Source organism: Brassica rapa, chromosome A03 (genome assembly GCF_000309985.2).
Source record: "Brassica rapa cultivar Chiifu-401-42 chromosome A03, CAAS_Brap_v3.01, whole genome shotgun sequence".
Taxonomy (NCBI): Eukaryota; Viridiplantae; Streptophyta; class Magnoliopsida; order Brassicales; family Brassicaceae; genus Brassica; species Brassica rapa.
This window is the reverse complement of record NC_024797.2, coordinates 36,810,634-36,882,722: the sequence shown is the minus strand read 5'-3', so window position 1 is coordinate 36,882,722 and position 72,089 is coordinate 36,810,634. Positions and strand designations below refer to the sequence as shown.

Here is a 72,089-nt window from a genome sequence, read left to right as displayed (position 1 = left end):
GAAGCGGAGGGAGCTCCTCAAAGATCCCACCAGGATGATAGATCGTAGGCCGGCAGTCTATCTGATCGAAATGAAACCTCCGACGAACCCTTCTCGAAGGCCTCAGAACCTGGCCTGATGCTTCAGAACCATCACCCTCTGAACTTCTTCGGCCGTCACCCCGGTCCCCACGACCATCGCTCCCACTACTCCTACTTTAACTCGCATTGCTATCCTCGCTAACTTTGATCCGACTGGAATCTTCCTCGCGAATCTGCCTATGGGAATCGGCGACTAATAGTCGCTGAGACAAACTCATATTCTCTGTATCCCGCAAAGCGTCACGATGGACTAGGTCGAATTCATCCAATGGGCTACGATTCGCCGTCGTGTCTTTAGTCGGACTCGGAGCAGTAACAATTGCATTTCCTTTCTCCTCGCGTAATAGTCGGCTTTTCGGAGGCATGTTTTCTGTTCCGGGGACGAACAGACCGACAATCGGGACGCTGACTTACCCGAATATGAACTTTGAGAGAGAAACAAAAAAAAAAGAGAGTAGAGAGAAGGGAGAGAAAAAACGGGTACCTGGATCTGCAGAGAAGAATGACGAAAGCGAAGGGAAGTGGCCTATTTATAGTAAAGACGAAGGCACGCTTCCCAAATGGGCCTCCAGGGCTGGTCTACATACCCAATAATCTACTCGCGACGGTTTGGCTTCTCGTGCAAACCGGTTCCCGGTTTGTAGTCAAACCCAAATCAATTTCCGGTTCACACTTAAACCGGATTCTAACAGCAAATGGTTAACGATTGACCACCGCAAAGACCAAACCACTAAGGGAGGCGACCGGCGACCAAAACCTAGCTGTGCCAGTCCTAAACAAACGAGGGACGACTAAACGAGCTTTCTATCACAGAAACAGCAAGTTTCAAGTAAACGTATCTTGACAACCGCTCTCTACTCGACCAACGAAAGGCGACCAACTGCGCCTTGCGGAGATCATGAAAGACAAGTAGATATGTTCCCAAGGTGCTACTTCAACTCTAGCAGGTAGATACGCCTTCACAATCATTTCTACCCGACCGACGAAAGACTGAGCATCTCTCATGCTAGATCTTATTATCCGATCGAACCTAACCCACAAATTCACTGAGACCGCTACGCTTCTCACAAGTGAACTAGGGGGGACTTATTGTAGGAGATGGATTACATCCTTCCACAAGTCCTATCAAATAATAATGTCTAGCCTGCCAAGCAAGGAGTCTACTCGGCTCGGCGAGTAGAACTGTCGGCTCAGCCCCATAATGCTTTTAGCCGATGGTGAAGTCGACTAAAAGCATCGGGCTTAAAGAGAATCCTCAAAAGCCCATGTACTCGGCTTTCACAAGGCAAGGCCCAATAAGGCGTACTCAGATTAGGGAAAATGAGAAGAAGAGGCTTATAAAAGGAAAGGAGGAAACAACAAGAAATGGATCCATAATTTGACATACATACTGAGTGGCTATATCTAGGGTTTTAGTCTCTCTTTATCTCTCACCGCTTTGTACTTTCCCGGTTAGCTCTCCGAGGACCGGCTTAACGCCTCAATCTCTTAACCGCTCTTGTAACCTTTTTGTCCGATCTAATAAAACGTCTTTGTTCATCCCACCTTCGAGTTCTCTCTTTCTAGTCGACTAAAATTTGTACAAACAATCAACTCTGGGGCTGTAACAACTTCAGCAATCATCTCTTCAACATGATCTCTCCTGGTAAATTCAGGTGGGTCCCAATAGCAAGATTTAGGACAACCCAGCTTCATACATTACACATAATGTGGTAGGCTTAGAAAATGTCTTCCTACACTTTCAGCACTCTCAAAAATCTCTACTATATCAGCCTTAGAAACATTTATGATTCTCCCATCATTAGCTCATGTGTTCCCCTCTTGATCTCTGTAAACACCATACTCATCTTGTGCCATTACACTTATCATTCTTCTAGGAGTATTGGCGGCTTCTAGCGTTAGAGCTTTTTGAATCACATGAATTGTATAAATAGATAGAGTAAGAGATATTTGATTTCAAGTACAAAACTCTGAATAAGTCTTGATCTTCTCTTCAAACTATAAAGCTTCTAAATAAATTTATTGGAAAAAAACATCTTACCCTAAAGAATGGTTTAAAAACCATAAATACTTGATATAAAGTCAGCCAGGAGTAATTTTGTAATTTGTGCACAAGCCTAATTACGAAAAATAAATTTGGTCTGTTTTGCGCGGTTGTTGATCGCCACAAAGGATAGTATCGATCAACACTCGTTATATATCTTGTTTCTGAGTTCTTTGAACAGATACGAACTTCTTCATTTTTAAGTTTCAAAATCCTTCATAATCTCCACAAGAAGCCTCTTAGATCTGAAAAAAATGTTGAAATGGACTTCAAACATATATAATATATATATATATATATACATATTTTAAAGAAAATTAAACTATGGCTAAAAATTTGTAAAATCCATAACATATATCAGCGACACCTTGTCAACTTTGGGTCTACACGCCAGCTGAAAACTTTCACTACGGCGGTTCAGCAATCGGCGACATATGGATCTAAACTTTGGTCCTTTGCGCAACCAGAAAACTTCATCGCCACAAGGCCTCAACATTTCTATCTACTAGTGTCATAAGCGAAAATCAAACCTTGTACTCTTACCACTCTTATTTTAGTTTAATGCACCAAAATTTTAGCAAAAAAAAAAACATAAGCCATTAAATGTTGGTTTTTATATAACGTGAACGAATCAAAAAAGTTTGATTGGTTAAATATTTTCCGTAGAAACTTCATAAGGAATAAAAGTCTCAACAACCTAATCCCCAATTGGGACCAAAGTGTCGTTTCATCTTGTTTATTTTGTTGTTTTGAAATTTGATCAATAGATAGAAATACAGAATTCTAATAGCTTTTCTTTGAATGTTATGAATATACAGAAGATGGTCAAAAAAAATAAAATACTTTGGGAGAAAAGAAGGTAACATCCTTTTGGCATTTTATGTTGTTTATTCATTACCTTGGTTCGAAATTGGTGTCTGTGAAATTATTTATTTCTTGCCAATTAATATTTTTTAGTAAATTATGATATTAATTAATTAATTAAATAATAAAGTTCAAAATATCATTTGACGGTAACTAAACTTTGTAATTTATTAGTGTTTAGTCAGATTCATCAAAGCCCTAGGCAATAGGCATTAACAAAAAAAATTATTTATTATACAATTTATATATTAGATATTTTTTATTTTTTTGGTTAATGAAATATAAAAAATTATTTACACAAAAATAACTCAGACAAATTTGTCAACTTACACCAAAAAAAATTTAGAGCGAAAAGAAAATATCACCACTTGATAGACAAACTGGTGGTACAAATAATATAAATAAATTAGCCATAATTAATCCACTTTGATAGTATTTAATTTAATTTATATAGATTCACTTAGACTGATTTAGACCGATTTAAACTAACTTTTAGACGTTTTAAACCGCTTTAAGACAATTAAAATAGATTTACGAAAATTGTTTCGGTTGACTGATTGGTCGTCTAAACGGATGCGGCGTTTTTAGAACATTGATTTTTTTATTTTTTTTTTTTTGTGAACAACTGATATTTTTGAATAAAAATATTTTTCAACACGAAAAGAAATGATGATTGGCTTCGACTTAAAAAAAACATTATAAGATTAATAAGGTAAGCCACATGATGGGATCTCCCTCAATGCCGTATTACACCACATTACAAAGAATTGTTTTGTTTGCATCAGATGATTAGAAGGATTGACATCAAACTCTAGTCCTAATTATTTTCTTGGGATTTACAATAAAAGAAAACGAAAGAAAAAAGAAACGATTTGAAGGATTGAAATGGGTCTTGCTATGGATCAGATCATGATGTCTGAGTAACAGAAACAGGAGCAGGAGTAGTAGTGTCAGTATTAGTAGTATCATCAACAACCTCTATAGGCCTAGCCAAGAACTCTAGTGCTGTGACCACATCTCCCATGAATGGCCTAGTCTCTGCTTCTTCTTGCAAACACATTGTCGCAATTGCTAGAGCTTGATGCAATCCTTTTAATGGGTAATTCCCTTTTAGATTCGGATCCACAATCCGTGTAAACATTCTCCTATCTTTCAACAATGGCTCCGCCTGCAAATGAAACCCAACAAAAAAAACATCAATACGTTTCTTGCTTTTCAAGCAACATCAAAAAACGTGTTCAACAAAACTTTTCATGTGAGTACCCAAGAGATCAAGTTTTGTTCTTCTGTTGGTCTATCCCCATCAATAGTTCGTCTCCCGGATATAACCTCAAGGAGGACAACACCAAAACTGTAGACATCGGATTTAGCAGTGAGTTGACCGGTCATCGCGTATTCAGGAGCACAGTATCCGTATGTTCCCATGACTCTAGTGGACACATGATCTTTGCCTTCAGTTGGTCCAAGCCTAGCTAACCCGAAGTCCGATAGCTTCGAGTTGAAATCCGATTGCAGCAATATGTTGGAAGCTTTGAAATCGCGGTAGATCACAGGAGGATCTGCATAGTCGTGCAAGTACTCGAGCCCTTTAGCTGCACCGTGCACTATCTTCATTCTCGTGAACCAGTCCAGACTTGGTGCCCCTTCCGGCAAGTCTGATATAACAAAATAATACTTTAGGTTACAATGTATAAGCTTATAATTATCTGATGTAACATGAAAAATAGTGCATGATGTAACGTGAAAAAAGGCAAACATTTAACATGAAAAATACTTCCAGAGTTCAAAATTAATGATGTAACATGAAAAAGGTTCATAACTTCTTACCGAATAAATGATCTTCCAAAGACCCATTAGGCATGAATTCATAAACGAGGACTCGTTGGTCGTCTTCAACACAATAGCCAATGAGATTGACAAGGTTTTGATGTTGAGCAAGACTCAATACCATCACTTCTGCAAAGAACTCCCTTGTTCCTTGCAACCCATTCCGGTCAAGTCTCTTTACAGCCACTACCTAAACTTCTCATCATTCAATCAAAAACAAAACAAAATTAGCAACTTTTTAAACCAATTACGTGCACAACACGCAAATAAGATGATTGAGAAATTGAAAAAAAAGACCTGATTGAGGCTGGTGAGAAAGCCTTTGTAGACTCTTCCAAAACCACCTTCTCCAATCATACACTCCATGCTGAAATTGTCTGTTGCAGCTATTAGTTCCTTGAACTTGAAGATTTTGCCGCTTGATTTCACGTTCCCATATTTCTTTATCTCTTCCGTTATGTACTTCTGCCTAGAGCTTCCTGCATGTGACCATGTTCATAAACCAAAATGATAATCAAATACTTGAGAAGATTTATTTGTGTGAAGAAAGAGACAACGTTTAGAGATACCTTTTCCGCGTGAGCGAAAAGTGAAGAGAGCAAAAAGCTTATTGCTATGGCCTCTATAACCTGTAAGACCTTCATCAAATGAATCTCTAGGCGAGTTAGGTAGTTGTTGTGGATTGCTGAAACAAGGACAAAGCTTCATCATCTTCTTTTCTTTGTTTTTTCGTTTGCGTTCTTGATTCTCAGACAAAACAAACAGACCCTTTCAATGTAACCCCCAAGGAAAGATTGATCTTGTCTCTTTGACCGATCCTTTCAGATCCAAACCCTGTCCGGGCAAAATGAATCTGAAAGAAAGATCAGACCTTTCCCTGGAAAATGATGAAGCATGACAAGAGAATTTGAGGGAGGATCACAAAGTCTTGATGCCTCTTGTTATATATGAATGTTGCCATGTTTGGATTCTCTCAAATTTGGATAAAAACTATTTATTTTTAGGGTTGTCCTCTGTTCGCTTATTTGAAAGAAGCCAACGCGTCTGCTTTATAACGAACCTCAAATCAATTCTTACTCAAAAAGATAGTTCGTGGTACGCATGTAAGAAGAAACTTCTATTATATATGGTCATCATACTATATAATATAAACAAATGTGGAATACGGTTGAGTGTTGACAGGCTAAAACCGTTTCAATGCTTTGAACATTCATACAGATAGATAAGATCAAGGGAGAATTGTTAAAACCAACCCAAAAATTCAAGTTAAATCGACATACTGCTCGGATCTAGTGGACATGACTAATAATCCGATGGAATGATCTACATTTGCGACGGAAATTGAGATGTACCAGAGATTACGTGAGGACTTCGAAGATGTGAGCTTGTTTCATATTCCTCGGAGTAGGAATGGTCGGGCGGATACACTAGCAAAGGAAACAAAAAACAAAAGCTATATTTTTTCCCATATAGATCAGATCCGGATAGACAGATGTGCTCCTCGGAGGATCGGCTCGTCTGCCACCACTTGATCTAGTTTAGATGGACAGCTGACAAAAAAAAAATATACAAACTTCGTGATTGTGAATCCAATGAGAATTGTTAATCTTTTTTTTTTTTCGTGACTGTTATGAAACTCTGGTCAGGCTTTTTCAATCTTTGAAACTATTTGTCTCTTAAAAGTTTTGGAGTGTCATTGTAAGCTTCAAACATAAGCTCTGGGAGTTTTAGTGTAAATAATTGATTCCCTCATACACTGTTACATTGTCAAGTTATGCCATTTTAATTGAAAATCGTGTTTCATATATTTAAAGAAAAAGTTGTAGGAAGTGTTTACTATGTTGCTCATAAAGTATCAAGAAATTACAGAAAGGAGATCAATATTTGGAATGCAAAGACTATTCTATTTTTTTTCTTTTTTTTTGTTAGCAGTGCAACGATTATTCTATACATCTTTGCTTTGTGCAGCCCTCTGGGTTGTTAATATAAAGTTAACACATTCTTTGATTGTTCTAATTAATGTTTTCCAGTGTTGTTTTTACTATTATGTTAAAACATGAAAATGGGATATTTGATGAAATATTAATTATAGACTTTTGTCCTATACAACCAACACAAAAAGTTACAGAATAGAGATACTTCTTTAGGCTTAGTTGATAAAGAAAAAAACGATTAGAAAAGAACATTTATATGTGGTTGGGTTCATCTTGATTATCAAATTGTTGAAGGTTACCTTACATTTTAGTTTTTTTTTTTATTGTTTAGTTATGTTTTGCTACTGTCTAACTTCTTCGAATACATAATTTGATATGACGTGGTATGTAACTAAAGTAAAAATCTGCCATAGAAGTATATTATTTTATTATCTTATAAAATACAATTTTTTTAAATAATATTTTAAAATAGCATGAGAAAAATTTCTAACAAATGATTTTGTTCTTAAACTAATTTCAACAAAAGCTATAATAAGTTACAAAACATAACAAGTAAAACACAATAAGTTAAATTAATATTTCAATCCAGATAAAATTATGACTGTAACAAATATATTCTAAACATCATTTCCTGTTAAACTAGAAAATAATTATTAGTTATGATATTATTGAACTTTTTATATAGTATTTTAAAATTGACATTTAATTATTTTATCAAATAGTATTATATTTTAACTGATTTGGCTTGGAGTTAGACTAATTTATTATCATGATCTATTTAAGTAGTATAAATGTTTTTTAAAACTTGAAACTTCTTGAATGAAATATAGTAATATATATGATATTTTCTAAAATATTTTTGCTAATTTTTTATTTTCTGAAAAATTGAGAATAATGAAGATTGCTGTCACTTTAATAAACCAAAATGATTCTTAAAAATAACAATATGGTCTCAGAATTCTATTCATTATTTATTTATTTATAATATTATTTTCAATTTTCAATGTTTTATTTTTGAATGCTACATGAAATTAATATAAATTATATAAAATAGTTTTTATTATCGCCCGATTCTAGTATAAAATATACAAGATAATTACATATGCATTGTGTTGAGTTCTGAGAATTTTTATTTTTCTTGAGGATACAAAAAAATTAGTGTGAGATAGTTTATAATCCGTTTACGTGTTTTCCTAAATGATAGTTAAGATTACATTTCTTATGAGTTTTCCAAGGACTTATAAACATTACAAAATCTCAAAATATATGTCTTGTAATCTCTTATACGTCGTTATCAAAAACTAAAAAGAAAATTTGTACTCCCTACACATCACTTCTCTCCTATTTGAACTCCATACCTTATATCCTTCCAATTTTTTTCTCCCCCATCATTACTATTTTTCCCCTATTTTATGGTATCCCATCTTTGTTAGTATATTGAGCTAATTTGCTCAACTAAAAAAATCAAAATTTTTAGTTTAGACAAAACTTATACAAATAAAAAAATATGTGGAACATCACAAAATTAGAATTATAATAATCAAATATTCATGTATTATGTACGCTTATATTTAATATTTAAGTATTATGCATGCATATTTATTTTTTAATTATTCATTGATTACGCCAAAATTAGAATTATAATAGTCAATTGTTTTAAAAATGGACAAAAATACTTAGTTTTTTGTTCATCTATTACCATTGACTTTTGTTTCATAATTTTCCACAATTAACTATTAATTGAGAAATAACTGTGGGCAGACAATCAGTAAGTATTAAAATTGTCTATTGCAATCCTACTATATAAAAGGGACTAAATTCAAGACTTTTGGAATTATCCACCTCAGCCAAAATATTCTCATCAAAAAATAATTAGAAATAAACGTCATTTAGAAAATAATTAACTAACATACGATTTTTGATATTTTTAAAAATTTCAAATTTGTAACTGCTAATTTATTAATAGAATCATATATCTATATTGAATTATGTTCTATTTTTAATCGTTAGACTTCAAGGGTAAATAAATTATTAATTTATAATATATATAGTTTATAACTTTATATTGTAGTTATAAATATAGAGAAAATAACCGGGGAGGGTGAAAATGCTCATGTAAAATTATGTAATTAAAATGGTAAAATGGTGAGTATGATGAGGTGAATCTAAGAAAATTTGTTGTACAAATTATGGTGCTTTCTTCGTCCACTATAATGATTTAAAATAAAATATATATATTCACATAAATAAGTCAATACTTATTGTTTTTTTTTGATAAGATGTTAAGATTATAATTTTCTGAAAGGTTACACTGTTGTTTTTAAACAACTTATTACAGCAAGGAAACAAAAACAACCAACAACTACTCAAGGTAAAAAAAGCCTTAAGGAAGTCTTATACAAAAAAGATAAAAAGAAGTAGAGAAGAGGAGAAAGAAGAACTTGCCGGGTAAGAGAGGAGACGGTCACGCATCATACGGTCGAGAGAGGCAAGGATGACTGATGAAGGTGAGGAGACAGCTGTGAACACACGAGCATTACGCTCTTTCCACAGCAGGTAGATGGCTGACTGAAAGTAGAGCTTGATGACTGGAGTAGCATGTGCATCTACGTTGACGCGAGGTTGATTGATCCAGGCTGCAACAGAGTGTAGATTAGCCGGAGGAGAAATCTAAACTTCAGCAGCAAAAGGCTCCCATATCAAGCGAGAGAAAGAGCACTCAACGAAGAGATGATGGTGAGTCTCTATTTCTAGATTACAAAGGACGCATGTTCCTGAGACATTTAACCCCCAACGCCTCAAGCGATCATTGGTTGGCAGTCTTCTCTGCAAAGCCAGCCATGATATAAACGCAATACTTGGAATATGTTCCTTGAACCAAATAGTCTAGTGCCAATATTTTTTGTTGATAGTGTTTATATTCTTTTCTGACATTATTATTTTAGTAAACTGATCCAAAGAGATTAGTTTGTGGAGCTAACCAAACAAGAATTATAATGTTTACTTTGGAAAAAGTAATAGGTTGAATGATAGATGGCGTGCATGCATTTTCACATGGGAATCTGCACATATATTAAAATTGTAAGATTTGAATCATAGAGAAAATATAGTGTATATGACTGAAGTTGGTCCAATCCGAAACTAAAGATGGCTAAAATTCTTCTTTGTCAAAATGCATAGATGTGAATCTTATATGAATAGAGTTCTCCATTGCTTATAGCAGTGTAATAAACTCCGTGTATAAAGGAGAAAAAATGTTATATAAGTGAAAACAAAAATTATGATTTTTTTATTGTGCCTATAGGCTCTTCGCAATTCGAAGAAGAAAGAACATATTGTGTGAAAATCTTTGGCTCGGTCAAATTTTATCTAGTTGTTTATAAGACTGTTGTTATCTAATTCATGTAATTTTTCACTGTTGATTTAAAAGCCCAAAAAACCCATCTATACTGACTTTTTGATTTTTTTTTTCTGTGATTTGAATTTAAAAAGAGATAAAACTTTCGATAAATTATGTAAACTCAGAACAAGTATTTAGCTCTAGAAAGCATTTACATGTTTCAAACTTATAATATATACATATATAATGTTTAAAATTATGCATATAAAACATGTGTAAAATGTGCCTGAATATGTTTTTCTTCTTTAATGTGTTAATCGTACTATATATAACATTATTTTAAAATTTCAAAAAGTTTATGTCACATACAAAAAACCATCAGTAAAAAATATAATTCTCCATCTACAACAAGAAAAATAAAAAATTATAAATATATAAATTTAAATTAAGAAAAACTAACATTGAAAAAACAAGAAGTTAATGTAAAAGAAAAAAACCGACAAATAATATTATAAATAAAATAAATTTATAAAACAAAATCCGCGCGAAACGCGGAAAAAATCTCTAGTATAGATAAAAAAACTTATTTTCCCCTCATAATCATCTTGAAGAAATATAATAATAGGCCTTCCACGTCTATTAAAAGGCCATCATTATGATCTGGATCCCGTATGTCCATTATACCATCACGCTTTGCTCTAATCTACGATAACAGCAACCACGGTTCCGTCACATGCCCGGACCCTAGCCTTAATGCAAAGGAAACTCTGGAACGCCAAAATTCACGTGCAATTAGTGTCCCACTTCCACTTCTTCAGCAGGACGAAAGTAGGGGCTGGATTTGACTATCCCTCAAGACCCGGAGAATAGACGGCACGGCCCGCATAAGACATAACGATAGTTCGGTTCGACGGCTCGGAGCACCGGCTCCTCGGCGCGATCCAAGAGTGCTTTTGGTCGATCGCACATCGACTAGGCGCATACGGCTTAACGGCTTTCCGAAGCAACATGGTCTTCTCGGCACAACGAGTTAAAACCCTACAAAGACGACGCGTGCTAGGTCACGGAAGAGCACCAAGTCGACTATATAAAGAGAAAGGGATGCGACGTAAAAAGGATCCGAAATCACTCACATACACTCGGCAGCTAGATTAGGGTTTTACCTTTATTCTCTCGCCGTATTGTACTTTTCCGGAAAGCTCTCCAAGCTCCGGTTTCCTTTCTTTGTAACCGACCAAACGCTTTTCCGACCATCTATAAAACGTCTTTGCTTAACCCACATCTGAAATCGAACATTTCAGCTTTTAATACCGTTTCCCATTTAAAAAAACAAAACTCTCATAAAAAACATACAAGTTATCACTTATCACCAAAATCTTTCTTTATCACAAAAAAATAAAATGACATGGCTTCTAAAAAAATATGACATGTCATAAAATTAATTGTGATATAAATAACTATATTTGTGTAAATTATATTTTTTCTAAGTGTTTAACAACATGGTAATAAATATAAATATTTACAAATATATCATTATTTCCATGATAGACAAATATGGATTTTTGCAAAATTGACTCAAAACTCAAAAGTCAAATCTAAAACTAACCCACGTTTTTTTGGATTTTTCTTTTGCTCTATTCACCACACAAGTTTCTATTATTCACGAAAATGCCATTAGTTCTTTTTTTCTTTCGAAAATGGTCTTTTTATTCTTTCAACCTCATTATCTTCAAGTATTTACAAGATTGCCATTGCCATCAATACACCAACCACCATAAACAACCAATTTGAAGGTCTTAATGCACCTCAAATCGATTTACACTCCTTCTTTCTCAATTCTTATAAACTAAAAACAACATCTCATTCACTTTCTCTCCATATTCATCAAAACAAATTTTGTTTTTGATTTAAAAAATTTTATGGTTCATAGAGCCATTGAACCTTACGATTCTTGGTGGATCATTTTTGTTTGAGATTTTGGGTGCTTGGAAAAGACTTTTGTGTGCTAAAAAATTTATCTCACTGGTTGAAACTATAAAATTAGTTTTTTTTTCATATATGTTCGTCCAGACGACTTCCAGGTAAGTCGTCTGGTTGTAGATGACTTACATGGAAGTCTTCCGGTCAATGCAGAGGTTAGTTTTGCAGTTGATTTTTAAATGTATTTTTCTAAATGACTTACATGGAAGTCATCCATCTTTCTTTGTTCAAAAAAATTTTTGAGACGACTTCCATGTAAGTCCTCTAAGGTAAACGAGTTAGTTTTGCATTTGACCGGATTGTGTCAGAAATTTGACTTTTCCATTTAAGTCGTCCAGTAGAAAATTAAAGATCAATATTTTGTTATACCTAGATGACTTCCATGTAAGTTGTCTCAGGTTAGTTTTGCAATTGATAAATAAATAAAAAAAAAATCATTTTTGTCTAGACGACTTAAACGGAAGTCGTCCATCAGAAAACTTACACGGAAGTCGTCCATCAGATGACTTATACGGAAGTCGCTATCAGAGCCATGATTTTATTCCGAGATTCTGGTTAAACCTTGCTTATCTTGGACGACTTCCACGTAAGTCGTCGGACCGTGTAAGTCGTCTTAAAAAATATTTTTTTTTGTTTTATTTTTCAATTGCAAAACTAACCTGAGACGACTTACATGGAAGTAATCTAGGTATAACAAAATATTGATTCACATAAGTCGTCCAGAAATAGTCAAAATTCTGACACAATCCGATCAAATGCAAAACTAACATGTTTTCCCTAGACGACTTACATGGAAGTCGTCTTGAATTTTTTTAACAAACAAAGATGGACAACTTCCATGTAAGGCGTCTAGGTCTAGGTTAAAAATCAATTGCAAAACTAACCTAAATGAACGACTTCCTAGAAGTCTACTAGACGACCTCCGTAGAAGTCGTTTGCGTTAATGTTTAATAAGCTTTCATTTTCTCTAAAACTATAAAGACTTTTTAATTTTTTTTGTTAATTCATGTATATTAGTCAATATTGGGGCTACTGAATTAAATTTATAACATAATTGGTGATATTTATGAGGTTACAAACATTTATGCTTAGTAAAGTTTCTAGCTAATTGAGAAGACTTCCGTGGAAGTTTTCTACAATAGTTTTTGTAAATTTGTTAAGTAACTTTAAGATATGTTTATTTAATTTTCAAAACTGTTATGTAACTTCAAGACTATCAAGTAACATGGTTTAATGTGTCTTCTTTGATCATAAGATATAATTTTTACTTATGTATCTAAGGAAAGTGTTATATCTTTGAACTTATGTAATGTTTTATCTTTTGTGAATTTGACTAAGTTTTCTTGAGAATTCTTCTCTCTTAGTTGTAATAAATTGGAATTGTTTTGTGTGTTATTGTGTTTTGCGATTAAATGCATCAATAATCCCCTATATATTATTTGAGAAGCATTACAACATCTCTTTGTAGCCACGTGTCATCACTGGAATGATTTTTAGAACCATTAGAGAAATATGTTGGTCCATCTAATTATATAATAAGATTTTTATTAAACTAACCATAAATTTATAATTAATGTTCTTTATAATTTCCTTAAATAAAAATTACAGAATTGCTTAATGCGGCTAAAGTATATATGACAATTAATGATTTTGAATAATAAAGATTTGATAAAAATTAGTGTATCTTCTATCGTATTTGTTTAATTTTAAACTATTAAAATAAATAAAACAACCACAATAACCATATAATAAAATTTTAGATTTTTTTTTTGTATATGTTATATTTAGATTTTTTTTAAATGACTATAAACTAATAAAAATGTTAAAAATCTCACATTCAAATTTTGTGATCCATAGTTTAGTTATATATGTAGTAGTTAATAACTTTTAATTATTCAATATATATTTATTATTTCAGAATATATAATAACATATAGTAAATAAAATTATTTTTATATATAATGTTTATCCCGTGCAAGGCGCAGATCTTAACCTAGTGATACACTAAAGCTGAACCTTTCCTACTGTTAAGTTAACAGTGGTAATTGTAATATTTGAGATTCAATCCAGAAGACCAGTCTACACTTTGTTCTTTTGCGTTTTCAATTTAGCTAAAACTAAAAGTTGGCTTTTTAATTGAGTTGTGACGTGCAAGTAAAGTAAATGGTTTAAAATTCAATATTAGAGTTACGCCGATCTAGGGTTTCTCATTGGATGTTCAAGCTCAACCAAACATTTATTCAAGTTCCTTAAAACAGAATCTAGAACACAGATCACTCTTAGTAGAACAACCCACTGTCGTGGTGCTGTGCCCTTTGCGGTTTGACCTTTATACCTAAACTGTTGTTTGGAACAAGAACGATCACAAGCAATAGAGATCAAGTCCGATAGGTTCACCGAGCACTCTTGTATCTACTTTCGCTGACTAGAGATGCGCGGCTTGTTCATTCACTATCAAGCAACCTACTATACGGTTAATGAGTGGATTAAACCTAAGATCTAGCAGTAAGTGATCAGGTTAAAGCTAGCATGAAGAGCTGAGATGAACGAAGATACAATAGATTTGCTTATTTATGTTTAGCCTTGCGATTAACACCCTAGAACCCTAGACAAGATAGCTGACTACTCGGCCATAACACAAGATGAACAAGACCTGATAACTGAATAATACTGCATATAAGTTCAAAGATAAATCAATAGGGTTCAGGATGATCTTCTCTGTCAAGAAGACGAGCCGTCTCCCTTACAATAGCAAATATTCAAGAATAGGTCTAGGTCTCTTGCAAAATTAGCGTGGTCAATAAAAGATAGATAGGGGTCGCTTTTATATGGAGGCGCCCATAGACTTCAGAGTAGGAAATCAGAAATTAGGGCAAATCTTTGAAAGATATGGAAACTTCCATAAATATCGAGAGCAATCGTATGGCTGCTCCTGGTAGGATCGATCGTCAGACTGCTCCGCTGGATTGTTCTTCGGGAAGATCTCCAATTCTTGCTCCTTTCTTCATGCTTCTTCCTTTAGCTCTTCAGTCTTCTCCAGACCTGAAATTACTCTAGAAAGACTAGACTAACTCGATAAAACACTGAAAACAAGTTAGAAAGCACAAACACAATGATGTCAAAAACACCATATATCAATTCCCCCAGACTTAGCTCCTTGTTTGTTCTCGAACAAGGCAAGTATCAAGAATAGGGAAATAGTTTGAAAGGGTGGGAACTCTCCTAATTCTCAATAACCATACCTTAACCACGAATCTCTGAACCATATAAGCAACCGACTAGGACCACACACTTTTACCAGAATCTTCACTGATCGCTGTGCAAAGATCGGCTCCATACTCTACATCTCAAACCTGAAAAAGCACACTATCGAGACAGAACTCCCATACATTCATTTTAAAGTGGCGTGATCCTCTTGTCACATGCATCATTCAGGGTAGACGGTCTAGGTGTGAACATGCTAACTTTATAGTGGAGTCAAAGAGTGTTTAGGGGCTACCAATTTTCTGTAGTGGATCCAGGATATCACGCAAAATAGCAAGAGAGGATGGATCCATTGATGTCCACAACCCTTTACTCGTTCTGCTGACTTCTGGAGCTATCGCTCCGACTGTTCCCCTGCTCCCTGTTACTGGTACCAAGTATCCTTGTCCTTATCGCCCAGTGTTCTCATGATATCGAAAGGAGAGCTTTCATTTAGGTTCTTGATCAAGCATAAATTTTTCCTAGGCTAGCTCGAATTGAAATAGCTCGAGGGAGTTGACGTCCAACCAGCTGTTAACGTTTGCTCGTTTAAATCCTCCTTCTCCATCAGTGATCTCATATAGAAGAATATAATAATTTTTTTTTTTTTGATAACTGAGTAAGATGAGATCAACATGATGGTGTGACGGAGAAGGAGATGATGCATGGGATGATTGGTGCCGATGGCGATCCTGCTAAAACCCTTGATCCTTTCTGACTGTTCTGGTGCAGTTGTTCCGACTGCTTGAAATGACTGTTCTCCTTACTATGTTCGAACCTTTGCAACTATAACGAGTAAGAGGCCTGTCGATCCTTTCCTCTACAACATTTTTGCACATTTCTGCACATATGAAACTGAAAACAGAATGCATGAAGGAGGAATAAAGGCTTAGGTGCAATGTAGGAACTAGCTAAAAATGAGCAGCCACTCAGGATCAGCAAGATGGATGAAAATAATAAGAAGTCCTGAGTGTAGGTCTCGTTTCCCTGATCTAATGCCCATAACAAGAGGAAATTGCAGTCAATATTAGGTTCAAGTTAGGTGGAGTTAAATCTACCCAATGTAACCTGATCGGCTAAAAAATTCTGGAGAGTCAAGTGAGGTAAGTCAGGATTGTTCCAGGTCCAAGTGCGGGTCTTTCGTCACTGCTAAGGTCACTGAATAAGAAAGTCAAAGCACGAGGTGGTTGAAAAATCATCACAGAATAGGGTCCTAATTCCCACAAGAGTTTGGACTGACTCGATGAAACACAAGGACTGACTCAAACATAAAAGCAAACCAAATTAAAGCAAATAAAAAGCAAGAAAAAATAAATCTGATGAAACACAATTGCCTCCCCCAGACTTACTTCACACCATCCCTGGTCGTGAAAATAAATCCGAGGTAGGCTAAAACAAACCAAATTAAAGCAAATAAAAAGCAAGAAAAAATAAATTGTCAACATGAATAACACAATGAGATAGGGTGATGTGGTGGAATCAGTCTGACTCCCCGCTCTCGGAGCGACCAGCTGTCCTCCGGTTCCTCTTTAGACGCTCTTCTGCTGCGGAACATCCAGCCGGTTCCTTGACCGGCCAATGTGATTGCTGCGGAGTCTGCTCATGCGGGAATGGCTGGGGTTCCTGACCGCCAAAACAACCTCCCGTGATCGCCTTAAGGATCCTCTTCATGAGGCTGCTGTTCTTTCGCTGCGAATCAACCATCCAGCGGCGGTATATGGCATCGTCTGCGTCATCATCAAGTGGGCCTAAGTCATAGGCCGTGGCCTCATTCGGTGTGATGTCCTCTGGCTAATCCATCTCGTCATCCGGAGGTGGCGCTCGTGGATCGACGCAAAGGAACTCCGGGTCAGGTAGGAAACGGATGTTCTCTTTCGAGCTGAAGTTTGTGAGGTTGGGTTGCGGTAGCTTGAAGAACAGTACGTTCCCCTCCTTATCCATGAATCTGTATGTGGTCTCGTCAGGCGTGAATTCTCATACGGCATGTAGAATTGTCGGCTGTAAAATCGTTTGTAATATTTTTTATAGTTGTAATAGCATAATTATCCAGCGTTAACAAAAAACATTTACATCATTTAGAAACGTTTATTATTACATGATATCAATTTTTTTCCCATCAAAATATTTTTTATAAAATTTTTAAGTTATTATAAAGATCTACTGAACGAGAAGACTTACAAATAAGTCATCTCACGCAGAGGATTATAATGGTAAACCTCAATACATGTTTTTTGTTTAGTCATAAGGAGGTTGTTGTAATTTCACTAGTGTTTTGGGTTACTTTTGCATTTGATTGAATTTAGGGTACACTTTTGTATTCAAACTTAAGTTTTGAGTCATTTTTGGCAATTTTTCCAAAGAAATATTTATTTTTATTTTAGCGTTTTAGTAAGTCTAGTTTGTTTAGTTTCCTAAGAAAAACTTAAACTTAATTTATAACATCTCGTCAATTGTAAGAATAGGGGAATTAAGTTTCTTTCTTTATTACCTATTCTCCATATTCTCTCTACAATCTCTTCATATTCTATATTGTTATTTATTCTATTTAAGTTTCCCGCATAAATCGCAAAATCACTCTTTCCCGCCATTAAAGTAATTAATTTTAGTTATATTTATTTAATTATTATAACTAGTTCTCCATTAAGAATAATAATTATGTTATGTTTACTTTTTTTAATTAATAATATTCAAATGTTATTATAGAATAAAAAACAAACATTATTTAGCATTTAGATGTTCCATCTGTATGAAAATACTAGCTATAAAAACAAACAATATTTAGATGCAATATCTAGATATTGTGTTTAGATGGTACATCTAGATGTTGTATTTAGATGGTACATCAAGATTTTATATCAAATACAAAAACGAACATGACCTAAACTAATATTTTAATTTGGTATGTATTTTCTATAGAATGTATTGGAATAATAGTTCTAAAGACTTAATGTTTCAGCATTAGCAACGACCAAAGAGTTTTCTACCTGTAGAGTTTGATATATGTATGTTTTTTCTAAACATATATCAAACATACATGTATTTTCTATAGAAGGTATTGGAATAATAGTTCTATAGATTTAATCTGCTTGTGAAATGTACATAGTAGAAGAAGAATTAAAAATATAGCCATGCACTAATATGTGTGTCAATTTGGTATGAAAGTGGACAACTTTCTCCTTCTCCGTGCCTGAGGGTTCGTTAATACAAAAGTCGATGTTGTACTATGCTATATTTGTAAAATATATAGTACATAACAATCAATTAAAAGCAACACCATATCATGAGGAGGAAGAAGAGAATAAGGAGGATGAGGAAGATGAGGAGGAGGTGGAGGAGTAGACAAAAGAAAAGGCGGAGGGGGAGGTGAAAGATAAAAACCATGAGGCTTACGAGAAAGTACAATATGCAGAGGAGTTGAGGAGGTGTCATCAAGGTTGATGGAGGAGGAGAGGCCACCACAAGAAGTAGATGAGGAGATTTTTAATATTTGTGTCTCATTTGAAAATAAAATTTAAATATACTATATGTATGGGTAAAATAATATAGATTTAAAATCGCGTTTATAGAAGATTGTATAAAATTTTTTAAATATATATTTCTTTTGAAAGTTTCAAAACATATTATAGGTAGAAAAAAATCCATGTTTTTATTATGTAAAGCACAAAGTTCAGTAATTGTTTTCATAGAAATTGAAAGCAACTAAAAGTAGAAAGGAAAAACATATTTGTAAGATAAAAACAATAAAAAAAAACATTTTAAGGGTAATATGACAATTATTATTACTATTTTTTTTTAAATATGACAATTATTACACACATATCATAGCACTTTCCTTCCTATGTGTATACACTGTATTTTAATCGTACAGTGGATATGATCTGAAATTTCTCATAGACATGTATCAAACTGCACTGCCGAATTAGAAAATAAGAAATATCATTCTCTATAATATATTTACAAAGAGACAATGGTGTTCAGTTATTATATATTTTTTCACCCCCAAGTTTCAACAAAGCTTATTCTATATATTCTATTTCATTTTTTAATATTATGTATAGAAAATTCTATATTTCATATTTTTAAATCAGAGTTTTTACTAATTAGTTTATATTTTAATTTGAAACTGCAGATTTGGTTGTCATGACAATACAAATAAATTAAAATTGGTTCAATATTTTAATTTGAAGATGTGTTGGTTAACACAATTGTTGTTGTTTTTTTTCCGCTTCTGTTTGTGTTACTCCCCATAACATGGAATCCAAATGTAAACGGAAAGAAATAATTATGGCCTGCGTACATGATTCTAGCTTGAAAGACGTCGCTTGAATTTTTATACAAACATACTAGGGTCGGTCCGCCCTATGGGCGATATTTACTTGTGATCTAGGTTATTACTTTTTATGATTTTGTGGTTTGTGTGTTTAAGTTTGCATTTACAAAAAAATATGTATGTTATACTATAAAAAAAGATCATATTACAACACATAAGTAGTATCAGAAAAAAATAATACCAATTTGAAACACTTATTAATAAATGATACAAAATATTTGTTTTAACATCAACTATTGTAGTTGGTGTTGTTACATAAACCATATGAAGCCAAGGTAGTGCTACATTTTCTGATTAAGTAACACTCATTCATTTAAGTAGGATTTTTAAAAATTATATTACTATGAATTTAATAATCCCTTATAGTCTATTACTATAATATAAAGTTATAAAAATAGATTCAGACCAATAGTTACTTTAAAATCATAATATGTAGATTTTGATGCTACAAAAGATAATGTATCTTCATGTTAATGAAATTTAAACCAATATATTTTTTGGTGAAGTTCATAAAGAACTTTTTGAAGCATATAAATATCTGTATCAGTTTAATTGACTCAAATTGACCAAACGTTTCCACGATTTTCCGTCCACGGTTATTGAAAATCTCTCTTAGAGATTCTCGACAGTTTATATAACCAACGATAGATATGATCAGCACATATACAAAAAGTCTGATTAAAGAGTTTAAAACCTTAGTAGTTATAATTTTAAGCTTATATAGCTTTCTGAAGGTGATGGTGTATTTCTTTTTCTTTCTAATCACTTTCTATTTTTGTTACAAAATAAGCCTCTTAAATTATTCATAAACTTTAAGATGAATTCTACGAAGGCATGTATGGTAGTGGCGACTGTTGAGGGTTATGAAAGTATTCAAATACTAATTAGAAGTTCTCAGTGGTACTTTGTCGTCCATAACGTTAATAATAATGATATATAAGAAATAATATACACAAAAAAGTTGACTCATTAAAGTATTCAAATAATTTTTTTTTGTTTCTTTGCCTGGAAAATATTAATCTCAGCCAAATACGCAAACCTACTTTGACTTGGGTTTCATTACTATGACTATAATGTTGGACCATGTTGTAAGATTGGATATTAAGTTTCGTTTGGAGATTGGCTAGGCCCGTTAGAGATATTATGCTACATGTTGAATTTTTTAATATTCGAATGGTTTGATTAATATTTTGTTTGCCGAGCAAACTGTGAGTTTTATATAATTTTGTTGCAACGTATTACTGTGTAATACTGTATTTGTATGGTTTTCTTTAAAGCAATTTGCATATGTTTTTATTTATTATATATACTTATTGGATAAGGTATTAATTGAAGAGGTTGAGAGTGAAAATTAAAAAAAAACAAAGCATGCAACTCGTCGTAAAGTAAGGCTGTGGTTGTAACGTAAAAACTTGAAAAAGATAAGGAAATGCAAGAGTCATGTTACATGTGGGAGGAGTACAGCGGTGGTGTCACATAACAAAACAGTTGAATTTCTCTGTTTATAATAAAAATATTTTGGACATCTCTCAAGGATTTCATTCGTCCTGTAAATTTTTGAGGGCATGATTATTTAGCTACAAATTGCGTTCGTATTGTTCTTCTTGGACCAAGTAGTATTCATGTAAAGACCACCTTATTTTCCTCCAGCACTTTTCCAGTTCAGCCATGTCGTTGTGCCAGTGACGGCAGACCATATATCTCTTCCCCTTTTCAAACTTACATGTGCAAAGTAATAGGAAAGCATATGATAAAGTGTACAAAAAAACACTTTGACACCAGCATCCTTTAATATTTTGGTACTGAATGAACACATCTAAAATAAAATAAGCACTTATGTATATAAACAGATTGAACAACGCAGACGTTTTAAGCTAACAAACACCATTTTAATATGTTTTACGGCATTAGACACACTCGTCTAACAGTACTAAAACTAATACAAAGTATCATAAGAAGAACAATACTATCTCAATGAAAAAGAGTTACCTTTGACATCCATTCAATGCCTTCTTTCACTCCATTGATGTTGAGACAAAGCTAAACACATATATATATATATATATATATATATATATATCCATGCGGTGTTAGAACAGAGCCTCTTCGATATGAATCAAACCGCACAATTCACTAATAGCTCGTGGCCATTCAGCTTCAGGAATAGCAAGCTTCTCACATATCTCAACAGGAGCTGTGTAAATACTAAGTCTAGTCACAAAAATGCTACTTTCTCTTTTATAACCCTAAAACCCCACAAAAGAGAATGAGAATAGCAAAACTATTGACCAAACCGGCTTCATATTACTTACAATGTCACACACATCATCAAAAGCTTCAAACCTCACGATAAATAACATTGATTTGACCCACAAAAACACTCTATAAGAATTGAACCGGAGCTTCAAGTCAAACCCAGGAAAGAGAGAAATATTACCATCAACTGCATAGTTCATGAGCTCTCCCGCTTCCTGCCGCACGCACATTTGTTAACTTAGACATTTCTGCATAAAACACCACAAACACAGCCGAGTTTGTCGCATCCGAGATGGTCATCTCCACATTCGGGCCTCCCAATATCGCAGGAGTCTAGCCTCGACGACGGATGAACACTTGCCGCCGGAATTCAGATCAGAAAAGAAAACTCTGGTATTAGCCATATTACAGTGAATTAGATAGAGCTGAGAGATATAAAGGGATTATGAGTTCAAGCAGAGCAATATTCACATCTATTTATACTGTTTACAGACCGCCTTTCACAAAGCATTGAAGATGAATTGTGGAGGGGTGAATCAATTCGATTTACCACACAGCCATTAATTAAACCGTTTCAGATCGAAAGAAGAATCGTGAAAGTCCTAGTATCACCGCCGTATCGAAAAAGAAGAAGAAGAAGGATTTCGTTTTTTTCTTGTGAATTCGTATTATGGTTTTTGGTAAATCCATAAGACAATGTAAACACTAATTAATAAGCCCATCACGAAATCTTCCTGATCATAAAAAAAGCCCAAAACGAATTCGTTTTAATGAAATGATGCGGAGCGAAGCATGGACACGTGGCGTGATTGCATGAAGTGAGTGTAAAACACTCCTTTATATAATTAGATAGTTAGGTATTTCTCTCTTTGTATAAGACGGTAGGAAAACTTCAAAAAAAAATTTCAACACTGGTTAATTATATTATAACACAAAAACTTTAAAGTCTAAAGCTCTGTAAACTTTTAGGGGGTGTTAGTGGGATATGAATTTGTAGTGATTGTTAAAATTCTCCAATTATATTTTTGTTGGTTGGTGGATTCTATCATTTTTACTAAAATCTAGGGTTATTAGTTTGATGATTGTTTAACGACTTACAAAATCTCTTATTATTCAAAAAGTTAGATTTTTAATGATTCTAAGTTTCTGTCAAATTCAATGTTATTGGAAATTGAATTTTAGATAATTTTATTCATAGAACAAAACTTCAAAAATCTTGCATATTTCCTCTAGATTCTTAAAATCCTTGAACTAGAACATTTTCATAAACTTTTTAAATATTAAAAACTCTTTATAAGTCTTTAGAAATTTAACAAATTTCTTGCCTTTTAGAATCAACCAATTCTGTAAAAATTCTACTCCCACTAACCCCCCCTCTAGTCGTATATACTTTACATATACTGAAGACATAATTACTTATGTTTGAGAATATATAACTAAATTTTTATCAGCCATTTACTTCCCTTAATAAATTCATCACATATAGATAACAGAACATGCCTGCCATGTATAACGCCCATCACAATGTTAGTTTCAGTTGGAAATTTCAAAGATTCCAAAAATAGCTGTAACATAGTTTTGTTAAATAATAAAACAGCATTTCCCTCCAATATTAAAATTACAATAATATAAAGAATAAATAGTGAGGTTGTTCCAGATTTTATCACACATTTGACTTCTAAAAACTATAGAAAACAAAATATGCAAGCCTTATACAAATTCACTAACGTGCTTAGGTGTCGTTATGAATTGGAAACATACCTTAAACACATCAAGTTTTCTCAAGTCTTTGTCCTAAAAACGCTTTCTTCAATACATCAAAAAAATGGCATGTCTCTGCATCAATTTTAAAAAGAAGCCCAAGAAACCAATACCAGTCAGCAATGGTCAAGAAAACACAGAGTTCGAGAGCGGAGAATCAACTAAAAAACAACCCCTTCGTCAAAGACAAACTGCTCCTAGAGCCAATATCCAGATCGTGGTGCAGCCTCATAAACTCCCACTTCCAGTTCCGATTTCTCACCCTCAAGAACAACAAAAGCTAATGCACCAACCAGAACCGATCTCAGGAAAACCATTTGAAGACGTTAAGGAGACGTACAGTCTTGGTCGCGAATTGGGTCGTGGCCATTCGGTATTACGTATCTATGTACAGAGATCTCATCAGGCAAGAACTTCGCTTGTAAATCCATCTTAAAGAGAAAACTCATCAGAACTCAGGTAAGAGCCTAATAAACACCCAAAATCTAGTTAATTTGAGTAATTTTTTGGGAAATTATATTACAGGACAGAGAAGATGTAAGAAGAGAGATACAGATAATGCAGTATTTATCAGGGCAACCAAATATTGTGGAGATCAAAGGAGCTTATGAAGACAGACAAAGTGTGCATCTTGTTATGGAGCTTTGTGAAGGCGGTGAGCTCTTTGATAAGATTAGTAAAAGAGGACATTACTCAGAGAAAGCAGCCGCAGAGATCATAAGATGTGTGGTTAAAGTTGTAGAGATTTGCCATTTCATGGGTGTGATTCATCGCGATCTTAAACCCGAAAACTTCTTGTTATCTGGTAAAGATGAAGCTTCTGCAATGCTTAAGGCTACCGATTTTGGTGTTTCGGTGTTCATCGAAGAAGGTATGCATAACCAACATCAGCAATGGTCAAATCATAAATGGATAACACTAATTATTTCTTGCAAAGCAAGAAACTATCTTTATACTTTCTTGCAACCCAAGAATTGTTATACAGTATTTATTTTTCCTAGGGAAAGTGTACAAAGATATTGTAGGAAGTGCATATTATGTTGCACCAGAGGTTCTGAAGAGAAACTATGGCAAAGAAATTGATATTTGGAGCGCTGGAGTTATTCTCTACATACTTCTATGTGGAACTCCTCCGTTTTGGGCCGGTACTCTTTAACCGGATCACTTGGTTTTGTTTTGTAATTTCTTATGTTTACTAATGTTGTTTTCTCTGTGTAGAGACTGATAAGGGGATATTTGAGGAGATCTTGAGAGGAGAGATTGATTTTGAGTTCAAACCGTGGCCGTCAATCTCTGAGAGTGCTAAAGATTTGGTGATGAACATGTTAAAGAGTGATCCCAAGAGTCGGTATACTGCTTCTCAAGTCCTAGGTAAGGTTACTAGTATACTCTGTTTGTTTCTGTTTAACGTTTGGAATTGAGGAAACTGAACCAACTCTTATTTTTCTTTATCTAGAACATCCATGGATACGAGAAGGTGGAGAAGCTTCTGATAAACCGATTGATAGTGCCATTTTGTCGCGGATGAAGCAACTTCAAGCTATGAACAAGCTTAAGAAGCTTGCATTGAAAGTAAGTATTCTCAAGGATTTGTTTAGTGGTGAATATTAGATCGGTTTGATTCATTGGTATAGTTTGGTTTCAGTTTATTGCACAAAATCTCAAAGAAGAGGAACTAAAGGGTCTCAGGACGATGTTTGAAAACATGGACACAGATAAAAGCGGTACAATCACGTACGATGAACTGAAAACTGGACTAGAAAAACTTGGTTCGAGGTTAACTGAAACCAAAGTTAAGCAGATCTTGGAAGATGTAAGGCATGCCATTCTCTAATTTTTCCTTGAATTGAACCAGTATGGATTACTTTGGTTAATGTATTTGTTTTAGGCTGATGTCGATGGAAATGGTACAATTGATTACATTGAGTTCATCTCAGCTACAATGAACCGGTACAGAGTTGAAAGGGAGGAGGATCTGTTTAAAGCTTTTCAACACTTCGATAAAGATAATAGTGGGTACGTTTGAAAACCGATATCGACCACATATATTCCAGAACTAAACTGGATCAATAACCAGCTAAATCTGTGCTGATAGATTTATTACAAGACAAGAATTAGAAATGGCTATGAAGGAATATAATATGGGAGATGATGCCATGATCATGGAGATTATCTCTGATGTTGATGCAGATAACGTAAGTTGTATATTGTAATTAAAGTAGTAAATACAAACATAGTTTGATTAATTTAAAAATTGGCTTAGTGTTTTGGATCATGTTTGTTTTCATAAGGATGGAAGTATCAACTATCAAGAGTTTTGCAATATGATGAAGAGCTGCTCACAATCACATCAGACTAAATTGGTTCAATAAATTTGAAGACCAAAGACTCACAATTTTTCTTTGTTTTGCAATTCATATTAATGCATGTATTTCCAAAATGTAATGCCAAGGTTCCAATGTCACAATCTCCAACAATCCTTAATCCAGTAAACTCATATAAAACTCATCTAAGGCCCACATAAGATCCATGAAAGGCCAAATACACTTATTTAGGGTTTACACCCTCTCAAATATTGTTGTTATTGGCAATTTTTTGTAATTTAAATTATGTGAGTCATACTCGATGAGTTGATTTGAAGAAGTTTTGAGATTGGTCATCGAAATATGCTTGGTTTGTTTTCTTTTGTTCTCTTTGATACTGCACGGAAAAAATCTACGGAGCTGCAGAAATTACTTAACTTTAGAGTTTCAAAATGTATATGCTTTTTCCAATTCCTTCTCCTCTGCAAGTGCTGGTTCTAATGTTCACAAAGGTAATAACTTTATGGTCTTTTACCTAGTTGAATCACTTGGTTTTACTACAAAAAATCGCCGTAGATAGTGATGAAGAAGATTGAGTTTCTGGTGAATGATATGAATTGCATAGTAAAGGCTGTAGTCTCGAACCATTCAGTACTTGATTACAGTTTGGAGAAGAGGACTATTCCAAGGTGTAAATTAATCAAATATCTCATGTCCAAAGGGTTGCTTGGAACTGAACTTCCTACAAAGCCGGTCTTGGACAAAGTGTCATGAAACATTCGCCTATAACTCACAAAAATTTTGAAAAATAATTACATTGACATAGGCCCCCAAATTTGCAAAGAAAAAAAAAAATATATATATATATAAACATTTACTAAACAGCTTACGACCGCCAAAATTTCAGGGTCAGCCCCTGCCGTTCAATTGGGTATGTTTTGTGTGTACCAATGAGATGTTTTCAGAAAGTCTATCTGCACCAGAGATCGTGTTTCCTAGATCTGAAGGATTGTCAAGTATTTAGCTTTTATTTATGAATAACTTGAAACTTGGACTTAAGTTATTGGTGCGTGAGTTGTTGATTTTCCTTCACCAAATATTGTGTTTCATAGATCATAAGGCTTGCCAAGATATCTGATGCCTTACTTTTGAGGTAATATACGAGATGTACATTCTGATTCTAAGCTTTAATAGTGATCTCAACCTGATTTGTATCCGACTTATAAAGCAATTTAAAAGCTGTAATTCTGAATCCATTTTCCGAGTTAGCAACATAGAAATGTAGAGATATGATAATGAAATTGCATCCCGAGAACGAATGATTGAGCTCTTAGATGGTTTCCAAATTTAGAGCTCTAAATCTTCATATGTGTTGTGGAAGCCCCCTTGGTCCAGTGGTATGACTGAAGGTTCATTAATGCTTATATACCAGGAAGTCTGAGTTTCAATTCCCGGAGAAGACTGCAAACTATGCAGAATATTGGAAAAAAACTTATAAGAGATCTTCGGTATGACGCAAGGCAGACCGCCAGGAATGAATTTCATAGGGCAACTCTGGGTGATGCAGTAAGGCAGGTAAAAGTTTTGGTTGTAGTAACGTCTATGTAACGTTTTTCATAGCTTTTAATAGCATAATGAACCAGTGTTAAAAAAAAAAATTCATGTGTGAATAGTTTGATCTTTTCTTCGAATTATGTTTGGGAAAAGGCTGGTGTGGATATATACTTTACTGGGGTTTTCATTGTTGATTTCCAGATTATATCATTCAATTACAAGTTTCACTTCCAGCCAAAAAAAGAGTTATATGTTGCGATTCGTCAGGATTTGATGATGGTAATCAAACAATATCGCATAACTTAAACCAAGAAAATGATGTCATATACGAAAAAAATATATCACTTTTATGGATTATGGAAGCTGATAGAATCTTGGAAATATAACCACATGGAGTTGTGGAAGTTGCAAGAATTTTGGAAATATTCCTAATAGATTTATGGAAATCGGGGAATGCTCTAATCCAACTAGGCTAATGTAATAGACTCCTACTATATAAGAGGAGCTCAAATTTTCTCTTATCTCTCTCTCAAGCAAGTTGATTTGTAAGCTTAAGAGAGAGAGAGAGAGAGAGGTTCTATATCTTTGTTTTTAAGATTATAGTATATTGCCTCTTGCCAGGCCTCAGAGGCTTAGCCATTCTAGGTAAACTCTAAGTAAACAATTTCTAGTGTCAATCTTCTATATTTTCCAAGTTCTTCTTCTGATCTCCATTATTCTGCAAACTCATACTTAACTCACGTCGGCGAGTTTGTCAAAGAGTGTGTCAGCGATTTTGTGTGTTTGATTATGGTTCCAGGTCAAACTATTTTGCCACTGTGTGGTTGTTATTTCAACAAAGTGGTATCAGATCCTTGGTTGGTGTTGATCTCAATGGCGAATGCAAGAATTGAGGTGGAGCGGTTTGATGGGAAAGGAGACTTCTCATTGTGGAAGAAGAGGATGCTAGTGCATCTGTCTATCCTTGGTTTAAAGGATGTATTAGAAGAGTCGATGTCAACTTATGCATAAGTGATTCAGAAGGATGAAGATGAAGATGTTTACAGGGAGCGGTTGGTAAAAGAGGAAGCTGAAAGGCTTGAAAGATCATAAAAAGCGATGAATCTGATCATTCTCAATGTTGGAGATCATATGTTAAGGAAGATCGAGTTGTGTACGCCAGCTGCTTCTACATGATCTACACTGGATAGGTTATATCTTTCAAAGTCTCTACCAAATAGAATTCACTTACAGCACAAATTATATACCTTCAAGATGGTTGATACTCGGAGTATGGATGAGAATAACGATGACTTCTTGAAGATTTTCTCTTACCTGTCAAGGATGAATGTAACTGTGGGATTCGAGTTGGGTTCTCTCGGGTTTAGATAGTTCGGATCTGATGTATAGGAACCTAAAAATATCAAAATAACTGATGTATCTGAAACGGGTTCGGAATATTTGTTACGAAAAATAACTATGTTACCAGATTCAATCTTGAATTTTTGAATACAATTTATTATATAGCAACATCTAAAATATATAACACTAATCATAAAAAAATAAATATTAATTTATAAAAATAAAATAACCAATATTCGCACGTCCGTGCAGGCGAAGCTCTAGTTATCCATTATAGCTTTTATATAACAAACTCAAATATGATTATATGTGCTTAAAGCCTATATTTATTAACACTGGAGGGTTTTCTGGACTACGCCCGGATTTTTTCTATAATATTATAAAACTGAATTAAACTTGCGTATTTTTAATTTGAGATAGTAATTTCTACTGAAATTGTATTGTAACTATTTTTATTTTTTTATATGTAAAGAAAAATAACTAATAAAAATTGTTGGGTGCGCTTATACATAAATTAAAGAATAATACATAATTTGGTGGGACAGGAATAAAAGGAGTAGGAAGAGGTTGAGCTTTTATTTTTTCTCTCTATGGCTTGGATTTGTCTTGATGGATTTGTTTTGTTGAAAACGTGAATTGCGCTCGAGTTCATTCCATTATTGACATGGTATTCGCTCTTTGTAGTACATGACGTATTTGATTGAGCGGTCAAAGTTATTTAATTATGTTGAGATGTTATAGGTATTTCGTTTCGTATGAAATATATAGGTTTTCAAATATAATGGAGTTATATATTTAGAATTAAAAGTTACATATGTTTGAGCTATGGGGCTGCTACTTTAAATTTTTATTGTTTTTAATAGGACTAAGCTTACTTTTTGATTTTCAGTACCATATAGTTGATAAAAATAAAAGCATTCAAAATAATTTGCTTTTTAACATATATACAATTTTTTTTAAAAGAACATGATAATTTAAATAAATTTGCTTTCATGAAAATGGTGTTTATGCGGAGGCGAGTTCATTTAAACAAGTGGCCTCTTACTCTCGGTGCTAATAAAACTAGTCAACAATGGTTTTTAAAATGATTAAACGAATCTTATAAGTATTGTTAAGTGGATTATTTGAAAACTGTATCTTCTCATGCATATTATATTTGTGACAAAATATTGCTTCTTTTCACTGATATGAAGTATAAAAAAACAGTAAAAACAGCGCATAGATAAAGCGCTTATCATATTATTAAGAGCAGATACTAAGTTTAAAACAAAAAAGCGAAAATCATAGATAAGATGGTGAACTTATTGAGGAAGAGGGATATAGATGTGATTGGACTTTTTCGAGATAGAGAGCCTGAAAATATTTTAAAATAAATTAGTGGACATAATTTAGAAATAGAAATCAATTTATCTAATTAATAGAATAGGTAGACGTACTTGGAAGTAGTGAGATATCCATCATCAGGGAAGGAGTTTTAACTTTGATTTATTCTGTTGGAAGATAGAATACTGAGTATCAGATAAATGTGAATTATTAGATAAATAAATATAAAAACATGTTGGATGAGATTCTGAATTTAAAATTTTACGTACCCTCATGGGAGCGAAGGCGGTTGAAGATTTCTTTGTAGACTATGTTCTTCACTTTTCGTGGGTGTGAATCTTCGCCTTTGATGATTTTTTAGTCCTGCTTTGCTTGTTACACGTGAGAGGGCCACATAGAGTTGACCATGTGCAAAGACCGGTCTAGGTAGATATAGGATAACCTCTTTTAAACTTTGCCCCTGGCTTTTGTTGATTGTCATTGCATAACACAATCTGATAGGAAATTGTCGTCGACGTAAAGTGAACGGCAGCTTTGTTTCATCATGCAAGAGAACAATTCTTGGGATCAAAACTTCATCTCCAATGTGTGAGCCAGTGACTATTTATGCTTTAAGCACTCGTTCCCCTATGTGGGTTAGGATCATATGGGTACCATTACATAATCTTTTTTTTTAATTTATGTTTCGCAGAAGCATGATTGGGGCCCCAACTTTGAGAGTGATCTTATGAGAAGGCAATCCTGGAAATTCCATGGAATTGGGATACTCAATCGCATATAATGTATTATTTTGATTGGATTGAGTATCCGAAATCTCAAAGCTATCGTAACTGTAGTAGTCTCTTGACTCCCCGTCAGTTTTGGAGATTGTATATGCATTGATTTCATGGACTGTATCATTTCGGGGTGTAAGTATAGTTCTATCAGTGTAAGAACTTTGGGAGGCTTTTATTTTGTTGACATCTCCATATGCGGCATCAACAACTTGTTAAAGAGTCATCCTTAGGCTCTTGGACCAATGAATTGTCGAGAATTATCATTTGTTCATGGTAGCCATCATCCTCATCTTCTTCTACCGATTCTAGACAACCTTCCCCGACCTTGAGAAGCCACTCAGAGAATTATTTCTTGTCCTGATTGACTAGCATATTTGTTTTTAAAGAGAACTTGTGGCAGCTATCTCATAGATATGAATGACTTACTGAAGCTAAGACAGTATCAGCTCTACTACCTTGTAAAATTACTGGTAAGATCTGGCTAAAATCACCACCTAACAAAACGGTCTTGCCGCCGAAATTTTGATCCTTTGCAGGTGGATTTTTCATAGACATTATGTCCTTCAACGTTTTGTCTAGTGCTTCAAAAGCATGCTTATTTGTCATAGGTGCTTCATCCCAAATTATGAGGTCCGTTTTTTCAATTAGTTCAGCCAGCATTGTACCTGGTTTGATGTTGCAGAGCTTGTCTGCAGAGAGCTTCAAAAGAATATTGAAGCGAGAATGAGCTGTCCTCCCGTTAGGTAGTAGTAATGCGCCTATTCCTGAGGAAGCAACCGGCAGAACGATTTGTTTTCTCGAGCGAAGTCTGGATATAATGGCTTGGTATAGGAATGTTTTCCCTGTGCCTCCTGCGCCATATACAAATAATAATTTCCATCCTTTTTATCAACAGAGTCTAAGACTGATTCGTAAATCGCACGCTGCCCAGCATTAAGTAAGTTGTACTGCGTGTCATGTCATAGTGTTTCCTCAGCAACATCGTAATCTATTTCTTGGTTCCACAAACTGTTCCCCAATTCTTTTAGCAAAACTTGTTTGATCTTTGGCATCTCTTTAATATCATCAAATGAGCGATCATGCATGCGCATCAACTTTTCCACTTCGATTAATGTGTATTGCTCAAGGGTCTCATCATCCAGTTCCAGATTTGTATGACCTAAGAGTTGTTGCCTCTTGTGAAGTATGTCCTCGCTCATTGATTTCCATAGTTTATAGGGCCTGCAACGAAGCAATTGTTTAGGAATGTGACAAACATATCACGGAGTTGGAATGGGGTAGCCATTCTAGAACCATCAGTCATACTCTCAAGCCATTCAACATCATTGTCCAAATAGCCTCTTGCGTGGCAAACTGATTTGAAGTCAGGGTATTTCACATTGTTAAAGGTTTTTAACTCGTCATAACTTCTAGGACCCTTAATCTTGTTTATGAGAATCCTTAGATAGTAACGATCACCAGCTGATGGATGGACGGCTACAATCCTCCCAATGGTTTTTCCTCTCTTGCGTTCGGACCAGACTTTGGTACTGTTTTTCCATACAAAATATTCTGGTATTTGCACATAAGTTAATTTTTGTGCAAATTCTGACATTCTGCATAAGACCATCAATTCAGTGAACATCAATCATCTTCTCAATACCTGCCTTGCGGATCACACGGCCGAGGTTATCAGTTGATTTAATTGTGATGTTATGTTAACCTTCTAAGTGAACAATAAGCTTCTCAACTTATGGCTTTCTTTTGTGGATGTGGAATGCGAAAGTCCGCCACATAGACTCACAAGCTGATAAATACCGAGCATCGACTTAGTCTTTGATCTCATTCCGTTGCTTCATAACTCTTTCAGTTGGTTCGCCAGAAGCCACTGTGTCAGAGGCAGTTGCCGTATTTCCCCTTTCAATAACTGCGGATGCTCTATCAACACCTTTGGTTATATACTTGAATAAGTACTTAACTGCGCTTGTACGATTACACCATTCAATATTAATATGAGCTTTTTTACTTCTTTAGAAGCTTAATGTTATGAGGTACAATGAAAGTGTTGTTTAGAATCACCCCATCCTTTACCACATACGCATTTTCATTCCGGCGGCGACGATATAATACATATCCTGATTTGTCAATCGAACTATTGTCATTATACTGGCGAGGATACTTTTTCGTGCACACATTATTCTCCATACATGGTGACTTCCGATTAATGACACCATATGGACCATGGATCATGTGTTTTGTTACTAAATTGTAAGCCTCTGGATCTTCTTCTTTGTTTGGGAGCTCGGCTGAAATAATCTCATATACTTCCTCTGCACTTGGTGTTCTGGAAGAGCTTCCCAACCACAATAATATATGTGCATGAGGGAGCCCTCTTTTTTGAAACTCTATTATGTGGAGAGCTGCTGTGTATGGCTTGAAGAAAGTTCCTTTTTTGAAATCCTCGAGTAGCTGATCTAACTTCATTTTAAAGACTCGACATTCAATGTCTAGTCTATCATTGGGAGAGTCTCCACCATATATATCAAGATGATCTTTAATCTCTCTCCAGTTAGGATTGGCCGTCATTGTGATAAACAAATTTGAATTCCCATATTCTCTGCAAATAGCCATCGCATCATGGTATTTCTTAACTAAGTATCGGGGTCCACCGGTGAAACTTGGAGGCAGTATGAACCGTTGACCAATAATTTTAGCATCTGTGCCACCCTTGCTAATAGCATCGAGTACATTACTGTATAGTTCGGCTCTCAGGACATCTTGATTATTCCTCGCCCACCTTAACCGATCTTCTTCAATTGCCGTATAAACGTCCACAATATATTAATGGAGGAGACGGCCGGCTTTAATTAATTTCAATCCTTGAATTGGCATATGGTTAGGAATTGCCTTGTTCTTGAAGTGCCTGTCTCAAGATGTAATGAGATCTCGGGGTGAAAACATACTCACCATATGGAAACAGAAGAGGATATTGGAGGCTCATGAATAGAGGGTGGTCATCACGTATCTGCTGCAAAGTGTCAGATTGGAATTGAACCACTCTATCTCGTACTCCAATTGTTGATGATATATCCCCTACGATAAGGCCTGCGACTTCACTCGTACTTGGAAGATCGTATTCTTTCCCTTTCCCTTTATCTTGGAGCAACCTAATAGTAAACTCTTGACCACCGCTTTCATAGTGATCACGTGCCCGTCGGAAAATCTTAGCTAAACAATTATTCTCGTCAATCATCTCGATGAGGTGCTCTAAGGTTGTCTCATCAAGATTGTCTTTGGTTGAGGATTGCCCCATCGCATTTAACTGGTTTCTGACTTCGTTGCCTGTATGAAATATATAAAACTGGAGATATTCTGGGGGATGGCCTTGTCGTGGTATAATCGAGCCAATTATGTGGTGGGTTTGACCTTGGATCCGTATAGTGTAAGGACCAGGCGTATGCACCACACTATAATCCATTTTCATTCAAGCAGTACAGTATTATAGACTCGGATAGTATCTCTAAACCACCCAGCATGAATAAGTTCTTCTAACATGGCTGGTGTTGCCTGAGCGGGGGTAGCTTTATTTGGCCATAGTTACAACAAATTGTGAATGTTGGTTCGCCTGTTATGGAGTCCATACCAGTGCTCTCCGAAGTAATGCACCACATTTTGCGCATGCTACGATTATGTTCTCTTCAGCTTTAGATGTGGAGCCTTTATCTGAATTAAAATTTGTTTGAAATTATTAACACATAGTGTGTTTAATATTTAGAGTTTATGGATTTTAAAATTGTTAAGAATTTTTAATATTATTAATGACATTATCTTCTAATATACTGAGATTGTTAACACATAGTGTGTTTAATATTATTTTTAATGTCACTTAAAATTAATATTTAAATAATTTTGTGACAAAAGGGCTAACTTAAGCAAATAATTATATGCGTGTGTTAGACCATAACATTGACGTACCAAAAGATCTAACGAATAGCTAAAATATCATGAACACATTTTCATAGATAACAAAATATTAATACCACGTCCATGAACACATGTGTGTCTCAACTATCCACTAACATTTGAGGCTTATTTAAAATGTATGTAAGATCAAATGTGGCTACTTTTCGTTCATTAAAGGGTTTTTAATAGTATGTACCTTTTTTCGTTGGAGTCCGTCGCAAGCAATGCGGTCGGATTGTAGCATCTGAATATATGCATAAACCATGAATATTAGAGTTATCAATACTATTAAAAGGGAAGGAGTTTTAGTAAATCTACTTAAAAAAGTTGTTTGGACTCTTTTATTAACTAATAATATTCTGGTCTTACTTTGATTTGGACAAACAATATGTTACCTTTAATTTCTCTAACAATCATTTAGTCAAAGCTTTTATTTATTGGACCCATATCTTTTTGTAAACGAAAAGATTATACCATATATATACTACCACATAAATTTGGTTCAAGAAAATATAATATCACATACACTTTATTATACTCTTCTCTAAATATGTCTCATTAACTTCATAATTAAGATAAATTTAAAAATTATATATTATCTTAATTTTATTTTATTGATAAATAACAATTTAATATTTAAGATAAGCTTAAATTATCAAAAACCAAACAAATCTTTTTTTACTGCTCAACAAAAAACCTACAAATCTATACTATTAAATTAGTCAAAAACCTCTCAAATAAATCTTAAGTTTCACCAAGTTAACAAATGTAACTTTTATAAAATGCACAAAAATATAGTGAAATGTTAGATTTGGTCACTCGGATCTTCGGGTCAAATATAAATCGGTTTCTTTCAGATCCAAGTTCTTTGGGTCTTGGGCATTTATATCCAACTAGGTATTTGAATGATTTTTGTTCAGATCGGTTCCTTTTAGTTCCAGGTTAGTTTGAGTCAATAATTCAAGTATCTATAAAATTTACTATGTAATTTGGCTACGTAATGAGTCTAGCTCGGCTCGAGTATTTCACACAAAAAGATTTAAAGAATCCGAAAAGTCAAAAAATCAAAACATGAAAATACCCAAAATAAAAAAAAAATACCAGAAATAACTAAATATCTAAAAGACCAAAATCTTACCCACAAACCAAAAATATCCAATATTTTAAATATATTTTGAAATTTTACCCAAAACTTGAAATTATAACAGAAAATGCGAATCCAAATTTTACAATAATATTTTTATACTGAAAACATATATGAATTACTCAAATATACATAATATGAACAAAACATTCAGGGTACTTTAGGTACCCGACAGAGACCCACAGGTCCAAAAAAATCTAATAGGTAACTTTTTCCCAATCTCGAACCTCAACCTGTATTTCGTATTGGTTTGGTTCGTTTATCAAATTTAGGTAAAATGTTCATACTTAAGAAAGATTTACATAAGAGTGTATATAAAAAATCCCGAATAAACTTATACATAAGTTATATAATTTTAAACAAATTTATGTATTCGATATAATACGACTTTATAACATAATAATACACAATATACTCAAAATACTATCACATTTTCAACTTCGTATATAACCTATAAAACCCGCACTTTCGAAGCGCGGGTCAAAATCTAGTAAATTTATTAATCCTAAATGGGTTTGGTTGGTTATGATGATTACCCTGTGACGGTGCTGAAGTTCGTTTTGATAGCAAGATGGTCTTTCTCATGTTACGTGCATTTTTTTGTTTGACAAATATGTTTGATAGTAATTAGTAAGAAGCTATAATGTAAGATATAAATACTGAAGTAACGTTCCGTACCATAAGTGTCGCAGTTATCACAGGTTTGTTTAAATTTGAAACCCAATTAGTTTTATGAATTTATATTGATAAGAGTATGTTATCATAATCCATATAAACTTACAGTCAAACAACTTCGTTTTGAATGTTAGTCGATCGTTTATTAGATGAACTGGGAAATAAACATAATTAGATTAATATCCGATACAACATATTAGTTGGAAATAGTGTATAACTTATAATAAAGACACACCTTTTTATTTCGTTCGTGATCCGAGCGGACGTCCTCGTTTTCTTTTATGCGTTATTCCAGACGAAGCTTCTGAATTTCAAAAAAAGAATTAGCTAAGTACTTATGAGTATCAGAGTTAGTAAAAGATTTATTTATATAAATGTTTTTTATATTATATAGTTTATATTATAAAATGAAAAACTTATGAAAGTTTTATACAAAAGTTGTATTCAAAGAGCTGTTTTTCGAGTCAATTTATTCAAATTTTTCTTCAATGGTATCAAATAAATTTTCTTTACCAACCAAAACTAATACATAAATGTTATTTTCTTTGAATGATATGGCAGATCCGATTGGCTGTTTTTCTTTGTTTTGAATAATTAGGTATTCTTAATAATATGAATTATACTTAAATTTGCGGGTAATGAATAATTTAAATCAATATCATTTATTTATGTGATACAAATTAAGTGATGTATTTTTGTAGTGTATTTTCCTAATCCTGGGAGCTAATATAGTAGTGTTTTTTATATAGTAGTGTTTTTTATATAGTTGGAACTAATATATGATTTGAAGTAAGAAATAAAAATATCATCATTGAAAAATAGAATGTGTGGAAAATAGCATTAAAAATATGCAATGTAAAAAAATTCATTTGACAATAGATATAACAATTTAGAATTATTAAAATTAATACAATGTTGGAAATAAACATACACCATATATTTTAGCCACTAGATTTTTGGTAAGGATTTTTGTGTAATCGGCTAAAGTTTTATTATGATGTGTTTTGTTTGATCAATAACCATTTTAATATAATTGGTTTAGTGTACTATTGTATTTTATGGTTTACTTAAAACCAATATGACCGGTATTTGATTTTGTTTCGATTTTTAACATACATAGCCTGTGGAATCTTTGTGCCAGAGGTTCCCCATTGCATAATTCACAAAAAATCAATTTTAACAGACATAATCCCTTACTTATTAAAATAGGAGCATTATAGGAAACTAACTTTTAGCTCATGTGTTATTAACAAGAATGTCATTTCCTAGGTGTCAACACCATATTCATTCTCACTCTTTCTAATTAAATGTCATCTCTTTACTAGACTTATTACATTATTTGCCATTATTCATTAATTGTAGCTTAACATAATGTTTTATTTACAACTACATAACATGTTTGTTGGTGTGTATGCAATGTGATCTATAACTTAGTTTAAATTCGGGTTGTTTGATTGGTTCAACCAAAACCAATGCATCATTGTTTGGTTGCATGACAAACCACGACTTTGTCTAATAGTCATGACTTTATTTATATTTTTTAAAATGATATTCTATAAGCATACAATTTATTTGACAGCTTTAATAATAATAAAAAAACATATCTGCTGAAGAACAATTTACATGATATCCAATGGAACAAAAATGGTTTTCTTCAGAAACGAAAAAATATATTTTCTATGATATTAGGATCATAAATTATTTTTTTTACTTTAATATTGAAAAACCATATATGTTAAGAAGATTTTATTTAAATTTATTATATAATGTTTAGAAACAAATATTGTGTTTTCTATGATATTTAAATCACAGATATGGGTTTTTACTTTAATATGGAAATAACCATATCTGTTAAGAAGATTTTATTCAAATTAATATGTTTTGCTCAGGTGATTTTATTTAAACCATATCTTTAGAAACGGAAATGTGTGTTATATTTTATTTTAATCACAAATACTATTTGTTTTACTTTAATATTGAAAAAAACATATATGTTAAGAAGATTTTATTCAAATTAATATATTTTGCTCAGAATATTTTATTTAAACTTAATATATAATGTCTAGAAACAAAAATGTGTTTTCTATGATATTTGTATCACACACATAGTTTTTTACTTTAATGTGAAATAGCCATATCTGTTAAGAAAATTTTATTCAAATTAATATGTTTTGCTCAGATGATTTTATTTAAACCATATCTTTAGAAACGAAAAATGTGTGTTCTATTTTATTTGAATCACAAATACTGTTTTTTACTATAATATTGAAAAAAACATATATGTTAAGAAGATTTTATTCAAATTAATATGTTTTTCTCAGAAGATTTTATTTAAACTTAATATATAATGTCTAGAAACGAAAATGTGTTTTCTATGATATTTGAATCCCACACATAGTTTTTTACTTTAATATTGAAATAACCATATCTGTTAAGAAACTTTTATTCAAATTAATATGTTTTGCTCATAAGATTTTATTTAAACCATATCTTTATAAACGAAAATGTGGTTACATTTATTTAAATCACAAATACTATTTTTTACTTTAATATTGAAAAACCATATATGTCAAGAATATTTTATTCAAATTAATATGTTTTGCTCATAAGATTTTTAAAACTTAATAGATAATGTTTACACAGTTAAATATGAAATACTAAACCATACATCTTCAAAAGTTAGAAAGAGGAGGACCCCATATATAATGTGTATGAATCGGAGCAAATTTACATTTTCCTATAGTTCTCATGCTCCAAGATTTATTTTATGCATGTACTTCAAAGCTGTCTACCATACGTCGGGTGTTTAAATTACACCAGATACAGTTTCCCAAAAATAATTCAAATATCAATGTGAATAAAATAATATCATTTCCTGTTGAAACATATCAACAATGCCATCCAGTGATCCAAACACCCTGCAATTATAGCATTTATTCATGCAACCTAGGCTTTCTAAAGATCGATTATACATTGTCAATTAGCATTACTTGCAAGCAAAGGAATGATCTTCATAATATTTAATATTTAGGAATGTTTTGAGCACTTTATGACACTAATTCCTATCATAGACGTACTTATTAATATAATTTGATTTTGGTAATACAAAATTGCCGTCGAATTAGGAATTTTTGAGCTAAATATAACACTAATTCCTGTTTTAAACGTACTCATTAATATTATACAATTTGGTAATGGAAAATTACTGTCCAACAGAATCATACATGTCTTTTTTCATCGACACTGATTGAGTTAAATTGATTTCCGTTGACCAATTGTTTCTTAGTCCATCGAATCCGCTGTGTATTTGAATTACGAAACATGATTACGGCAAGTTTTGGACAATCAATATTAGTTTTCAAGACGAAAAATAAAGATGGCGATTGGCTATCATTATTTACTCATCACGCCTTTTTGTATATATATACAAGGCCTTCTATCTACATTTCTTCACCACATTCTCCTTCTCAATACATCCTTACGACAAACAATAATTCTATTGCCAATGTTTCTTTTATCTTTATTTCATAATTTATTTTATATAGCATTTTTTCTTTTCTTAGATATTCATTTCCAGGACCACTTCAAGTTAACAAAGCAAATACACATGTTTTTTCTTTTAAAATCGAAGCTTAATTTATATACACATACACAATTCCGTGGAATATTTTATCATATAAAATATCATATTTTTCCTATGATTTCTATTTTTTAATACCTATATATTTAAAGTGATAAACTATTTAAATATTTTCATTCCGCGCATGCGCGCGGGTTATCACCTAGTCTATGGTATATAGGGTATTCATAAGTACCACAAAACGGAACGATGAATTAATGAAAAAATGGTGGTCAAATCTTATAACCAGTGACTTGAACCACCTAATAATTACCTCTATATTTAATTATTTGAGAATTGTTTAAGTGAATCATTTACGCAGAAATTAGGTTTGGTTGTTGCAAATTGTATATTATCAATAAAAGTTTATAATTTTTTTTTTGAACAACATAAAAGTTTATAATATAAGATCGTTTTTTAAATGGTGACAGTTGAGAAATGAATAGGACATGTAGACACGTTCATTTCAAAGTTTATTCAGTGAAGACGTTGATGTTGTGTTTGTTTCGTTACTGTTAGTTCAATGATTAAACATTGTTTTGATCGAAAGATTATATGACAAAACATTGGTGACAACATTAAAATAGTTCGAAAGATTTAAAACAGGTTGACCAAAATAAACATTAAGAACATTTTATAAGTTTTACAAAAAAAAATATCATTTTAAAATTAATATAATCAAATTTCAATTTTGATCTAAGTTAGTACTCTATTCATACACTATGGTCTTCGCCAAGAAAAACCACAAATACCATAAACCTACCAATCTAAACGCGTTGTTCTCAACTATAATATAATTTATTTTGCACTCAAAATGGACAACTGATATTTTCCTATGAAACAAACAAAAATATCCGGTTATACATATCCGAGAACAACTGAGGCGATATTATCATTGATTGTAGAATATTATTGAATTTTTTAAAGAAAATATACTCTTATTGCTTATTAAAGATAAATTTTTAAACTATATGAGTATATTATAGTTCTTATAGTAGAATATTGATTTGCACTAAACACACAAAACACTTTGGTTTTGTCAATCGTTCCTTTTTTGTCTCTTTGTGGTTACTGTTTATTGTTTCAGTTCTTCGTGTCTGTGCATATGAGTAATTAGCATGATTTTCCTCAGTATTATCTTTCAAGTTAGTTCATCGTTTTGTTGTTTTGATAGAGAATGTTCATAAAGGTAGTTCCTTTATGTTGTATACTAATGATCATTGTATTGCTGTTATGTGCTATATATGTAGATGGAGGTGCAGAGTATAATAAGCTTTGATTTGGACCCTGGTCCTGTTGATCAGTCTGTACTGGTGTGGCAACATGAGCATAGATCAGCTGCTATTTGGGAAGATGAGGTGTGTTGTAGTTTTTACTCATTTATCGTCTTTTTCTTGTTTAGCTTATAAAAAATATTGAGTATTTACTTACTTTCAAGTCTTAACTCAATTTTTTTTTTAATTTAGCCCATATTTTGCCACATTATTCTATATACATTTTAAATGTGTATATTATTATTGTAGTTATAAGGAAAGTATATATGTAATTGGTGACCCATGTATTGATTATGTTTCGTGATAAGGAAATTAATTATGCAATTTTAAATGTATATGATTATGATAAGGAAAGTATTATGTAATTTTAAATGCATATCTAACATCTATGATTATAACGTAAATAATCAATAAATTTTAAATGTATATATTTATCATGTGTAAAAAACACATAATTATATAATTAAAAAAATATTAGAGAAATATTCATAGAAAAGTAAGTGCACACAAACTGGAATAAGATTTGTGTTACCTGCAATTTGGACAGGGAGGTAGGAGGTGGGTTCTCCATTCCGTTGATATTGAGAACCTTAGATTCAATCCGATTGTAAATTAGAAATTTGAAATAGGTATAGCAATTTGTAGACTTATTATAAATTCTCACACTTACACCACTTTTGGAGAATTGAATTGATATGAGCTTAGTTGTCGGTTCCAATGATGATTTGTTAACTGATTTGGACCATATGAGAGAAGAATAAATTTAGGTGTTTCTTTGAAAGAGGAAGTTAGGTGTTTCTTTGAGAGAACATATGAGAGAAGAATAAACTGATTTGGAACATATGGGCTACGAAATGTGTATATTGTTTTCTTAATATCAACGCAGTGGAGATGTCTAGGATCTGAGTAATTAATTTCTTGAATTTGACTTGATGATTAGGTGCTAAAATAATGCCCCAAATCACGCTTGCCAAAGATTGAATAAATATGTAACTTTCAAAATGTTAGTTTCAATGATAATCACAAATCCTATGTTAGTTTCTTCCTTATTTTAAACTCTTAATAAGATGCGTATTAGTAAAGAAAATAAATCTAATCATAATAGAATAAGATTGTTTTAAGAGAAAAGGAAAATCATATAACGGGAATTGTATTCAAAGAAACAGAAAAAGCCTCCAATGAACAAAAGTCTGAAGATAGAAATGGAGTGAAGGCAAAGTAATTAGGTAAACATAAAAACGAAACTTAAACTGCATCAAAAGCAAACTTGTAACGCTTGGCTTCATTGAAGCTGTATTAGCCACTCTTGTAACGCTTGGCTTCATCTGATTCAAGACTCTCAGATGCTTTTCTAACCCTATCACCCGCAGAATCCTCAAAGCCTCTGGAAGGACCGGATTCCTCACTTCCAGTCTTCAAGATATCATCAGACGTTGATAGAACAGCGGGTTCTTCCAAGGGAGCTATAGGTTGTGGAGCTTCTGGTGGGAATATCTTTGCAACAATTATGGTTTGAGTCTTCCCCGACAAATTATGATCTGAGACTTCAACAATGAATTTATAAGTCTGCCATATTGTATCAAGTAGAGCTTGCGGTACCGGCACGCAATGATCAGCTTCTACGCCCTCATTAGACTAACGTTCAAGAAAATATATGTAAGTTCAAATAACTTGGGGCTATGTATAGACAGGTTTGAAATTACCTCAAAGTAACTGGCAACTAATTCTGATGCATGCTTCCCAGTCAACTCTTTGCTAGCATCACCAAGAATGATAAAAACTGCTTGTTCACTCTTATTATAAACAGAAATCCTCGTGAGGTATCTGCAATGAGAGAACATTAGCTTTTAGTGGTGGAAAAAACTAAATGAAACTGTGTTATACTTACAACGCCTGTAACATCATTTTTCCCACATTTCTTATTGTTACAAATCAGAGAGGTTGGCCCTTTGACTTCCTTACTATTACATGCACCACATGATATATAATACCAAGCAGAACCCTGAACAACATCATCTATAGTTCTTGTGCATTCAAACCAAGCAACCTATCATTGTGAAAAATAATACACTCTGTCAATACACAAGCATAACACAATGAATGTGAAACAGAACAACTACCTTTGCATTAATCTTATTAGCAATATCTGAGTTGGAGCTCAGCCTGTAAAAAATGAGGAAACCAAAAGAATGTCAGAGCTGAAGTCGCATGAAATGCCAAAGCAGAAGTGAATGAAAAATATAACTGAATACAAAAATGCCTACCATCCAAGATAATCCCTGCTAGGCTGGACATCGGTATCCATAAACACTCGAGATGATGCCATCAAAGTGAGAGCAAGGGTTCATGTTCAGAACACATGAATTCATTACTAACAACCAAATGCGTAAACAATGCCACAATAGGATTCAAATGGCGGTACGTGTTATATCACTGTCTCACTTAGCAACACAAAACGACTTAATACAGTTCATTTTAAATTACCACAGCTACGTTCTAGATGAGGACACAACCAATTACGATAAACGATGAGAGACAATAGAATTTAAATGGCCATACAAGATATATCAATTTATCATCTAATCCTAATAATACAGTGACTTAATCCGGTTGTTTAGTGAAATGCTAACCTCCAAGATGTTTAGGGTTTACTGTGGTGACCAACAGAACGCTTGGATAGTGCTTCCATAAGATTTGAATTTCTCACATAAGTCATTGCGGCCATGTCCCATAGATAGAGTTTTATCACTGGTCCACTGCATAAGGTTTAAATCATGTGTTAAGCATAACACACAAAGAATGCGTCTAATATTTAGACAAACTTACTCATGTGTCTGAACATGAACACATAGATGTCGCTTCTCTGATATGTCAACTTCGTCGAGGACCATATGCTCAGTGATAGTCTGCCCATCCACCAGCTTCATATGGCCAACATAGTCTGAGATAGAACAATTCAAAGGAATTATATTCATTGGATGTGAAAATAACTTAAAGATTTAAGTATAAAGATCAACAGTGCTCACTAAAAAGATCAACTTTGCGGTCACAGTTGGCCTGAAACTCCTCGTAGCTATGGAACCTGAACCTATCTTCATGAACTGGAACCAAAGGGTTATCAAGAACCAATAATTCATAATTTCAAGCGAATGTAACAGTGGCGCTATGATCCGTAACACGATACTGAGCTTTGTTTCTGGAGCCGAAAAAATTCCTCAGTTTATAAACAAAACCTTGTTCCAGTTTATATGTCCCAACCCGTCCCGCTGGAACAAAACCTTGAATAACGGTTCCCTATAGATCATTTGAAATTGTCTATTAATAGAAATCTAACAATATCGAGCAATATTAAAGAAGGAGAAAGAGTAGTAGAAGATTCGCAGACGAACCTATTCATCGATAAGGAGCATCTCCTGTCCAATGAGGGTTTTCGTGTATGGATTTCGAGCCTCCCATAAATGAATCAGTCGAAACCTCAAGCCGGCTTCGGGTGGGCCGAGTGAAACATCTCTGAAGAACATCACTTGATCACCATGCGTGGAGGAGAGAGCGGTAGAAGCATTTGGTTTCATCAGAATGGCAGATGAAACATAAAACTTTCCGTTAGGTTTCATCACAATGGTGGAGGAAGCAGTGGACTTCCGGTTTGGCCTTGCAGTCGCCGAGGAGGCGACGGTCTTCTTGTTGGTCTTGCGGTTGCTGGAGATCAAAGAGTCTCCTTTGGGTTCCATCGTGACGTTTGTCTGAGAGAAGCTTTTCGATTTTAATCGACACATAAGCCAAGGGAAGAGATTTATAGACAGACAAATGGAGAGGAAGATGAAAAGAATCCATTGAATGAGATCAAGAAAGGTTTGATTAGAGCAGTTTGTGGTGAAAGTATGAGTTGAAATGGATTTGGAGAGAAGAGTAAGGGAAGATCGGGAAGTTGAAAGGTAAGAGGCGAACAGCGTGATCACCGAAGTTAGAAAAGAGGATGATCGAGAAAGCTATAGAAAAAAACCCTAAACAAACTAAAGAAAGGTTTAATAAGAAGCCCAAAATCAAATAAGAAGCATAAATCAAGACATATGACATGTCTCATTGCTGCAATATTAGTGACTGATTTTCTGATCCTAGGTGGCACACCTAAGAAGGCTTGTTATTCTCCTTTTAGTAGAGTTAGATGAGCTCTGTTTATAATACATAGAAAATGTTTCATTTAATTTGTTAAACCAAACCTATATTATTGTATCTTTTAAACATTCATCTACCATACATTATATAAGGTATACATTAGGAATTTAACTGACCACTATATTTCTAATAAACAAACCAATAACATTATAATTCACATGAGATAACATTTATAAAGTGATGAATCTGATAAGTTCCATATCATTCTGTCTCTCATGAATGTTAACAAAAAAATTGATACAACCTCTAAATAATATTTTGAATCAAATTTATCGGTTAGTATGTGGGGCAATCAAAATTAAAAATCAAATATTTTATGAATTTATATCAAAATAATCGTAAGATAGATGAACATCTATTATAGACTTATAGAATAACACTAAAATATCATAAATTTTTGGAATACAAACATTAATATTTTTATATATTAAAAATAATATGTGCGAATGCACAGGTTAAGATTTAGTTGATCATGAGATATTTTGGAACTTTTAGCTATGTATGGGTTTAATCAAATTAGATTGATGATGATTATATATTATCCTGGTAATCTTGTTCACAGCCGTCAAACCCTAATCCTTGGGTTTCGCTGTCAATCTTGTCAGAGACCGGCTTTGATGGCTTTGTTAGCATCAGATTCGGTCTCACATCCCAGGCCCTCTTTTGTTTAGTCGGTGTCTAGAGAGCTTTCGTTTTTTTTTTTGTGGTTTGAGGCTGTATTTTTTTTTTGTGGTTTGAGGCTGTAGTCTGAAGAGCTATGGTTGGTTGAGAGGTTCAAGAGTTCAGATGTGGTCATCTTCTTCGCTCTGTTGAAGCCGGAGATCCGGATCTATTTGATTGACGGTATGACACCCCCGATCATAGATAACCAGAAATGACACGGTCGATGTTCCCTGATGGTCAACCCGATGTTCTCGAAATAAATTCGATCGCCTTAGACCAACAACCAAAGAACACAGACGCTCCTATCGGATATTACTCTAGTCTTTTCAACCCGATAAAGCAATATTCGATAGTTAGTTCGTCCCAGACAAGGACTAATATCATATGAGAACTCGTGATTTATAAACATCTTTTATATATTATTTATTTACTTTAAACATCTTACAAAGTGTTATAGTTTTATCCTACGGCCTATCGCCCAACAACTGTTTAAGTAAATATACATCAAAAGGTACGTTGCAAGGATAACAAAATACTACCGCTGGTTTGCCGCTCCTTCCGTCCAAAAGAGTAAGTGTCTCCCGCCTAAGGGTTACCTGCACACACGAATGAGTCATGAGCAACTAGTTTACTTAGTGAATTTAAAATCACAACACAATCAATAATAAACCAAACAATTATCAAATGCATAGACATGATCATCATTGTGAAATATTATTTTAAACATCACTTCCACAAACCCGCCCGTTACCAGATATAATAAAATACATATACTAGACCCGAGAAACCACTGAGGCTAATTGAGACGAGTGAGTTAGCATCACCATCATTGTCGAATGTCCGGTATGAACAATCCGACACTGCATCGTTATGTAGTACACGGTGTCCAGGGAGATACCCCATCATCGTGTTTTCATGACCTTGTTCCGTTCGCAGGACCAAGTCACGGTAATACGGGGGCTTTAGGGATAGTGAATATAACAAGACTTCACATGATTTTACTTCCACAATTATTTCAAATTAATCCATATTTAACTCTTAATTAATCCCAGATTAATCCATAATTAATCTCATATTAATCTTTAATTAATACAAGATTAGTGTTTAATTAATCATGATTACTCCTTAATTGATCTCAGATTAATTCTCAATTAAACCAAGATTAATTCTTAATTAAACTAAGATTAATTCTTAATTAAACCATAATTATTTCATAGTTAAGATTAGTACTTGAGAACAAGTACTAAGATTAGGATTAACCTCACTTTAACAATTTGATTGCTCTTTATGTATAGTTCACAATAAATAAACATAACACTATTCTTATAAATTTCAGAGACTTTACTAACTTAATCAATCTCAACATCTTTCTAGACTCACCTAAGAGATTTTTCTTGGAACTGGTTGAATACCTAAAGCCTTACTCCACCTCTGACCTGAAACATAAGTGAATGATCACAAGATCAGTTTGGTTCAAGCTATAATAGTTTATCTAGGCTCATCTCAGCTCAGTCCATGCTTGATTCTACTCATCCTAAATCAGATCAGCTCGGTTCAGACAAGGTTTATTCAGTACAGGATCAGTTCAGTCCAGCTTAGGTCTAGACGGTTCCATCAGTTAGCTAGCGGTTTATAGAAAATTATTCCAAACCAAAACTAACAAACTGAACCATATAACCACTTAGACAAGTGATCCGACCAACACCCTAGCTAAACATGAACTTGTTCTGATCAAGACTGGTCTGAGGCAAGGAGATGAAGCTTACCAAGATGAACCAAAGGACTAGATGGCCTCAGCTGATCCTCTTCTCCAAGATTAGATTGTGGCTGAACTAATCAAAGAGAATGATCAAGGCATGATCATGATCTGAACTGAACTAGGTCTAGGGTTTTATTTAAGAATCTCACCTTCTGATCTTTCTCACAGCAACTGACTGAGCTAGGACTGAAGGTCAAATCACCAACAATATTTTTCTTGATTTAATTTCCTGATTTTCTCTGTTTCTCTCAGAAAATTTTGTGGATTTTTCTGAGTTTTCAGAACGTGGTAAAGCAGCTGAAGGAGAGGTTTATATATTTCAGATGGTCTTTGGATGAGTGTCCAGATGAAGGACCAAAGAAGGGTAAGAGGAGACAGCTAGCAAGCAGCTTCAACATCTGCACTATGCTGTTCTTTCCCTCCCATGAAGCAGTTTCCAGCCAATCATAATAATTAAGAGAGGAAGGAAGCACACATGCAGCTTGTGATTGTCATGTGACATGTAGTGAAGAAGGTAGGTAAGCAGGCAGGTGCAAGTCATATGATTAAATACTGAGCAAGCAGGCTGGTGGAAGACATGAGTCTGGTCCAAAATTAATTGTAGCCGTTGGTTGATAATTTTCAATAATTTTTCACCCAAATAATCCTTGTCTTTGGCTCTCGTCTTGTTCTCGGAAAATCTCATCCACCTTAATAAAACTTCGACCAAAATATTTAAGACTATCAAGTGAAGGTCTTTCGACCACAAGACTGCTCCGTCGAGAAATTAATCTACCGGGTCGATTTTTAATTTTATTAATCCTGGTTGAACCAACTAAAAACTGGTCGAGCGGGATTTTTTCTCAACCAAAAATTTATTGGCTCGTGAGGGTTATTACACTCTTCCTCCCTTAAAAAAATTTGTCCCCGAATTCTCAAAATACAAGTGTACACCCTTTACTGGACGACTGGGGTATCTGAGAAGAGTTTTGGGTAATCAGCTCAGAACTTGTCTTCATCCTCCCATGTTATGACAACTCTCTTTCGCTTTCCCCAAAATACTTGAACTTGCAAAATTTCCCTATTCTTCAATTTCTTGATACGACGCTCGCCTATCCGCAAAGGACCTTCAGGATAGGTGAGGTTATGTTGCAAGTTCTCTGGTCGCTGCGGCTCGACCATATTCGGATCTGGTATATGCTTACGCAGCATCAATACTTGAAATACCGGATGCATAGGCATATCGGGTGGAAGTTCTAGTCTATAGGCTACTTCTCCAACTCTGGCGACAATTCGGTATGGCCCAATGTAACGAGTAGCTAGCTTCCCAATTTTTCCAAATCGATACTTTCCTTTCTGCGCAGCCACTTTCAAGAAGACTAAATCATTTACTGCAAAAATGACTTCCCTTCTACCGCGGTCTGCATACTTCTTTTGTCGGTCTTGAGACTTCTTCATATTGGCTTGAATTATCCTTACTTTCTCTGCAGCCTCATCTACTATTTCTGGACCAAGAATTCTTCTCTCACCAACTTCTGCCCAACATATTGGTGTTCTACAAGGTCGGCCATACAATGCTTCGTATGGTGACATACCAATACTAGAGTGGTAGCTATTGTTGTAGGAGAATTCTATAAGAGGCAAAATCTTTTCCCACGGACCATTCCAGTCGAGGATACACAACCTTAACAGATCTTCCAAAGTTCTAATGGTTCTTTCGGTTTGGCCATCGGTTTCTGGATGAAACGCTGTACTCATATGCAAATCAGTTCCCAAGGATTATTGAAAGGCTCGCCAAAATTCAGCTGTAAAGCGCGGGTCTCGGTCTGAAACTATATTTGCTGGTACCCCATGAAGCTTTACTATTTCCTCCAAATATAGCTCTGCTAACATCTCAACTTTGTCTGTAAGTTTCATCGGTAGGAAATGAGCAGATTTGGTAAGACGATCGACAAGTACCCAAACTGCATCATTCCCGCGGCTGGGTGCTCGAGGTAAACCAGAAATAAAGTCCATCGCTACTGCATCCCATTTCCATTCAGGGATAGGTAGGCTTTGGAGTAAGCCACCTGGGACTTGGTGTTTAGCTTTTATCCGCTGGCAAGTCTGACACTGAGAAACCCATATGGAAACATCTCTCTTCATCCCTGGCGAGTGGTAATATCTTCTGATAACTCGATACATCTTTGTGCTCCCGGGATGAATGCTTAAGAGAGAATAGTTTGCAGTCCTTAGAATCTCCTCTTGAAGTCCTTCTCCTTTCGGAACAGTTACTCGACCATTGAGTAACAAAGTTTCATCACTTGCAATTTGATATCCTCCGAAGTTTCTTTCATTCAACTGCTCTCGTATCTTCTTCAGGTTCACATCTTTCATTTGATATTCTCGGATACGAGAAAGTAAACCAGCTTGGCTTACTGCTTGTAGTCCTAGAGGTTCTCGTTCCTCTCCTTCTAAAGCAGCCAAACTAACCATCTTGAATTCTGCTTCTAGGCTATGGAGTTTTTTTCAATATCTACATCAATTTTCCTTCTGCTCAACGCATCAGCAACAACGTTGGCTTTTCCTGGATGGTATAGGATCTGCATGTCATAATCAGCTAGGAACTCCATCCATCGTCTTTGCCTTAGGTTCAGATCAGGTTGAGTGAAAAGATACTTAAGGATTTTATGGTCAGCGTACAAATATGATAGCCAAATCCGAAGGGCAAATACTACTGCAGCCATCTCTAGGTCATGTGTCGGATAATTTACTTCATGCTTTCTCAGTTGCCTAGATGCATAGGCGATTACCTTATCGTCTTGCATCAGCACATAACCTAAACCAACATGAGATGCATCCGTATACACGGTGTATGGTTGGTTAGGCTTAGGCAAGGCTACGATAGGTGCAGTCGTCAAAGCTTCTTTTAACTTTTCGAATGCTTCGTCGGTTTCTATACTCCATTCATAAGCTATCCCTTTACGGGTAAGACGAGTTAAAGGCTTTGATACGCTTGCAAATCCTTGGACAAACTTTCTGTAATAGCCAGCCAATCCGAAAATACTTCGAATCTCGGTAACAGAAGTCGGATGCGGCCATTCCTTAATAGCAGCTATCTTTTCTGGATCAACGACAACTCCTTCTTCTTACACTCGATGTCCTAAGAAGCCAACTTTTCTTTTCCAGAAACGACATTTACTAAGCTTAGCAAAAAGCTTTTGATCTCGCAAACGTTCCAGAACTAGTCGTAGATGTCTTTTGTGTTCTTCTGCACTTCTGGAATATATGAGGATGTCATCAATGAAAATGATAACAAACTCGTCCAGGTAATCCCGAAATACTTCATTCATCAATCGCAAAAATGCAGCCAGGGCATTGGTAAGACCAAAAGGCATTACTACGAACTCAAAGTGTCCATAGCGGGTTCTAAAGGCAGTCTTCATTATATCGGTTATGGAAATCCGAATCTGATGATAACCCGAAGCTAAATCAATCTTCGAAAACCAGCTTGCGCCTTGTAACTGGTCTAACAGCTTATCAATTCTTGGGAGTGGGTACTTGTCCTTTATGGTTACGTTATTGATTTCACGATAATCAATACATAACTGCATGCTTCCGTCTTTCTTCTTTACAAACAGCACGGGTGCTCCCCATGGTGATGAACTAGGACGTATGAAACCCTTGTCTAACAAATCAGCTAACTTCTGCTTCAACTCAACGAGTTCTGCTGGTGCCATTCGGTATGGTGTCTTTGCTATTGCAGCTGATCCGGGTTCAAAGATTATACTAAAGGGGTTACTCCTAGACGGCGGTAATCCTTCTAATGCCTTAAACACGTCCTCATATTCTATGACTACTGGTATTTCTTCCATGTTCTCCTCTTTCTCGTCTTCTACTGGCCCAGCAACCAAGGTCACTAAGTACACTTCTTCACTCTTCTCCAAAAAATTTTCAATTCTCAAGGCTGGTACTAATGACGCTTCAACACTTGGTACTATGCTGTGGTAAGCTAAAGGGGGTTGGGTATCTCTCTTGAAAACAATCTTCCCTCGTCCACAATCAAGGTGAGCTCAGTAACTTGACAGCCAATCCATCCCTAAGATTACCTCGTACCTCTATAATGGGAGAACTAACAGATGAGCCAGGAAAACCATATCTTGGATAGATTGGAACTCTTAAAATACAGCCTTAAGTTTCAAGAACTTAATCTCCGGGAGTTAGAACGGGAATGGATAAATTCACCTTAGTGAATTCTCTATCAAATCTGGATGCTACTTCGGGAGCTACAAAACTATGTGTTGCTCCCGAATCAAAAAGGATATGGGCGGATATTCCACCCACAAGTAAAGTCCCTGACAATAATTGACTTTACCGTCAAATACTTACGCAACCATTTTTATAATATTTTTATATTAATAATTCACCAATCATTTAAAAAATTATGCAACACTCAATTGGATAAGAAAACAAACCTGAAATCGGACCCTGAGGTGGTCTGGATGGTCCTGGTAACTATAAAGCGTAAGCCCTACCAACAGTGGCTTGACGCTTAGCAGGAGGTAAGGGTAAAGGTGGGTTAACTGGTCCAACGGGTCGAGCACTCGAAACAACAGGCTGAGAAAGATGAGTGCGTGGACATGATGTTGCGTAATGTCCTCGCTCTCCACACGTGAAACAAGTGATGTGAGATGGTACAGCCGGTTGGAACTATCCCACGTTTGGACAATCTCGCCTAACATGGCCCAGCTGGCCACACGTGAAACAAGTCGGGGTTCTAGGTCTAGGACCTCCAGAACGACCTCCCCGAAAAGCTCTACCTCGTCGTCCTCGCTGCATAGCAGAATCTGGCTGAGAATGGAACGGAACAGATGGACGTCTCGGTGGTGTGGAATGGCTAGAAGAAGCTCTCTCAGCAGCAATAGCCTCCTCAACATTCACAGCACGCTCAACAAGATCAGCATGCCTATGAAACTCTACTGCCTCAAGTCTGCTCCTGATATATGGGTTAAGTCCTCGAAGGAACTTACGGATAACCATCATCTCGTCCTCCCGACCATAGTGGACATACTTCCTGAGACGGGTGAACTCTGCCTCATACTTCCTAACAGATAATCCTCCCTGAACTAGATCCATGAACTTAACCTCCAAACGATCACGGGCCTCCGGTGGGAAGTACTTTCGAACAAACGCTGTACCGGAAGTCTGCCCAACTCAGATCGAAGTCTCCAAAGTTCCTCTCTCACATAACCACCAACTGATGGCGTTCTTCTCTAGATAGTAAACAGCCACGTCCTTCTTGAATTCTTCCGGACAGCGGGTTGCAGCAAAGTTTTGCTCGAGATTGTGAAGCCACACATCAACTTCAAAGGGATCAGTGCCTCCCTTGTAATGCTTTGTCCCCAAGTTCTTCATAACCATGACTATCTTCAGGAAGTTCAGATGAGAAGTGGTAGGTACTAGACCTGGCTGAGCACGCTGTGCATCATGATATGCATTCAGTGCTTGATGTTGCAAATTCACCATCTCAGCCATCAGTTCTAGAAGTGCTATTATAGCTGGATCAGTTGGCGCTGGTTCAGGTTGTGCTGCAGGAATAGGTGCGGCAGAGGCTGGTGGAATATGAGCGGCAGGAGATGCAGGAGCTGCGGGATGATCTCCGTGCACTGGACTATCGTGTACCACAGCCACCTCGATGTCCATAAAGTACGGGTCCGGAGACAAAGGCATGTGCACCGGTGTCTGATTATATGACCCTTCAGACGGGTCAGTCTCAAAGCTAGAGCCCGAAGGTGTAGCCCCAAAGCTAGGAGTCGGAAGTGGTGTCGGGGTAGATGGCGGCGAAGAGTCTGAAGATGATAAAATAGGTATTGGTAGATAATTTCCATCACAATATGCCTATCTGGGTGGCATCTTCAACGAAAGATCATGGTAAGTTTCTACCCAGGTCTATCAATTTCTAAAAGAAAGAACAAACCAGCATTTCCTAATTATCCTTGCAACACATTTTTGACTCGAAAATTATTTGAAACAAGTCCCATTCAGAGCATTGTATAACAATGCTCTGATACCACCTCTGTGACACCCTTGATCGTAGATAACCGGAAATGACACGGTCGATGTTCCCTGATGGTCGACCCGAGGTTCTCGAAATAAATTCGATCGCCTTAGACCAACAACCAAAGAACACAGACGCTCCTATCGGATATTACACTAGTCTTTTCAACCCGATAAAGCAATATTCGATAGTTAGTTCGTCCCGGACAAGGACTAATATCATATGAGAACTCGTGATTTATAAACATCTTTTATACATTATTTATTTACTTTAAACATCTTACAAAGTGTTATAGTTTTATTCTCTGGCTTATCCCTCACAACGGTTTAAGTAAATATACATCAAAAAGTACGTTGCAAGGACAACAAAATACTACCGCTGGTTGGCCGCTCTTTCCGTCCAAAAGAGTAAAGTGTCTCCCGCCTAAGGTTTACCTGCACACACGAATGAGTCATGAGCAACCAGTTTACTCAGTGAATCTAGAATAACAACACAATCAATAATAAACAAAACAATTATCAAATGCATATACATGATCATGCAAGTACTAGTACTATATTTAGTATACCAATCATCATTGTGAATTCTTATTTTAAACATCACTTCCACAACAACCGCCCGTTACCATATAAAATAAAATATATATACTAGACCCGAGAAACCACTGAGGCTAACTGAGACTAGTGAGTTATTGTGTCTTCATGACCATGTTCCGTTTCCAGGACCAAGTCACGGTAATGCGGGGTTTTAGGGTAGTGGATATAACAAGACTTCACATGATTTTACTTTCATAATTATTTCAAATTAATCCATAATTAATCCTTAATTATTCATAATTAACTTTTAATTAATCTCAGATTAATCCATAATTAATCTCATATTAATCTTTAATTAATACAATAATAGTTTTTAATTAATCATGAATACTCTTTACTTAATCTCAGATTAAGTCTCAATTAAACCAAGATTAATTCTTAATTAAACCATAATTATTTCATAGTTAAGGTTAGTACTTGAAAACAAGTACTAAGATTAGGATTAATCTCACTTAAAATTTTGATTACTCTTTATGTATAGTTCACAATAAGTAAACATAACACCATTCTTATAAATTTCAGAGACTTTACTAACTTAATCAATCTCAACATCTTTCTAGACTCACCTAAGAGATTCGTCTTGGAACTGGTTGGATACCTAAAGCCTTACTCCACCTCTGACCTGAAACATAAGTGAATGATCACAAGATCAGTTTGGTTCAAGCTATAATAGTTTATCTAGGTTCATCTCAGCTCAGTCCATGCTTGCTTCTACTCATCCTAAATCAGATCAGCTCGGTTCAGACAAGGTTTATTCAGTACATGATCAGTTCAGTCCAGCTTAGGTCTAGACAGTTCCATCAGTTAGCTAGCAGTTTACAGAAAATTAATCCAAGCCGAAACTAACAAACTGAACCATATATTCACTTAGACAAGTGATCCAACCAACACCCTAGCTAAATATGAATTGGTCCTGATCAAGACTGGTCTGAGGCAAGGAGATGAAGCTTACCAAGATGAACCAAAGGACTAGATGGCCTCAGCTGATCCTCTTCTCCAAGATTAGATTGTTGCTAAACTGATCAAAGAGAAAGATCAAGGCCTGATCATGATCTGAATTGAACTAGGTCTAGGGTTTTATTTAAGAATCTTACCTTCTGATCTTTCTCACAGCAACTGACTGAGCTAGGACTGAAGGTCAAATCACCAACAAATTTTTTCTTGATTTAATTTTCTGATTTTCTCACTGATTTTCTCTTCTTCTTTCTCTCTGAAAATTTTGTGGATTTTTCTGAGGTTTCAGAACGTGGTAAAGCAGCTGGAGGAGAGGTTTATATATTTCAGATGGTCTTTGGATTAGTGTCCAGATGAGGGACCAAAGAAGGATAAAAGGAGACAGCTAGCAAGCTGCTTCAACATCTGCACCATGCTGTCCTTTCCCTCCCATGAAGCAGTTTCCAGCCAATCATAATAATTAAGAGAGGAAGGAAGCACACATGCAGCTTGTGATTTTCATGTGACATGTAGTGAAGAAGCTAGGTACGCAGGCAGGTGAAAGTCATGTGATTAAATACTGAGCAATCAGGCTGGTGGAAGACATGAGTCTGGTCCAAAACTAATTGTAGTAGTTGGTTGATAATTTTTAATAATTTTCCACCCAAATAATCTTTGTCTTTGGCTCTCGTCTTGTTCTCAAAAAATCTCGTCCAACTTAATAAAAATTCGACCAAAATATTTAAGACTATCAAGTGAATTCGACCACAACACAGCCCTGTTGAGAAATTAATATTCCGGGTCGATTTTTATTTTTATTAATCTTGGTTGAGCCAACTAAAAACTGGTCGAGAGAGATTTTTCTCGACCAAAAATTTATTGGCTCGTGAGGGTTATTACAGACGGTGGGATGTATTCCCTTCTATTGCCTTAGTTTGGTTCGGTGTAGTGCCTTTGTCGAGTTGGTTCTAGATTGCCGCTGTGGTACTTCTGCTCCTTTCAAGTTTCTTGTTTCCCTGGTCTTATCGTTTCCGCCTAGATTCGTTGTTTGGGTTCGGCTTTGCGATTGGTGTTCGCTGTGGAGGTATCTACAAGACCTTTCCTTGGACAGTTGTGGCCTTAGGTTTTGGTTTCTGGCGAAGCAGTTAACTTGATCTTCAGTTCTTCTCTTGGGAGGAGGTGAGCAGCTTTGTTTTGTAGGTCATTTGGCTGTCTAGTGAGTGTCTGCATGTAAGAAATGGTGGTCTTCTCTGTCGTTTTCTCGAGTGGAGTTTCAAGTTCCTTGGTACTTGTTTCTTAGGTGTAGTGATGGTCTTTGTCGTGCAAGTTGTGGTTGGTAGTAGCTAGTGTTGGTGTTGAATTAGCCTTGCTATCTTTCCTTTTGTAATTTGTTTCTACTTTGGCTCGATGTTGATCCCTTATTGATCCCTTTAGGGTTGAGAAATGCTCAAGCTTTTGGTTCTTAGTTCATTTTCGGTGTTACCGGATTCTATCGAAAAGTGACAATTAGTTTTTGGTTTATCAGTCCCAGCTTTAGTGCCACTCTCTTTTTTTTTAGAATATCAATCTCGTGTGTTAAATCTAAACCTATCGTTGTTGATTAGTATTGAGTCTCCCTCTTTTGGGCTTTTGCTTCTGGGGATTTTTTCATGTTCCACCGGTTTTGTATTCGATTTTGTATTTCTTCAATGTCTAAGACCATCCGCATTAGCGGTTTTTAAACGGTTCATGGGCTCGAAATCTTAGGCCCGTTTCATTAAAAGAAAATGAAAAAAGCGATAATAAACGTGAACCGGGCCTTGGGCATGAACCCGTAAGGTGCGATTTTTACCACGTGTCGTGCTCGGGTTTGTCAATCGATTCCGCGTTGACGAGGAGGAAAGAAGGGCTTCGTCGTGATTCATCTCATTTTCCCCTCTTTCTAAAAAAACTAGGGTTTCGGCGTGAGAGGCGATTTTTCGTGCGACGACGACTCCCGGCGATTTGCTCCACCTAATCGACGACGATCTCTAGTATCCACGAGCGTAGGTGAGTTTCGAGTAGTTTCCCAGCTTTTGTTGGTCGATTTTGGGGTTGGAAGCCGTAATTGGATTTTGAAAAAAAATTGGGGGTTTCGAGTTAGGGATCTAAAACGATATATGGGTTTCGATAAAGGGTTGGAGATCGTGATGGTGGTTTGTTTTTGGGTTCTTTGATCTGAGTTTTCATATCGACTTACGGGTTTCCAGTAATGTTTGTAAATCAAGTTATGGGTTTTGTTTTATTGTTTAAATCGTCATGGGGGTTCAAATTTGGTTTCGTTTAATCCTTTTGTTTCGTTATTAAGGTTTAATTTCGACAAAATTTTCAATTTTGTTTTCAGATGGATCCGGCAGAAGATAGAAGACATTCAAAGAGGCAAAACCACCACATCAACATGTTAGGGTTCGTGGCCGATTCCGAGTACGGGATTCCTAGAAGGTGTCCGTGTGGTGGGAGACTCATTAACGAGGTTTGCGGGAAGGAGGACTACGACACTCTTCTTGGGAAGCGGTTCTTTACGTGCAAAAACTATGAGGTAAAGTCTCTGGTGTAAAACTACACTTTGCTAAGTTGTATATCATTGTTGTTATTGTTGTAAATCCAAAAGAGTCTGATTTTTATTTATGTTGTAACCAAGGCTGATGGGTTCCATTATCGTCAACCTTGGGTTATAGGTATGCAGGAGGAGCTGGAGAGGCTGACTAAACGGGTGGAGGAGGCTGAGCAGGTGATGATGGGGGTCTCGCATCTCACAAAACAGATCGAGACACTTGAGGTTAGTGAAACATTCCTCTTTCATCGCTGTAATAATTTTTTCCATATTTTTTTTTTACAGTGACTAACACAAATATCCTTTATTTTTCCCATGTCCAGGAACAGGTTAAATTACTCAACGAGCAGGTCTATGACCTCAATGAGCAGGTATATGACCTCAGTGTGCAGGTCGATACCCTCGAGAAGGTCTGCTTCGATTGACAACCAAAGGTTAGACTCATTGATATCTGTCGTTTGAATTAGAAGTAGAACTACAAGTACAACTAGAACTAGGACTAAAGTTAACTACAACCACAACAAGAACTAGAAGGAGAACTAGATGTACAAGTAGATATTTTATAAACAAACATTAATGGCTTCTGTAATTAATTTTGGTATCTAGTACTAGAAGAGTTAATTGTTTCGCATGATTTGATGTGTATCTGCTCATAGGTATCTAGTCGTTTTGTAATGGGTTGTGTAATTAATTTTGGTTGGTAGAGTCCTTTTAATTTTCTCTCATTGTAGACGTACAAACTACTTTAAAAACATAGTAACTCCACACTTAAAATTCACAGAAACATCTAGACACCAACCCAAACCAAAACACCACAAACATGGACCCTTTTTCCCTTAACTCTCCCGGGTTTGTGAACCTGTTAGCTTCGCAGAGCAGTCCACCAATAGACGTAGACTCTGCTGAGCCAGGTGTTAACTCTCCCGGGATAGTTAAGCCTCCGGAAAGGAGAAAGTGGTCAACCAAAGAAGACCTTGTGTTGATCAGTGCTTGGTTGAACACCAGCAAAGATCCCATAGTTAGTAATGAACAGAAAATGGGGTCGTTTTGGAAGCGAATAGAGGGCTATTTCAATTCCAGTCCTCAGCTCATTGGCTCTGCTCCTAGGGAGTGGGGTCAATGTAAGCAGAGGTGGGGAAGAGTGAATGAGCAGGTTTGTAAATTTGTGGGATGCCATGAAGCTGCGTTGAAGGAGCAGGCGAGTGGCCACAGTGAGAATGATGTCATGAAGGCGGCGCATGACATCTTCTTCAATGACTACAAACTGAAGTTCATACTAGAACACTGCTGGAGGGAACTGAGGTTTGATCAGAAATGGAGATCCCACGCTATCTCGAAGGAGAAAAGGAAGGAAGCTGATGCGGAGGTGGTGGTTGAGGAGGATGAGGCGAGGCCGGTGGGTGTTAAGGCCAGCAAAGCAGCGAAGCGAAAAAAGCCAAACGAGGCAGCTTTTGATCAAATCCATAGCATCCTTGCTCAGAAAAATACCATCTCCAAACAAAAGATACTTGATCGCCTCCTAGCCAAAAAAGTGGAAACACTTTCTGACCAAGAAATTGCTCTTAAGACTAAACTCATCTCAGAAATGCTTTAGTTGGTCAGTTAAGTAGTTTTGCTTGCTTGAATGTTTATTAATTTGATTGAATCGTAGAGCTTAATTGAATCTGCTTAGTTGTTTTGCTTGATTGAATCGTAGAGCTTCATCTCTAAATGGTTTTATTACTTCTCTTTTGGTTGATTGAAAATCTTGTCTTTTCTTTTGCAGGTCACGGGTTTAAAGGACACGGTCTAGCAGGTCACGGGTGGGAAGGTGTTGCAGGTGAAGGTGTCTTTTGTTTGTTTCTATATGTTAAGCCGCGGGTAGTAGGTGAAAGTGTAGCCTTTTGTTTCATGCTACACTTCAGTCACGGATCAGAAAGTGACTTCTTTTGTTTTGTTGTAACATTGATTCACGGATGTAATAAACTTGATGTATGTCTCTATATAAACTATGTGTTCCTAACTTTATAAGCACAACAACTTGTTTCTCTCTTAGTTCTCTTCTCTTCTTTGTCCCATTTCACTACAATAAAAGCGACAACTAGCTTCAAGCTTCCAACCAAAAGAACACTTCAACAAGTTGTAAACCATCTATCTTATGTAAACCATCTATCTTCTGTAACAACACACTTCAACAACCTTCTTTGTCATCGTGGTGCTCAAACAACAAGCTTCAACCTTCCAACCTAAAGAACTCTTCAACCTTCTTTCTTCAAGGTATCAAGGTAAGTGAAACTAAAAACTTATGAAAAAGATGATATAATGTGAAACATTTTAGAATTTTAGAAATATGTGCAATTTATTAGATGATAAAAATTGAAAACCCAATAGATTTAGATACAAAATGAAATAAAGTGGAAAAATAAGAGAGATTAATGAAAAAAATTGATATAATAGGATGATGAAAAACAATAAAGTGATGAAGTTTAAGAGAGATTAATGGAAAAAAAAATAGCCTATGAAAAACAATAAAGTGATGAAGTTTATGAAAAAATATGAGAGATTAATGGAAAAAAAAAGTAGCCTATGAAAAATTATGAGAGATTAATGGAAAAAAAATATAGCCTATGAAAAACAATAAAGTGATGAAGTTTATGAAAAAATATGAGAGAATAATGGAAAAAAAAATAGCTTATGAAAAACAATAAAGTGATGAAGTTTATGAAAAATTATGAGAGAATACTAGAATTATAGAAATATGTACAATTTATAGACCTTGCAAAAAAATTGATAGAAGATGATATAATGTGAAAAAATATAGACCTTGAAAAAATTAATAGAATTATAGAAATATGTACAATTTATTAAATTTAAGTTACAAATCCCCTTTTGTTTTTTAGGAAAAAAAAAACCCACCAATGTCTTCCTCATCGAGTGATGAAGTTGATGAAGTTTTAGAAGAAATGGTCGACCAAGTTGTTGATAATTACATCGACTCAGTGATTCATGCTCACCCCAACAAGGCGAGGAGACGGGCTTATATCGAAAGAGATCGGGAACAAGGACACAATCAGCTGTGGAACGATTATTTCAATGATAATCCTACATACCCACCAGAAATGTTTAGGAGGCGTTTTCGAATGAACAAGCCATTGTTCCTTCGCATTGTCGAACGTATAAGTAATGAAGTTCCATACTTTCAGCAAAGACGAAGTGCTTGCGGAAGGAACGGGCTTTCTCCACTTCAAAAGTGTACGGCAGCTATACGTATGCTGGCATATGGTCAATCGGGAGATACATATGATGAATATCTCCGACTTGGTGACAGTACAGCACGTTTATGTTTGGCAAATTTCACTGATGCAATAATACAATTGTTTGGAGAAGAATATCTACGAAGCTCTACAGCCGAGGATCTTCAACGATTACTCGATGTTGGAGACGTACGCGGGTTTCCGGAAATGATAGGCAGCATCGACTGTATGCATTGGGAGTGGAAAAACTGCCCAACGGCTTGGAAAGGTCAGTTCACACGGGGCTCAGGAAAGCCGACAATTGTCTTAGAAGCCGTGGCATCACAAGATCTTTGGATATGGCACGCATTTTTCGGCTTACCAGGTACACTCAACGATATCAATGTTCTTGATCGGTCACCTGTTTTTTATGACATCTTACATGGTCGAGCACCTAAAGTTAAGTTCAAGGTCAACAACCACACTTATCGTATGGCCTACTATCTTACTGACGGAATTTATCCAAACTGGTCAACATTTATCCAATCCATCCCACTTCCTCAAAGTCCTAAAGCCGAGAAATTTGCAGAAAAGCAAGAATCCGCCAGAAAAGATGTCGAACGGGCTTTTGGAGTATTGCAGTCGAGGTTTGCAATTGTTAAAAACCCAGCTCTACAATGGGACAAGGAAAAGATAGGAAAGATAATGAGAACTTGTGTCATATTGCACAATATGTTAGTAGAGAACGAACGACACGGATACGCTCAAATAAATACTTCTGAGTTCGAATCAGAAGAGTCAAACAGAAGTTCAAAGGTGACAAGCAGAGAAAGTATTCATGCTGGTGATATGTTAGGCATGCGCAGAGAAATCCGAGATCAAGAGAAGCATGCTCGTTTGAAAGCTGATTTAATGGAAAATATTTGACAAAAGTTTGGTGATGAAGATGAATAAGCTTTGTATGTTTTTCAATTTCTCAATTTACGTTATCTACTCTTTTAATGTACTGAATAAATAGTTTTCAAAAATTTAATAATATTTTTAATATTTTGAAATTTAAAAAAAACAAATATTATTATTTTATTCTTATGAACTCCTTTTACAGGTTCACCAATGCAGAAAAAAACAAATACAGGTTCATAACTATTCATGGACCTAGTAAAAAATATTAAAAAAATCTTGTGAACACCAAGGGAGTTCACTAATGCTCATGCTCTAAGCCAAAGGATTTTAGTGTTAAAAAAAGAAGATGATTATATATTATCATATATGAAAAAGGTGCATACTATTAGTTGGATAATGGGCCGTAAAGGTCCATTTGCATCATAAACCCTATTTCCGAGTGAACGGACGACGGATCACACCGATTGTCCAGTCATCATTTGCCTCTTTCTCTTCTTTCTCCTCTGTAATGTATTCTTTGATACTCCATGGAAGAAGGTTCTGCGAGTTGCAGAAATGGCGTCATTTAAATGAATATCCTTTCTCCAACTCCTTTTCCTCTACTAGTGCAGCAATCCTTCAAGATGGTCAGAACTTTACAGTGTCTTACCTCGTTGGCTCACTGGGTCTGACTTCAAAACTCGCCGAATCAATCTCAAAGAAACTCAGTCTCGAAGACGAAGACAGAAACCCAGATTCGGTTCTGAATCTTCTAAAGAGTCACGCTTTCACAGATTCTCAGATCTCCACCATCATTACAGAGTACCCACAAGTCCTAACACTAGACGCTGAGAAAACACTCGCTCCCAAGCTCAAGTTGCTGCTTTCCAGAGGAGCTTCAACCTCCGAGCTCACCGAGATTATCTCCAAAGTTCCAGAGATCTTGGGAAAGAAGTCTATCAGCATATACTATGACTCTGTCAAATGCATCATCGAAGCAGATAGTAATGATGACTCTTTCCCACAGGGTACTAGTTTAGAGAACAAAGTCAGAAACGTATCTGTTCTTAGAGGTTTAGGTATGCCTCAGAAGCTCTTACTCCCCTTGCTCATCTCCAAATCTCAGCCCATTTGCGGAAAAGAGAACTTCGATGCTTCCCTCAAGAGGGTCATCGAGATGGGTTTTGATCCGACCACCTCAAAGTTTGTCCTAGCTCTCCGCATGCTTTACCAAATGAGCGACAAGACGATTGAGGAGAAAGTTGAAGTCTATAAGACTTTAGGCTTCACTGTCGAAGATATATGGGAGATCTTCAGGAGCACTCCTACTTTCCTGAAAGTCTCCAAGACCAAGATGCTGAGCTCCATGGAGACGTTTCTAGGGTTAGGGTTCAGCAGGGATGAGTTTGCCATGATGGTCAAACGCTATCCTCTCTGCATTGAGTATTCCACGGAGTCGGTTATAAAGAAGACTGAGTTTTTGCTGAAGGAGATGAATTGGACGGTGAAGGCCGTTGCTTTGCACCCTCAGGTTGCTGGTTACAGCTTGGACAAGAGGATTGTGCCAAGGTGTAACGTGATCAAAGCTCTCTTGTCCAAAGGGTTGATTGGGAGTGAACTCCCTCCAGTGTCGTCTGTTTTGTCGTGTACGGATCCGAAGTTCTTGAACAAGTATGTGATGAAGCATGACGAGCTGGTGCCTGAGTTGTTGGCTATCTATAAAGGACAAGTAGACCACAAGTCACTCCCACAACAGTGAGCAACCTCAAGGTTTGTCCCAGTTTTAGATATCCTTACTCCTTTGTATAATGACAAGGGGAACCAAAAGATGAGGTCTTGATTTATGTATCCCATTTTGTGCTTTTGTAATCTCAATTTTACTTGGATCCCACATGTTTTCTTCTAATATGCAATCTGACTGGCATAATAATTTGAATCTTTAATGCTTAGCCTAGACGCAGCTAAGAGAAGGGCCTTTCCTTGTGGTATATCCATAAATATGTGTGGATTGATATAATAATATATGTTTCGTTGCTCTTTGGTTTTCTTATGCGTAAACTTAAGATAATATGGTCTCTACTTATATTTTCATTTTATAAGCTTTAGTTACAAACTTACAATTAAAACGGAAATATTTACTGTTTTTTTTTCTGAATATTTCTTTGGGTTGGTGGCTTGTGAAATATAAGCTTCGTTTCAGGCAACAAAACGGAGAGTTCTTAAAGCAACATTCATCTCTAGATTGAGAATAAGAAGTTCGGAAACTGAGTTTGGTTAGTGTACACTCAGAGTAGGGTTTTTGGGCTTAAGAGGTTTGAATTAGAGCATCTCTAACTCATAACACTATTTTAATGTCAAAATCACACTATTTTAGTGTAATTTCAACACTAAAAAAAAAAATTCTTCTCCAATCATAACACTAAACTTCACAGTTATATTTATAATATTATATGTATTTATGTTTTTATTTATCATTTATTTAATTGTCTATTTTATTAATAAAATAAGTGAATAATATTTTAGTGGGATGAATAGTGTTTTAGTGTGGTGAATAGTGTCACACCAAATTTGGTGTGAAATTATAGTGTTGCACTAAAATGGTGTGATTTTTAGTATTAGGTTGGAGAAGGTTTTTGTGTCAAAATTATACTAAAATAGTGTTTTGAAGTTGGGTTGGAGATGGCCTGAGAAAGTTTGGTCTTGAGCTGATGATGTCTATCTATTGCCTTAAATAAAATAAAAAAAAAAGCTGAGAATGTCTATCTTCACTGGAAGGCAACAACACTTAGCAACTGCCACCAAAAAATAAAACATAAGAAAAAAGGTTTGAATCTTTGGATCCCTACAAGTAAGTGTTGGGTATGGGCCTAGCCCTCCCAAAAGGCCCACAAGACAATTATCCAGACACATGATCACAACAAAGAAAGTCGGCTCGTTGACTTGCGAGTCGGCGATCAGCTCGGCTTTAGACTACTTCTGACCGTCGAGACGACTAATTGAACGCCGTCGGCTCGACGACGTGACTCAGCGGCCCGACACCTCGGCCCAACTACTCGAGGAGGCCCATCGAGACAGAGAACATTAGGTCAACGAGCATTTGTCTATAAAAGGAGAAGGAAAGGCAACAAGGAAGGGGATCCGCAAATCACTACACTCACTTTCGGCTAGACTTAGAGTTTTATATCTTACATCTCGCCGACTTGTACGGTCCGACGAACTAGCCTTCACCGGACTATTTCCTCTGTTCTCTTCCCCTTTTGTAATACTGTTTCGACTCATTGATCTAATAAAACACGTCTTTGTCTTGACCCACCGACGAGAACTCGTCCTTTCTCTTTACTAGTTTATCGACAGTCTCGGTTCAAACAGTAAGCATATCATGTTTTTATAGTGTATACTTCATACAACATTGCCAGAGACAAACAAGAAGCTGAACCTTCACCCTATAGTTAATATCTTTATTATATGTTCCCTTCGAAGTTCGAGTAGGAGATAAGGATTCAAAATAATGAATCAGGGCTTCTCTTTTCTATAAATGTCTTTTGTGGTTTGGGGGGGTTTTAGGTCTTCTTTTGGCTACAACTTATAAAAATAAGATTCTCAGAGACGACTAGGTTTACTATGAACCTAATGAAGCCAGAGGTATATCTCTACATGAGTTAATATACTTTGAAGAACAAACTAGACCTTTTTGATCTCTCACCAGAGAACTTACAAGATTAATATTTGTGTGTTTACAATTGTAAAAAACTACATGACAACAAGTATTTTCTGTTATGTATTTGAAAATAGTTCTTCTAGAAGAGAAACATCAAGTCCATGAGAAGCTGATTTTTTTTTTGACAACAACTACTAAACTAAATAACTACGCCAGCCGGTTCGGAGAGCCAAGCCGGTGGTGTGGAATCGACATTGAGCATAGCTGTAAAACTTCTCGCACCACGTGCAAGTGTGTCTGCCAATATGTTTTGTGCTCTTGGAATATGTCTGATTCGGAAATCAGAGAAGAAACACTAAATGCGTCTGAATTCTTCCATGTGTGTAGAGAAAGCTGGCTAGTCCTCCGGTGTCGATACCATCTTCACCAATTGAAAAAAATCCGTTGCAAACACTACATCAGAGAACATAAGGAACTTCATGCACTCCATAGCCCATATCAATGCTTCACACTCAACATGCAGAGGAGATAGACTTCTACGGAGATTCATCCCCCATCATAACATCTGCCGAGCCATTACTTCGACATAACCATCCTTGACCCGTGAATCTATCTTTTTTTTTCCAGGCTCCATCAATATAACAAATCTTCGTATTATCCAATGAAATCCAGTCAGTAGCCTGGTACAAACTCCCATGATGGAAATGCTCATATTGATTCTTAACTGTTACTTGCGCCTCCATCCATATCTTGCTTTCACAACAGCTAGGCAAAGGATCTTCTGCGGGTTTCCATTCTTATTCGAGTAGACCTTATCATTCCTAGACTTCGATATATACCATAATAACCATGGGAAATAGCTAAACTCATCCTCTTTCTGCAACCTCCAAAATAAATAATCCATACTTGTGTTGACCGAGGATGATGGGAAAACCCCTGGAGCGGAAGAAATCATGGATAGTGCCAATAATTGTAGTGCTGGTGGACATTCAAAAAGTACATGGTTAGTAGACTCCTCCTCCGCCCCACACATACTACAACGTAAATCGCAATCTATCCCCCTAAGTCTTTAGATTTTTGAAGACCGGTAGCGTACCAATAAAATTTGCCACACAAAATGCTTCAATTTTGGGGGACATTTCAGTTTCCAAGAATATGCAAGCAAAGGTTTTATATTTGGTCCATACACAATCGTCCTTTTCTCTGTATCAGGAAATGAAGATTAAATCTTAAAGCCTGATTTAAGCGAATATTTACCAGATTCCGTAAAATCCATCCATACGTGTCCGGCCTATAACTTCTACTGACCGCCAAACCTCGAATGATCTTCACATCGTCAGGATGTATATAAGTATTAAGAAAATTCACATTCCATGAACAATCAACCGGATTAATGAAGTGTTCCACCCTTAAATTAGGGTTTAAAAGTTGGGTATTTATTTTGGTTGTGCTGACCTCGGGCAAGGAGCGGGGATCCACGGATCTGTCCATACATAAATAGACTGTCCGGTTCCCACTCTTTTGATTAGCCATTTTTTAACCAGAGATCTAGCTGAACGGATGCTTCTCCAACCGTAAGAGAATGAATAAGATATATGGTCGTCCATAGGATCGGTATTTCTGAAATATCTTCCTTTAAAAACCTTCGAGAACAAGCAATCTGGTTTGTCAATTAACCGCCAGAACTCCTTTGCCAACAAAGCTGTATTGAAGTCTTGGAGATATCTAAAATTCAGCCCCCTCCTCCCTCCTCCTTGTGTGTACACACTTTATCCCATGACAGCCAATGAATTCTTTTTTTGTTTCCGCAAACCCCCCCCCCTCCACCCCCCCCCCCCCAAATGGGAAATGGTACTTGTTATTTTCTTAGTGACCCCTTTGGGAAGTCAGAAACATGACATTACATATGTTGGTTTTGCTGATGCTACTGATTTAATCAACACCTCTTTTTCCCCCTCTTGTAAGAAACCGAACTGTCCAACCGTTCACTTTAGTATTTAATCGTTCATTTAAAAACCCAAAAAATCTGAATTTTTTTATCTCCCTAGACTCTCCGGAATGCCCAAATAGTTGCCCATCCCCCTCCCCCAATTGGTAATGCCAATGAATTCTTTTTTTGTTTCCGCAACCCCCCCCCCCCCCCCACCCCCCCCAATGGGAAATGGTACTTGTTATTTTCTTAGTGACCCCTTTGGGAAGTCAGAAACATGACATTACATATGTTGGTTTTGCTGATGCTACTGATTTAATCAACACCTCTTTTTCCCCCTCTTGTAAGAAACCGAACTGTCCAACCGTTCACTTTAGTATTTAATCGTTCATTTAAAAACCCAAAAAATCTGAATTTTTTTTATCTCCCTAGACTCTCCGGAATGCCCAAATAGTTGCCCATCCCCCTCCCCCAATTGGTAATGCCAAGCAGGGTGTGAATATCCGATCTTAGTCCCTCGGATATTAAATTATATAAGAAAAATAATTTTCTATTTTAAATTAAATTAAAATTGTATGTTATATAATTTGTGTAATTTTAATTATTTGTTCTTACAATCTATCTATATATATATAAATGTTATCTTTCTCCTGAGCGCGTCATCTTAGCATACATGTCAGAAAATCGAGCTTTTGGGAGTGACATGTGTTCCTCTTCCCAAACCCTGCGTTTTATTAAAGTGACATTGGGCTCATGCGTTTCATTTTTTATTTTGGTTACAGAATTGAGCCCAATAACGAGAGGCCCGTATATTCTTCATGAACAACACGCCGCTTCCAGGGTTTGTCATTTTCTTCAATCCAACACCAAGAGCGGAGACGAAATAAATGAAGTTTCGAGGTATTTGTTAACTCAAATTGCCATGAATAATCTATATGTTGATAAATTTATTCGACTTCAGATTTGATCAATGTAAAATATGATATAATTCAATAAGTAATAAGATAATAAAAATTAAACACTTAAATAAATACATGGTCCCATCAAATCATAAATTAATATTTATGGTTATAACTAGTGTAGATCTTAAAATCTACACAAAGAATTTGATAGTAATCGGGAGTTTAATCAAGGGAAGCTAAATGATGTAGGCAACAATATCTTTAGAACACAACGATATAAGCAGTTTACGGAAGGCAAAAATGGACTTTTATTGATGAATAAGATCTAATACAATGAGTAAAACAAGATCGAACGTTACAACGAGATCATTAAGAGAAAGGATCGTAAGATGGATGAAAACAAGGTCGAAGTGTGGCTGTCTCTCTCTCTAGGGTTTTCAGTGTGTTCTTCTCCATGTATGTTCTCTTCTCTTTACAGTAGGTCGACTTCGTGATATCCGTAACCGCTCCGCAATCTCCGTACCTTGTTCTGCGACCTCTGGGCCCTCGAAGTCTCTGTCTCGAGCTCGTACACTTGCTATGGGCTTCCGCGCTTTACGGCCCATATCCTCGATCGTGGCCCATTAATGTATTGACCGAAATTGAGACCAACATTTGTCCCCCAGCCCTTTTGGTTTATTGAGAAACCGAAAGGGTGAAAACTGACATAACCCGGCGTCGTCGCGATTCTCGGGAAGTGGGACGTCACGCGCATCGGCTTGATTTGACTTGTCGGCCATTTTCAAATTGTGTGGTTGAGATCGATAGTTCGTGGCCGGTTAATTTTAAGTGCTTCGGGAACAATTTTTTGTATATATATATTATATTTTACCGATTATATCATCTTCTTCAACCCCACGATTCTACTTTTTCTCTCACCGTCCTCCTCTTGGTGTTTTTTCCTGTAGGAATCTATGGCATCTGAGAAATTCTGTCCTCATCTCCCGACAATCATCCAGGGAAAACACATTGAGGCCCTTTACGAACTCTGGGGAATTGATTATGCCGTCGAGATCGAAGCTCCCAACGATGATGAAACTCTGGAGACTGTTAGGCCGGGGTACTGTGGGGCCTACATGTTGCATTTCGAAGATGGAGGCTTGTCGTTTCCTCTTCCTTGCTTTCTTCTTGAGGCGCTTGCGGAGCTTGGGATGGCTTTTGCCCAGATGGCGACTAATTTCTTTTGCTACTTCTTAGCTTCGTGGATCCGAGCTAGGGAGGAAGGTCTCGAGTTTGGCCTCGAGGAGTTAGAGCAACTGTTTGCTATTAAGAGGAACAATGGCTTTCCCGGTACCATGATTCTCGCTCCTCGACCCGGCCATTCTATCATAGATGGTATCCCTAACAGGGATGACCGGTGGAGGGAGAAGTTTTTCGTTTTCAAGATTAACCCGGCGTCAGTCGGTGATTTCGATTTCTGGAGGATCCCTAGGGAGTGGTCCGACAAGATTGGTAAGTTTTTTTTTCTCGAGGCGAATTTTACTCTTCAATCTCTTTTGGCGTTTTTAAAATTTCTGCACTTATTTGTAGAGCCCTTTGGTCATGCGCCTATGACTCCCGAGCTTCGTTGGTTGATCGCCACTCTGCGGCGAGGTAGCACTCGATAGCTCGCATTTACCATAGATCGAATTCGAGCTGCTTACGCTCTTCAACCGGGTAGAAATCGTGCTACTCCTATTGGTCCGACGGTCCTGTTCGACCGACGAAAGGTCGTCGTAACAAAAGTAAGTCGATCTTTCCTCTTTTCCCTTTTTCGGAAAGATCCAAATGTTTGTGCGTCCCTCAGTTCCTCAAATATGTTTCGATCAGGAGCGAGGGAGAAGGAGGTGTTACCCGACTGTCCTGACGAGTCTTCTGAAGTTGGGTCGTTGGAACGAGCTCAAAAAGCTCGACGTGGACCAACTCTTAGATCGAGGTTGCAGGCTCAGTCTCCTGGTCTTTTGGCTAGGCATGTGTCGATCGCCGTTCCCGTGGGTGGGGTTCGTAAGGCGACGAATGCTTCAACTGGTTCTGTTGGTGATCGAGCCCTTGATGCCGACGTCGATTCATCGACTCACCGTCACCGACACCAACGTCGAGCCCTAGAAGAAATCAATTATGTGAGTTTTAATTCCCCGTGCTCGGGGCTTCCTCCACCGTTGCGAGCTTCTGCTGAAGGTACTTCTCAGGTCGATCCGAGCGCTCATCTTCCAGATGTGCAGGATACCACCTCGTGGAGGTTTTTGTACAACAACAAGGTACCAATCCTTGAGAACCCCGAGAGTCTCGCTTTGATCTGGCGCAAGATCAGAGAGAAGGGATGCGAGCTTCCTTCTATGGGTGACATGCCTGAACGTTATGCTTATATTCGGATGGCGGTCGCGAATGCTAAGGTAATCTATCCCGCAATTGCTTCTGATGTTCTGTTGGGTTAAATGACGACTGCATGAACTCTGTCGTTGCTTTTGCTTAGGCTATGGAGGCGAGCAATGAAATACGCTGCTTTTATGGAGAGGCAGTTGGCTGACTTTCCGAGTAAGGAGGAGGTAGGAGGTCATCTTCTCACGATTCAACAACTCCGAGGTGAGTTTGAGGCCGTTCGAGTGACGGAGAAGCAACGTGAGGTCGAGTTTGCGGTATTGAAGGGGAAGTTGGCTGCTACTGAGGTGGAGAAGGTTGCTGTCTAGAATGACCTCGACTCAATGAAGGAAAAGCATAGGCGGGAGATCGAAGGTCGTGATGCGGCGGCTGGCAAGGAACGCGATCTTGCTCATCGTTCTCTCGCCCGGGAATATGACACGGTTCTGGCCGTGGTGAAAGATAAGCTTCAGAAAAAGAAGGAGGAGACGGCTGCGGAGATTCATTTGCAGGAGGTCCGAGCTCGTATTGAGGCTTTGACTGAGTACAGAGAAGGTGGTTTCAAGCTCGAAGAGGAATTGGGGCGTCCTAGAGACCGAGAGATCTCGCTTGATCTTGATTATTGTGTTGCTTCAGTGTCAGACCCTTCCCTTAGTTGCCTCGATCTTCCTGAGGTTTCTGGTGACTCAGTTGATCAAGAATGATGCGAAAGTTAACCCGCTTGCTTTGTAATTTGTAGTTTTTGTTGTGTTTTAACTTTTATTTTTCTTTTGGTTTGTTGAAGAAACATATATATATATATAT

General features: G+C 35.9%; 5 protein-coding genes and 2 long non-coding RNA genes across 8 annotated transcripts; 4 read left to right on the top strand and 3 right to left on the bottom strand.

Annotated features, from left to right (window-relative positions):
- Positions 1–3,666: 3,666 nt before the first annotated feature.
- Positions 3,667–5,739, bottom strand: LOC103838662 (probable serine/threonine-protein kinase PBL23). Its single transcript, XM_009115112.2, has 5 exons — positions 5,385–5,739; positions 5,113–5,294; positions 4,816–5,005; positions 4,252–4,643; positions 3,667–4,156 (listed from the first exon to the last, which is right to left on the bottom strand). Exons 1-5 carry the CDS (start codon positions 5,524–5,526, stop codon positions 3,896–3,898), a joined length of 1,167 nt encoding a protein of 388 aa, XP_009113360.1. The 5' UTR covers positions 5,527–5,739; the 3' UTR covers positions 3,667–3,895.
- An 8,984-nt stretch (positions 5,740–14,723) lies between these two features.
- Positions 14,724–22,564, bottom strand: LOC103838672. Of its 2 annotated transcripts, XR_627197.3 has the most exons (3): positions 22,080–22,560; positions 21,632–21,836; positions 14,724–21,360 (listed from the first exon to the last, which is right to left on the bottom strand). It is a non-coding gene; the product is annotated as an uncharacterized LOC103838672 (long non-coding RNA). The 2 variants fall into 2 exon arrangements; XR_627196.3 differs by having other exon boundaries at positions 17,446–21,836; positions 22,080–22,564.
- Positions 22,565–23,668: 1,104 nt separating this feature from the next.
- Positions 23,669–30,074, top strand: LOC103838679 (calcium-dependent protein kinase 19). Its single transcript, XM_009115135.3, is given in 10 exon segments — positions 23,669–24,024; positions 24,027–24,118; positions 24,185–24,530; positions 24,661–24,804; positions 24,878–25,030; positions 25,116–25,231; positions 25,305–25,472; positions 25,548–25,675; positions 25,755–25,854; positions 25,951–30,074. Coding segments are annotated over 10 exon segments (1,629 nt in total). The 5' UTR covers positions 23,669–23,723; the 3' UTR covers positions 26,032–30,074.
- A 9,764-nt stretch (positions 30,075–39,838) lies between these two features.
- On the bottom strand, positions 39,839–46,927 carry LOC117132820. The gene is made up of 2 exons (XR_004456420.1): positions 45,000–46,927; positions 39,839–44,904 (listed from the first exon to the last, which is right to left on the bottom strand). It is a non-coding gene; the product is annotated as an uncharacterized LOC117132820 (long non-coding RNA).
- A 14,295-nt stretch (positions 46,928–61,222) lies between these two features.
- Positions 61,223–62,464, top strand: LOC103841100. The gene is made up of 3 exons (XM_033287538.1): positions 61,223–61,826; positions 61,923–62,027; positions 62,280–62,464. The coding sequence occupies exons 1-3, from the start codon at positions 61,223–61,225 to the stop codon at positions 62,462–62,464; spliced, it is 894 nt and encodes a 297-aa protein (XP_033143429.1).
- A 430-nt stretch (positions 62,465–62,894) lies between these two features.
- Positions 62,895–64,456, top strand: LOC103838705 (transcription termination factor MTERF4, chloroplastic-like). Its single transcript, XM_009115157.3, has one exon. It carries the CDS (start codon positions 62,949–62,951, stop codon positions 64,176–64,178), a length of 1,230 nt encoding a protein of 409 aa, XP_009113405.2. The 5' UTR covers positions 62,895–62,948; the 3' UTR covers positions 64,179–64,456.
- A 5,406-nt stretch (positions 64,457–69,862) lies between these two features.
- Positions 69,863–71,614, top strand: LOC103841107. The gene is made up of 4 exons (XM_009117620.2): positions 69,863–70,400; positions 70,479–70,541; positions 70,758–71,352; positions 71,401–71,614. Exons 1-4 carry the CDS (start codon positions 69,863–69,865, stop codon positions 71,612–71,614), a joined length of 1,410 nt encoding a protein of 469 aa, XP_009115868.1.
- Positions 71,615–72,089: the final 475 nt, after the last annotated feature.

Excerpts from the sequence above, each read along its gene's own strand:
- LOC103838662 (XM_009115112.2), bottom strand. The coding sequence starts at position 5,526 with ATGATGAAGCTTTGTCCTTGTTTCAGCAATCCACAACAACTACCTAAC. Across the intron at positions 5,295-5,384 it reads TTTTCGCTCACGCGGAAAAG|GAAGCTCTAGGCAGAAGTAC; the intron begins GTATCTCTAAAC and ends GGTCACATGCAG. Across the intron at positions 5,006-5,112 it reads TTCTCACCAGCCTCAATCAG|GTAGTGGCTGTAAAGAGACT; the intron begins GTCTTTTTTTTC and ends TGAGAAGTTTAG.
- LOC103841100 (XM_033287538.1), top strand. The coding sequence starts at position 61,223 with ATGTCTTCCTCATCGAGTGATGAAGTTGATGAAGTTTTAGAAGAAATG. Across the intron at positions 61,827-61,922 it reads CTGCCCAACGGCTTGGAAAG|GTACACTCAACGATATCAAT; the intron begins GTCAGTTCACAC and ends TCGGCTTACCAG. Across the intron at positions 62,028-62,279 it reads GGTCAACAACCACACTTATC|AGAACGAACGACACGGATAC; the intron begins GTATGGCCTACT and ends ATATGTTAGTAG.
- LOC103838705 (XM_009115157.3), top strand. The coding sequence starts at position 62,949 with ATGTATTCTTTGATACTCCATGGAAGAAGGTTCTGCGAGTTGCAGAAA.
- LOC103841107 (XM_009117620.2), top strand. The coding sequence starts at position 69,863 with ATGGCATCTGAGAAATTCTGTCCTCATCTCCCGACAATCATCCAGGGA. Across the intron at positions 70,542-70,757 it reads GATCGCCACTCTGCGGCGAG|GAGCGAGGGAGAAGGAGGTG; the intron begins GTAGCACTCGAT and ends TGTTTCGATCAG. Across the intron at positions 71,353-71,400 it reads GCAATTGCTTCTGATGTTCT|GCTATGGAGGCGAGCAATGA; the intron begins GTTGGGTTAAAT and ends GCTTTTGCTTAG.